This window comes from Vombatus ursinus, unplaced genomic scaffold, assembly GCF_900497805.2.
Source record: "Vombatus ursinus unplaced genomic scaffold, bare-nosed wombat genome assembly UNPS02014779.1, whole genome shotgun sequence".
NCBI classification, from domain to species: domain Eukaryota; kingdom Metazoa; phylum Chordata; class Mammalia; order Diprotodontia; family Vombatidae; genus Vombatus; species Vombatus ursinus.
In genome coordinates, this window is record NW_020954557.1 from 12141015 (window position 1) to 12213103 (window position 72089).

Here is a 72089-nt window from a genome sequence, read left to right on the forward strand (position 1 = left end):
TACTTTGAAATATGATGATCTGAGACATTCTATCACAAGACCCATAATCAACTAGAAATATGCTCTGACCCTTAAGTAAAAATCAACTCTGCCTAACCTAACTTAAAAGAGGGATCTAAAATGTTTGGGTATCTATGCCGGCAATAAGGTAAATAGGTTACAATTTGGAGACAAAATATCTGATCCCTATTCATCTCAGGTTTCGTTTTTGCTTAGGAGTATTTTCATTGACTCTTCACTGCAAGCATGCATAGGGGTATGTGGGGGGTAGGGGGCGAAGTCTCTACATAATCATGCCTTTGATACATTCAGGAGTGTGGAGAGGTCCTCTTGTGACGCCTGGCTGGGTCCAGCATTTCTGCTCTCACCATTCCCCCAAGCTCAAGGCTAGGTTAGCCTTTTCTGCTAGCATTTACAAGAGTGCCATCTTCTGGCTTTCTGAATGAGGTAACTTCTCTAGTCGTTCACTTCTGTCAAACCACTGGAAAGTCCATTATTTAAAGGATTGTTATAAGGTTCTGACCCAGGATCCCATATGCTTTTTGTTGGGGGGGAGGTGGGGAGGTGGGGAGGTGGGGAAGTAAGTATGAAACTGTGACTTCCCGACAAGGTAGTGGGTTATGCTAATCATCGATCTTCCCCTACCTGTATGCCTCCAGAGTAGGGGGACTCACTTTGATTCCTGATGTGTTTGTCTTGGAAGAAACCTTAGAGATCACTTAGTCTAACTCTTAGATTTTTATATGGGGTGATTTCTTCATTTCTGTGGAGAAAGAATCCTAGAATCATAGGGTTGGAAAGGACTTTAGACTGCCTAGGTCTTACAATGGATAGTGTCCAATCTGCCGTCAGTAAGACCTAAGTTCAAATTTTGCCTTCAACATTCAGTTGCTGTGTAACCCTGGTTAAGGCACATGGTGTTTCTAAACCTCAGTTTCTTCAACTGTAAAATGGGGCCTATCTCACAGGGTGGTTGGGAGGATCATACAAGATGACACAGGTAAAGTGCTTTGCAAACTTCATAGTTCTATATAAATGCTACCAGTTGTTATTACTATCAGGTCCCTTTCACCACAGAAATGTATTCTTCACCATCCCTGACAGGAGCTTATCCAGAATCTGCTTAAACACACCAAAAGTTCACTGCCTTAGGAGACTGCCCATAGTCTCAGCACATCTCTTTCATAGTTAGAAAGAAAACTCTCCCACTCTCCCTTAATTTTCTTAAACTGATTTTCTGTCTCTCTGTCTGTCTCTCTGTCTCTCTCTGTCTGTCTCTCTCTCTCTCTCACCTCCTTTCCTTTCTCTCTCCCCATTTTTTTCTCTCTCTGTGACTCTATCTCTCCTATTGACTCTCTTCCTCCACCCTCTCTCTCTTTCCTGGAAGAGGTCTCTTTCATTTCTTTCCTCTTCCATTTCTCCTTTCCTTTGCTTTTGATCGTCATACTTTAATCTTAGGCTTCACCTTTTTTATTGTGCTAGGTTTATACTCTGAATGTTGCTTGTACTGCTTGGTCTTTTCCCCACTAAGTTTAATTTCATTCCTGTGATACTTGTGCTTCCTCCTCCATCCCCAATTTCTTATTCTAGTTTTCTTTGCTTGATTTCATCCTTTATTTTTTTTATTCTGTTGTCTCTTTTTCCTGAGGTTCATTTTTTTTTCAAATAACTCCTCTCAACGATCCTCATTTCAGTTGTCATTATATTTTCCTAAAATTGCCCTAACTCTCCTGATTAGTATAATTTATATAAATATGCCCTTTCTCCTTCAAAACTTCTCTAGAAATAAAACAATAACGGCTACAAGCAAATACAGGAAAGGCTAAATCTTTTAATGACATTCAGCAACAGATAAATATCCAAAATAGCAATGGCTCTTTAAAGCTTTCAATATGTATCTCATAGTAATACATTTAAACACCAAATGGTGCAATGTAGGAGAAATGGCACCAAATGGTGGTATACAAGAAAACTACTTTGCCCTTTCTGTCGTTTCTACCAATCATTATGGTGGGAGTAGTGCAGGGCATATGAAGCATTCAATAAAGACTGGAGAAATGGGTGGTTGAATGTCTTTGAAAGAGGCAAGGCCAGGTTGCCAGCTATTCAGGTTGGAACCCAGACACAGCATGATGTGGCACATGCACAAAATGGAGACACTTCTGTCAAGATGAGCTCAGGCAATATAGAAAATCTCAAACAAAATGCAAAGAAGGTATAATAGCTTTCCTTCTTTTGAGAACAAGTTTTGTTTGTTTATTTGTCTTAACAACAGCACGCATTAAGTATTTAAAAGGAGGCTATATAGGTAATGGCAGAGGAAGTAAAACAAAAAGACAAGGAAAAGTGAGCTAACAAGGAGGGTGGGGTGAAATGTCATGGGGGGGAGGTTTGAGAGAGCTTAAGCTGAGGAGAATGATATATGCATAGTTAGAAGCCAGTAGGGGTTGAAGCATGAACTCAAGTGATAGAATTATTTGAACATGAGAGAGGATGAAAATTTTGGTCTAAAGGAAATTAATTGAAATAACTATCTTTCTCCAGGTTTCCTGAATCACCAGACAAGTCAACCAGGTTAATGAATCTTTCCTGAACCTGAAGGGAGGCAAAATAAGGGCAAAAAAAAAAAACAGTGGACCAGAGTACTCACTTTGGCAAAGGAATTAGGCAACAAGCTAGAAAACTTGATATACATCCTATACAACTTCACCCTAAACTCTGGCTACCTTGTATTTCTTGTTATTTCTACTCATCTCATAAGATATAAGGACTAGAGACATCTTTTCAGTTTCTTTGAGATCCTCTACAGTGTTAGATATTTAATAACTATGGATCCTTAATAAATACTTATTTAGTGAATCATGGATAAAAACAAAAATAGTTTCTCTCTCTCATTCTGATAATGAGCATTTATTTTATAAGCATGGATTCTTATTCTCATCACCCTAAGAAGATATTCAGAAATTAAATCCTCCAAATGCCTTTCTAAATTTTATTATGCTATCTAAGTGATGAAAAGAGGAAAGGAAGAGAGGGAAAGGTGGAAGAAACAAAAGGGAAGAGAGGAGGGTGAAGAAGGAGAGGAAAGAGGAAAGGGGGTAGGAAGCAGAGACATAGAAAGACAGAGACAGCGGAGTTTGAATTTAAGGAAAGGATGACCCAGCATGGAAAAAAAGAGTTTCTATTGTTTTTTTTTAAGCCTAATTGAATTGCCCACCCAGCTGAAAGAAAGCATTGACTGTGATATGAAAACACACACAATCTATCAGATGATTTAAAAGGATGGCCTTAGTTCTCAAGCAGAGAAACCTCACAGAGAACAGAGGGGTAGCTCCAATCAAACTGAACAAAAGGGATACCTGGATGTGAAAGGCAATAGAGCATACTGGATAAAGCATTGGATTCAGGTGTGAATATCACCTTTGAAGCCTATGTGACCAAGCACAAGTCACTTATGTATGTTCTTTAAGCCTCAGTTTCCTCATATGGAAAATGAGGGGGTAGGACTTGATGGCTTCCAAGGTCAGCTCTAAATTTATGATCCTCTAATTCATGTGTGCCATCCCATAGGACCTCTCAGCTAGGTCAAGTTGAGTGAAGTCTACATGCCTGATGTTGACAGTCCAACCCAGTCATACATAAACATGTCACAGGAGTTTGGAATTTCCATTATTTCCTGACTGGATGTAGTCATGATACCTTGGTTCTTTGGCAGTCAGAAAACAATAAATGTTTCCAGAAGAAACAGAAATATACCATAAATAGGGTTCCTTCCTTTCAAATTTCCATGTTGCTGTTCTCAAAAGGGGGTGTTATCCCACAGTAAGTTACTCTTAAAAAAAATTGTCCCAATAACAGTGACTGATGAAAAATGGTTCCTAAGACATGAAGGAAAATGTGGATATTCCATTTGCTGACAATTGGGAACTAAATTCACTTCTCATGAAGTGGCTAATTTTTAAAGGACAAAAAAAAAAAAGAAAACAAAAAATACTTGAGAACTATTATTCAATATGCCTTAAGGTAAAAATCAGAAGACTTTAAGTGGTAGGATTTTAGAACTATATGACCATTTATTTTATGTAAATTGGATCCTATCTTCCTGATTACCAAATTCTTTATTTCCAATGAAATTACTTCAAAGGCATTGATCCTTCTCTACACTCTTTTCACTTTCTTTTATATTTTTATTTCACCAATTGACAGTTGGGTCAATAAACAAAATATTAAGGATTAAAGAATTTGAGGGGAGAGGAATTTTTAGTAGTTGTTTGTAACCTATTAGTTCAACATTTCAGTCATATCTGTTTCAGAACAGATGAAAACATATACCCAGTCAAAAGAAAACTTCATTCATTTAGCAAATATGTATTGCTCACCCACTCCAATATAGTCAATAATCACACTAAGAAGGATCATTTTAAATAAAAACCATTCTGACCCAAACATATTATACTCCTAACAAAACAGAAATCAATTCAAATGGTTACCTGAATAAAAATAAAATAAAAAGTACTAGTTCCTGAAGTACTTTATCTCCATCCAAAGCAAAATAATATGCCTTTATATGAAATTTCAGGTTTTCTTTTCCTCCAAAAGGCTAAGCCATTAATTGGCCCCCATACTCCTCTGATGCATGGTTGCTATTTAACAAAAAAGTTTATCTTAGAGATAGTCTGGCACCAAAACTCATTTAAAATGCTGTCTAGACCAAGTGGGTAAAAAGTATGCCAACTTACTACATGTTCTTAATGCCTTTTCTGCCTTTATTTCATTAGTGGGTAAGTGCCACAAACTAAAAATTCATGATATTCCTGGAATAGGGTTTGGACGTGAGAGTACTACTTGTATATTGAAAGATTAGTTCCATCTCAATCCCCCATACATGTCACATCTCTGGAAAGTCACTTGACATGAATCAGTCTGAGAATTAAAACAAGCAGGTGCACAATATAGTATCCAGAATAAAATAAACATGGTTGCATTTTTGAGTGCCAGTTTATTTTGTCCATTAAATCTCCAGCCACTACTTGAGTTGTCTACCCATGTTTGACATAGAGGCTTGGTGCCCTCTGGTGTCCACTGTTGTGTATTGCAGGGCTTCAGATGGTTTTGTTCGGAGTTGTTTTTCTTAATCCATATCTCATGCATTATATTTAAAGCCTTCATTCAGATCCTGAATACCATAAAAGAGCTTACTAGAAACCAGACTGACATTTTTTTTTTACTCTAGTGATCTTGGTTAAGCAACAAACCAACTCTCCTAAATACCAAGCATTTTAATGCTTAGTTTAAGGGATCCATTCTCCTCATCTATTCCTGTACCGGATTAGAGACCTTCCATTCATCTCCACACTGTTTTTCTTTTCTTTAACATCTTTCAGTAACCCCTCCAATAAGGGTACATTTAACAAACCATGTCCCAGAAGTCTTCTTCTATTTTTTTCCTATATTTCATGGCTAGCAGTGCAGCATTCAGACTGTCCATCTGTTTAAATGTTATCATTCAGTCATTTCAGTCATGTCTGACTCCTCATGACCCCATTTGGGGTTTTCTTGGCAGAATTACTGGAGTGGCTGCCATTTCTTTCTCCAGCTCATTTCACAGATGAGTAAACTGAGGCAAACAGGGTCAAATGATTTGCCCAGGGTCACGTAGCTTAGTAAGTGCTTGAAGCCAGATTTGAACTGAGGAGGGTAAGTCTTCCTGATTCCAGGCCTGGCAGTCTATCCAGTGAACCACCTAGCTGCCTCTGTGGTTAAATGTCATGTTACATAATAAAATTTCAAACTCTGAAAAAAACTGTTGCTTTTTTCACATTTCCCTGAATAAATTGATGCTGTCTTTCTATTAGGACAGTGGTTCAGAACTAGGGTTGAATTAACTTGTTTTTAATTTTTCCTTTAATAACAGTATTTTAATATATTTGGTTTCCTTTGTAATCCTACATGTTTTATTTTATACATTTAAAAACATGATTCTGAGAAAGGATCTGCAGGATTCATGAGATCACCCAAGGGGTCCATGTCACAAAAAAAGGTTAAGAACCCCTGTTTTACGATTGAGTAAGTGAAGGCTTCATAGGATCATAAGATCTGGAGATAGAAGGGCCACCAGGGACATCTACTCCAACCCCCTCATATTATAGATGAGAAATATGAGGTCCAGGGTGGTTAAGGGACTCAAGGTCACACAGGTAACAAGTATCAGAGAAGGTATTTTGAACTCTTGTCTTCTGATTCCAGTGCCAGAACTGCCCTCCCAACTTTCCTTCACACTCAAGTTTTACCCCAAACAAATCCCAACTACAGCATGTCCCCATGTTCCACATCTACTCTCTAAGCATTTAGTAAATATAAATATGTTTAAACTGAATCTAGCATTGCATTTAAATAAATAATGTTGGCCATTGGAATCCCTCCCAAATATTATTTTCATTTATTTTTTTTGTTTGTTTTTTAAAGTATCTTCCTTCCCATGACTCTTAAGAAAACACTTTATAATGACTCTTTCAAACCAAAATTTCCGCAGAAGAACACATAAAAGGGGAAAAACCTTGTTTTTGCAACATTTATGTCATAAATCATAGTTCACATTACTTTGGTGCTTTATAATGTACAAACTACTTTAGTTACAATGTCCCCTACTAGGTAGGTTGTGCAGGTGCTGTCCCCCCTTTTCAGGTGAGGGAGCTGAAGCTCGATGCCTCACTCAAGGATCCATGGAGTCATCCTAGGAATCAGGTCTTTTGACTCCAGGGCCAAGGTTTGTTCTACCTAAGTTCAGAACGTTTTTCCTAATTTCCCCAAGCCATTAAAGGCAAAATAAAATTACTAAATAAAATTTAAAGAATGCAGTTTCATTTATTTTTCAAAAAAGGATGAAGTGTTAGCTGTAAAGACTACCTGATACCACACTGCATGTTGACCTTTTCCTTCGACTTGCCATACTTATTGCTAATACTAACACTCATTTCCCATTGATGGATTAAGATGACTGTCATTGACCAATGTTCATGTTAAGAACATGAATACATATGTAAGAATATGTATGTGTATATATGTATATATACATATATGAAAATTAATATTACAACATAATAATAAACAGTTAAAAATTGAATTACAAAAGTTCATGCTATGACATCATGCTTGTGTCACCATTGAGACAGGACAATGCAACAACTTTAGTATATCCAGGGGTGTGCTAGAGCCAGCTCCTATGGGTTCCAGAGAGCAGATCACACCTTGGAAATCTGCAAACACTACAAATCATGCTGGATTTGTTGTTTTGTTAATTGTCCAGGATTAAGAAAGTGAAGTAGAACATGTTAGTAATACAGATTAAACTTTTAAAATGTGTTGTGCATTATTTTTTCACCTGGAGTGCCAACTGTTAAATGTTTACTAACAACCACTGGTTAAAATCTTAAGACATCACTCCCCCTTATAAACTACAGCAGAGAAAGAAGGAAAACTCAGGCAAGAAACCTACACAATGACTACAGCAATGTAAATGGAAAGAACAACAAAAACACCAAACTGAACACTATGTAATTATAACTAAACTTAGCCCCAGATAAAGGAGGAGAAAATGCAACTCCAGCTCTTATTTACATGGATGGAGGACAACAGGAAAGGAAGATGACATACTCTGTCAGATGGAGATGATGCATTGTTAAGTTTTGCCAAACTGTTTTTTATCCCCCTCTTTTTATTCTAGCTTGTGAGGGATAGTGCTGAGGATAGGAGATAGAGGAGGGATAAATTCAGCAATGAAAGTGCTATCAATAATTGCTATCAATTAAACATAAGTTTGACAAAAATAAGTGCTATCAAACAAAAGATATGAATAATTTTTTTTAGTAAAAGACACTTTTTCTCTCTCTGGGCCTCAGTTTCCTCATCTATAAAATGATAATGGACTTAACTTCTAAGGTGACTTTGAGTTCCCAGTCAATGAGCCTATCATCCTAAGGCTATCATAAAACATCATGTAATGTCTAATCAAGCTATTGAAGTATCTGAGCCTTTCCATATTGCTGGCTGCTAAACTTTACCCCAAATGGCATGCATCTAAGTCTAATCACTCAATTTATATTTGCATTATACCCAGATATATAATCATGTTCATCTGGGGTTCTGATTTTATTTCTGCCAGAGGCATCATTAAACTCCCCAAGTGGATTCAATAAACTTGACTCCAAAGGCTAGAGGACTGGCAAACTGACAAATAAGGGCATACTTCATAAGCTTTCCAAAGACATCAAGGGTAAAATAAACATTTTGACAAGCTTGAGAGGAAACTCTGAGCCAATGAGAGCAAAGAAAAGTGATCTGTAACTGAAGTAAAAAAAAAATTCAGGTGATTTCTCTAGTTTGAGGAGAACTGAAATTGATGAACTGGATATTTTAAGAGAGCCAAGAAACTTCATGCTTAAAGTTTCTAGCACTTTCATGCCTTTCCCTTCCCCCTCCTCCTCCCTATCAAGATATCAGATGATCTAGAGCAGTAGCTCTCAAACTTTTTGGTTTCAGAACTCCCTTACACTCTTAAAAATTATTGAGGCTCCCAAGATGCTTTTTTTTAACATGTGTTATATCTATTGATGTTTACTGTATTAGAAATTAAACATCTTAGTATTATTATGAAAATAGTTTTGACCTCACAGACCTCCTGAAACAGACTTGGGGACCCCCAAGGGTCCCCAAACTATACTTTGAGATCTGCTGATCTAGGGGCATTTAATTCACCTCCTAGGATATAAGAATGAGCCCCCTTTACACTTAGATACTGAGTCATTCTGAAGCCAATAAATTAAACAAATATATAAGCCTGGATTAGCCATTGTGAGAACTCACCAGAACATTGTTTTATTCATTGTGTAGTATTGAAATGATCTACAATTCTTTGGAAGACTAATACTATGGTTATTTCTTTTAAGGGTTACTACTACATGCTTCTTATAATATTTCAGCAATAAAATGAACAAGGGAAATTGTTCTAAAGTTTTGTGTGTTCATTTTATCTTTCCCCACTCCCTGCTCCCCCCAGGGAATCTTGGCCAAGCAACAGTACCTAACTATTGAAACTAAATATTGTTATTTTTTACCGCATGGGAAATTTAAATATTAATGCAGTGGCATGGTGAGTGTGCTAAATTATATTGCAGAATGTAAGGGAGACAAAGGCAATGATGATGAAAAATCTTGGGGTAGATGAGAACTAGAGAAGAGCATGATGGTGGTAGCAGAAAAAATATGGCAAGTGAAAGAAAGAGAATAGCAAGAATGTAATCAAGGATGCCAGGGCTAAGGATAAAATAGGCAGGCCATAACAATGGAAGGGAGAATGGGAGGAAACATTTGGGTGAAGGAGAAAGGCAATAGGAGTATGTGGAACAAAGTGTGGATCATTGAACTGACCATAATACCAATACCTTTTCCCCTCTTGCTGGAGATAATTCTAATATAAATTTGCTATTAATTTTATATTACATTCCTCTTCCAGGAGATGATCATTTGGAAACATGAGCCATATTATGACGCTAAGTGTGCAGTCTCTGTGGATTTTCTGTGGTTTTCAGCCTTCATTATTCTGTTTATAATAATTTCCCTTTCAGGAAATGCTTGGAGAAAATGTTTCAGAATGTGGTCAGAATAAACTCATTAAATCATTTTAAATTAATGTGACGGAAGATAACAAGAACATCCAATGAAGTGAATAAGAGGAAGTTAAATTCAATTTTTTTTCATATAACATTAACCAGCCATAACAAAAGGATGACAAAATCAACAACCTCTCCCTTCCTTGCCCTTAGCCTTAGATTGTCTTCAAAAAGAAAAGACAGGGATAGAGACTTAGGACTTCATAAAAATATAGGGAATTCTGGATTAAGGAAGCCCTTCCTGTCAAAGCATGTCAGCACCTTTTCTGAAACCAGAGCACCAATAAGTTAAATGACATGTCCAGGGTGATGCCACTACTGTGCGTCAGAGGAAGAACTCGAACCCAGGTCTTCTGGCCCCTAGCCTCACTTTGTATCCATTATGACTGGCAACATCTCTTTAAAAAAGGAAAGCAATAGTTTTACATTAGAAGCACCAGGCACACTCAAATAACCATTTGTAAATAACAACATGTAAGGAAGCAGCTTCAGTTACCTCCACTTAAATAAACTGCCCTGACTTTCAGGATTGGGAAAATGCATTTGGCCCAGTTAGGAACCCACTCAAAATGTTGTGGGTTTGGCATTTCAAATCAAGCCCAATCCCTTTGCTATTTGAATTCATTTATTCTTGGCAAAATGTAACTTCCTGCCTCTAAGAAGAAAGGCTTAAAAAGTCTCATAAAAATTATTCCAAAGGCTTCTTGGACTTCAAAAAGCTCTAACAAAACAACATTTTGATTAGTTAAATATATAGAATCCAATGCATACGGATTAAATTTCCTTACTTTACAAATGAGTTTCCCAATTAAGGAGGCCAGGGGTAGCATTTGAAAATAGGATTTGGAGATGTTTAGCCAGGAAGAAACACATTGGCGTTCATTCTATGGCACCAGTTATGAGAAAGGTCATAAGACCACAGGGATACCAGGCCTATAAGCACCATAAGAAAATGTGGCCAAAGGCAATGCCCAAAGAATGCTCCTCAGGTACAAGTTCAGAGACAGAGGATCCAGGCCTCACTGGAATTCTCCCTGACCTAAAAACAAAATTTAGGCTGATAAATTTCATGTTTTGAAAAATAAGTTGATTTGAAAGTCTTGAGACAATTCATAGATTTAGAGCTGGAAGGGACCATATAGTTTTACGAATTAGACCCAGAGAGGTTAACTGACTTGCCCAAGAGTCTATGGATACAAACATACATATTTTAATTATTTTAAAGATTTTTTAAAATCTTCACTGTTGTTAAAACCTGTGATAACTAATTTAACATGCATTAAATGGAGTGATGCAAGCTGTCTATATCTTAATGATGATGATAATAATAATAATAGCTTGTGGTCATTCTTTTTCGGTTGGTCCAACTCTTTGTGACCCTATCTAGGGTTTTCTCGGCAAAGATACTGGAGTGGTTTGTCACTTCCTTCTCCAGATCATTTTATAGATGAGGAAAGTAAGGAAAACAGAGTTAAAAAGTGATTTGCCCAGGGTCACACAGCTAGTAAGTATCTGAGGCCAAATTGAACTCAGGAAGATGAGTCTTCCTAACGCCAGGCCTGTGCTCTATCCACTGCACCATCTCGATGCTCCCCCCCAATGTATATGTGCATATATATATATACACACACACACACACGTATATGTATATATGTATATGTATGCATATGCATGTATATGTATGTATATGTATAATATACGTATATGCATGTATGTATGTATAATAATATACGTATATTATAATAGCTTACATTAATTTCATGTTTGACACTTACAAAGGACTTATTATGCCTTATGTAATTCCCAGCACCCCTGTGAGGTAATTAGGGCAAGTGTTCCTTTCCATAGCATCTCCTAATTAGAAGGGATCTCACTCAGTAAGCATTTATTAATCACCTTCTGTGTTTTAAGTGTTCATCTTATAAAAATAAAAGTAATCCAGTCCATGAATTCAAGAAGCTTACATTCTAATGGGAGGCTTAACTATTCCAAGTTAAGTAAACACAAGATATATGCAAAATAAATACAAACTGATGAGGTGGGAGTAGAATGACATCACTAAGAACTGGGAGAATCAGGAAAGGCATCTTGGAAGAGGGAGCACTTGAATTGAGCCTGGATGAGAGATGGGAGCTCCAAGGGGCAGGGCTAAGGAGGAAGAGCATGGAAGAAAAGCCTTGAGGTAGACAGGGGTGGGGAGCCTTCAGCCACATGTGGCCCTCCAGGTCCTCAAGTGCGGCCCTTTGACTGAATCAGTCCTTCACTCTGTGAAGTTTAGATTCAGTCAAAGGGCCACAAGTGAGGACATGGAGTGCCACACGTGGCTTCGGGGCCACAGGCTCCCCAACCCAATCTAGTCCAACTGGTAACTAAGCAGGAATTTCCTCTATGAGGTCCCTGACAAATGATCACCTAGATTCTATTTGAAACCTCTGGAATTCACAATCTCCAAAGCAGCTCATTATACATTTCCACTTGGGGAAAGTTTTTCCTTATACCAGTTAAAATATACCTCACAGCAACCTTTACCTATTTACTTCTAGTTATGCCCTCTGGATTCAACCAGAACAAAATGAGGACCAAAGAAATTAAGTGATTTACTCAATAAGGTCACACAGCTGCTGACCCCAAACTCAAATCCAGGTCTTCTGACTCTAATTCATGTTGCTATAGTAAGCCATTTTTTTTGTTTGGTTGATTCAGTTGTGTCCAACTATTTGTGATCCCATTTGGGTTTTTTTTGTTGTTGTTGTTTTGTTTTGTTTTATTTTTTGGCAAAGATACTGGAGTGGCTTGCCATTTCCTTCTCCAGCTTATTTTACAGATGAGGAAACTGAGGCAGAGTTCAGAGACTTGCCCAGGGTCAAACAGCTAGTAAATTTCTGAGGCCAGATTTGAACTCAGGTCTTCCTAACTCAAGCCTGGCAGTCTATCCATAGAACCATTTAGCTGCCAACCCATGATTACTTTCTTTATAAATCAATTGACCATATTAGACCTATACTCATCCCCTAGACAGGGGTCACAAACCTGCGGCCTAGAGCCCACATGTGGCCCTCTAGGTCCTCAAGTTCGGTCCTTTGACTGAATCCAAACTTCACAGAACAAATCCCCTTGATAAAAGGATTTGTGCTGTAAAGGCCACACCCAAGGATCTAGAAGGCCACAGGTTCCCCATCCCTGCCCTAGGAGAACTTTCAATAAACTAGAAGAAATAAGACTATGGTCCCTGTCTAGATTCTGTCACTAGTTAGCCATGTGATCTTAGACAAGTAATTTTGATCTCCTAGTCTCCAAAACAGGGGTAAGAGTACCTGGCCTATTTAGCTCAAAAGGTTATTTTAAGAGTCGTATAAGTAGAGTTGGAAGGTACCTTAGAGACTGTCTACTCCGTCTGACTCATTTTGTAAATGAGAAAACTGATTAGTGATGATGGTCTTGGATTTGAACTCATATTTTGTCATTGTGCTATAGTTTATGTATTATATAGGTTTTCTGTATATAGTATATATAATACATGTCAGACAGGAAAGGAGAGGAAGCTATCCCTTATATATTAGGAGGCAGCATGGCCCAGTAGAAAGATAACCGCACATCTGGAGTCAGAGAATCTAGGTTTCAACTTCCCTGGTCCCTAGTTTTCATATCTGTACAATAATGGGTTCAGGCTAGATGACCTCTGAGGTCTCTTTTGGGTCTCAATCTATGTTCCTATGATTTGGGTGTTGATAGATGCTATGCCTGGGTTTATTGCACAGATTGTGAGATGCAAGAATATATCAAGTAATGATAATCCCAATGTTTTACATCATGTATATTTGTGAGTTACCCAAGCATCTTGAAAGCCCTGTTGCTGGGTATATTTAATCAAAGAGAAAGCGCCTTCTTTTCCATTCTTGGTAGAGCCATGTCTTGGCACAGTCCAGCATATCTCTGTTTTGAATGGTTTCCACACTGACCAATGCAGTATTGATTTTACGTCGGTTCAGAGCTAACTCTCCATTGCAAATGCTATGATAAGCTTCAGTAGGACTTCTTTTTCTTAAAGGTCTTCATAGCAGGAAGGGAACGACTTTTGGCACCATGGGTATATCCTCAGAAACATCTGTTTATATCTCATAGGTCATGAAGTCATACATAAATGATCACAGTGCCCTTCTACCAACCTATATGCCAGCAATGGGAGTGGGGTGGGAAGCACATGGAAGAAGGTATGGGAATAGGAAAATAATTTGAACAAAGTATAAGTTTGCAGTGTCAAAATGTGAGTAAGTAGAGTAACAGTAGAAAAAAAAATTTTGGCGAGGCAATTGGGGTTAAGTGACTTGCCCAGGGTCACACAGTTAGTACGTGTCAAGTGTTTGGTCTCAGGCCAGATTTGAAATCAGGTTCTCCTGACTATAGGACTGGTGCTCTATCCACTACACCACCCAGCTGCCCCTACAGTAGAAAATTTAAGAATAAAATGAACCAATGTGTTTTTCCCCCTGCAATAAGGTAATGCTTATGGGTATCTCTGACATATGTCTATGTATTTGAAAAATACAAATTGAGACTTCATTCAATAAGCAAGGATTGATGCTACAAGGACCTGGGGCTTTTCCTTATCAATGGTTACATCTTATCTTCACTAACTTTTTTGGTTACCCACAAAAGTAGAAGTAGCAGCAGCAGCAGCAATTGGTGGTGGTGGTGGTGGTGGTGGTGGTGGTTCTTGAAGAGGACCAATGACATCACAAGGGCAAGGTCTTAACTTGCCTGTGAATTGGATGTGAGTGAACCAGAGCTAAGCAAAGTCATTGGCCTCACTCTCTCTTCCAGAGTCATCAAAGTCTGGTGGCAAAGACAAAGGCCAAGATACCTGGTGATGGCCCAGCGGGTGACCTTGGCCTTTCTAAATTAAGACTGGGAAAGAACCACAAAAGAATGGTGAGGGGAAGATATTCTTCCTTCTCCCAAGGGAACAAAAACCCTAACCCACTATGTAAATGATAATTATTAATACTTGCTCCTTAGAAGCAGGGACTGTTAGATTTTGTCTTTGTCTCGCACAACATCCTGAGCATAGTAGTGACTTTATAACTGTTTACTTGAATTGAACCTAGTCCAAATACTTCATTTACAGATGGAGAGTCTGGAGCTGAGAGCTTTTATTCTGCATATACTTAGACCACAGATTTTAGCTACATCATCCAGTGGAATGGTATAAATCAGTTTTACTAAATAATGGGTGCTACATGTCCATGACATCAATGAAACAAAAAACATATTTTGTATTAGAGTCTTGGTTGGCAGAGATAATTGTTTTTACTAAGATGTATTTTTTTTAAAGGTGACGTGCCAGCTAAGAGAACATTGTCCAATTTCTTCTATATGAATGAGCTTCCCCACTCCTCTCTCTTTAAAAAAAAATAGATTTGAGATCCTATGATATATCTCCTACACTGAAATCTTGTGTCGAAGCAATCCATTTCTCTGTACACTGGTTCTTTTCCCAACAATTCAGGCAGATTTATCACGGAATATTGCATTATCACCACTAGGGAGCAGCACTAGCCCACAACTGAACAAGTCCTTGGCAACACAGGTCCTCCACTTCATCACTCTACCCGCAGTTGTACATAAATCTCACTCTTCCATTATTTACACCTCTCCCCAATCCATCTCTTTGGTCCCTTCCCATTGTCTTTTAAATAGAAGAAGCCAAAGGAGTTTCATTGTTAATAGCAATTGTTTTGTTACTTAACCTCATCAAAACCTATACAATTTTTTCAATTGATACAGGGTTTGACAGAGTATAGAGATAAGTAAGAAATTTGACTAGTTCAAAAACGAGTGCATCTATGGGGTTCATCCTTTCCTCTGTCTTTTCTCATCTTCATTTCTACCATTACCATTTCTTCCCTCCTCTACCTCTTTTTGTCATTCTCTTTTCCTTATTTCCCCTTTCTTTCCCTTCCTTACCAGCTTTGATTCCTTTCTTCATTTGTCCCTCTCTTCACTCTCTTCCTGCCTTTGCTAACATGCAGTTGTCAGTGTCCCTCTTTTTCACCAGCTCACTTCTTGTCAGTTTAATTAAAGTACTACAGGTCTGCATTCCACCTGCAACCCCTACCTCTCCATACCATGAATTTGGTCTTCCTCACTCGTCTCTCTCAACTCCATTTCATCTTCCACTCAGGTACCAAAGCGATTTTCCTAAAGTGTGGGCCTGACCATGTCACCCTCCAGCTCAATAAACTACAGTGGCCACCTAGTACTTACGCAGTCAAATACAAATGCCTCTTTGTGGCATTTAAAACCCTTTACAATTTGGTCTCTCTCTGCCTATCCAGGCTTCTTATATTTTACTCCCTTCCTCAAAGTCTATAATCCAGCTACACAATCCTAACTATTCCTCACCAGAGAAACTCGAGCCATACGTTTTGCACATTTGGACTGGCTATTCTCTCATCCCTACAAGGCTCTCCCTCTTCCCTTCTGATTCCTAGCTTCCCTGACTTCCTTCAAGACTCAGCTCAAATTCAATCTCAGATAGGTGGTCTTTCCTGGTCCCACCCTCCTGCTTCCCCTGGTCCCTTCTATTTGTACTGCATATGTCTTGTATACATACATATAGTCATTTGCATGGTGTGTGTCTCCCCAATTAGAATGTAAGTCCCTACAGAACAAGGACCACATTTTTACCTTTGTATCCCCGAAGCTTAGTTCAGTTCTTGGCACATAGTAAACACCTAATAAATATTTGTTGCCTGACTGGCTGACTAGGAGAACTGATACATATTGCTTTGTAGCTCTTACTTCTCTCCTCTACTGACCAGATTGCTCACCATCCAGCTTGACTTTCAAGAGAATGAACATAGGACTTTCCCTTCCCTTGGTTTCTTAGCAAAGAATCCTCTATTTCTTTTAGCTCATTCAAAGGATGTATAGGTGTTTATAGAGGGTAAAAAAAAAAACGCAGCTCAGAGAGATATAGACAATACCCAATTAGAAAACAGCAGATCCAATATTCAAACCCATGTTCTCTGATTCTGAATCTTGTGCTGCTGCCACTGCATTATTCCACCTCTAGTACTTGTGACAGGGAACCAAAAAGAGCCCAATTATGGGAGGCCAGTCTCAGACACTTACCAGTTGTGTGACCCTGGGCAAGTCACTTAACCCCATTTGCCTCAGATCCTCCTCTGCAAAATGAGCTGGAGAAAGAAATGGCAAACCACTTCAGTATCCTTGCCAAGAAAATGCCAAATGGGGTCATGAAGAGGTGGACATGATTAAAATAACTCAACAAGAACAAACATTAAAAATTGAAGTGGGAAAATAATAAAGATTTAAATAGGTCTTGTCAATCAATCCAGATCAGAGCTGTATCTAGAAGAGAGCAATAGGTATTTGATCCAAGTAGCTGAATTTACAAGGTTAACACTTTTAAGTCCCCCAGCAATGTAAAAAGAAAAGAGTTAAGCACCTAAGTATCAAGGAGAGCTAGTGAAAACAGAAAGCTACCACACCCTCTGGGAGTCAGCCAGTCCCCTTTCTCTTCTACTCCCAAACAAGTAGAACGAACTCTCAAGCAACTTCCTCTCAATATCCCAGCTTTAAAAAGTCGATTTGGGGGTCACATTTTATGCTCCTTGACCTGAAAGGGAAGGTGTAACTTACCAAATGTACCAACTTTTGTACCAATGCACCAAAGTACAAAAATCTCTGGTTATGGTTGCACAGAGTAGATGTTTAATAAATGCTTTGTAGATTCACATTCTGATCTCACACACACACACACACACACACACACACACACACCCTACTTACAAGAAACTAGACCTATTTCACTTTTTTTTGCCTACTTTATCTTCCTGAATTACTATTTCTGGCTCTTGTCCTACTACTTAACTTGGGTGAATGAGATGATATATCCTTCGAAGAATTACAAAATTTCAGAGTTGGAAAGGAACTCAGTCACAATATAATTCAAACCATAGCTAAACAAGAACCTCCCTCTACCGAATAAGTGGTCATATAGCCTTTGTTTGAGAACCTCCATGAGGCTCTAATGATTAGGAAGTATAGGTGGCACAGTGGATAGAGTGTTGGGCCTGGAGACAGGAAGATTGATCTTCCTGAGTTTAAATCAGATAGTTACTAGCTGTGTGACCCTGAGAAAATCTCTTAACCCTGTTTGCCTCAATTCCCTCATCTATAAAATGAGCTGGAGAAAGAAATGGCAAACCACTGCAATATCTTTGCCAAGAAAACCCCAAATGGGATCACAAAGAGTTGGAAGATGACTAAAAAATGACTTAACAACAATTCCCTTACATCAAGCCTAAATTTTCTTCTTTGCCAATTCCCTGTATTATTCCTAATACTTTTCTCTAGGGCCAAGCAGAATGGGTCTTCCGGGTGTTTAAATTTTCTCTCAATGGACTCATTTGACAAACATGCATGTCTCTCAATCCAATTCCACCGCAGATACTTACTAGCTATGGAACCCTATGAAAGTCACCTACTCTTTCTTGTCTCAGTTTTCTCATTCATTAAATCAGTGTTGAAAAACACTAAGATCCCTTCCAGATCTAAATATATGATCCAATGATTATTATCTCCATGATGGAAGCCTTAGCCTTGACAGGTCCCCTTTCTATGACTACCCACCCCCCATGCCTAAATGAACTATTATTCATTTCATAATCACTGTCTCCTGCCTGTTTAGAAAAAGTAACAACTCTTCCCTCTCTGGCCTTTCCAAGAATTATCTCCTTGGACTTCTTTGAACATTTTTTTGTTTGTTTTTTTAGAATTTTTGAAGTTCCAGTCTTAAAGGTATTCTGTTGCCTTTTGAGCCATTCTCCCTGTCCTAACTGGCTTGAAGCAAGTATCCTAACTGTAGACAAGTTAGACATTAGCTTTGATATAGTTGGAATCTCTAGCCTATTGTCCAAAACTGACATCTCAGCCACTTCCTCTCTTAATAATCTGTGGCTCCAACGTTGTCTCAAACTAAACCAGCATAGGTCTTTCTCCTACCCAAAGGGTTTGTTCTAGATCCACTTTTCTTCTCTCCCTCCTTCATCTGTTCCCCTGGGTTTAAGTGACATTTCTACATCCAAGCAACTCCCAAATCTACATATTAATTTGTATCTTACTTCTAAATTCCAGTTCTATGGGGCCACCTGTTGGTTGGACATCACTCAGATTGTAGGATTATAGAGGTAGAGCCAGAAGAGAATTTAGAGGTCAGCTATTCCAATGCCCTCACCTAATAAATCAGAAAACTGAAGCCCAGAAAGATTAAGAGATTTACCCAAGATGACAAAGAAAGCAAATCGAGGATTTGAATCTAGGTCTCCAACTTCAAAATTCAGTCTTTTTCCACACCATCATGATGCTTGCCCTCTAAGACCTTATAATTCCAATGAGAAGATTAAATATAAATAATGAATGAATAAATAAACAAATAAGTACAGCATGACACACAGAGGAAACAAAGACACAACAATAAAAGATACTTAATATAAAGATTAGAGTTACAAATGATATACCAGTGATGGAAAGCCTCTCAGAAGAGGTAAGATGTGAGATATAGGGTTTAACTATGCAGTGGCACTCCAAATTTGAGATAGAATGGTGGGTGAAAGATGAAGAATCAGCAAAAGAAAAGCACCATTTTAGGGAGTTGCTGGGGGTTGGGGGTGCATGGAGATGGTACTTGGTGGTAAAGTGACTTCTTAGGGTCAATCCATTACATGCTGGCTATGTAAGAGGTGGAACTCATTCTCAAGTCTTCATGACTCCATACCTGACTTTCTATCCATTATGCCATCTTGACACTATAAGAAAACAAAGAACCAAAACATGTTAAGTGACTGGCCCAAAAATGCATACCAGGCTCTTGGTATGGCTATTCATCTAGCTCACAACAAGGGAATCTAGGTCACCTCAAGTAGACTGTCAGTTATTTCAAGATAGTGACAGTTTTATATTGTAAAACAATCTAGCACAATTTTTTACACATAACAGCCATCCAATAAATATTGGTTGTATAACAATGCTCCAAGCTGCTGATCTCAAATTCAAGTCACCCCAATGAGTCAGCTCCCTAATGGCAACTACATCTCCTAAGGACTCTAGAAATATCCCTGAGGGGTTTGGAGGAGACTTTTACTACTGTCAGCTTGAGCCCCCAGTCCAATATGGTCTCCCAATAGCTATCAGTTAAGGATCAATTTAGTCAGTCAACCTTAAGTAGATTTTAGAATATAAAATGGCAGTATATAACAATATCTGTTACAAAGCACCCCTCCAAAATCCTCAAGGCCCTTCTACTATCACAAAATCCTCCTCTGGCCAAAGTGGTTCCTCTTCAGAGCTTCCTTGTCATGGGTTTTACAGGAAAGCCATGAAAGCTGCAATCTCTGGAATGACTCTAATTCTCAACTCACTTCATATTTTAAAAGCAATCCCTACAGTGTGACCAAGTTTCCTCAACCTATCCAAACACTCTACCTATTCAACAACACTCCAATAACAAGTACTTTTTCCTACTTAATCAAAAGTCAGTGATCAAGGGAGACTTGTTCTTACTGTACAAAAATATCAGAGTTCTCATCACTTATTTTAAATGAGGTGGAGGGACTTGAATAACTCAATCAAGTCCACTCTTACAATTGTTACTGTTTTATATATGTATTAGTTACCTATATATATACTTTTTTAAAAAATCAGTTAAGTATTACACTTTGCAATAATTTTTACACAATGTCATAACTAACTGAATATATATGTGTATGTGTGTGTATGTGTGCACATATATATATATATACATATATGTATACATACATACATAACACAAAATTTAAAAATCCATTTATAGTCCTGTTTGGTCTCTTCTACAACTTATAACTAATTGTAACCAGTCACACAAAGGTCACAAGCAATAAAGATTCTCCAGATGCTAGTATCACTTAACTCCTAGCAAAGTATACTCCTGGCCACCTACATCTGAACCTTCTCTTTTTCTAAGAAACAAAACTGAATCACCCAGATTGGATGCTTGCAGAAGAGAGGGGAGAGGAGGAAGCAAAGAAAAGAGGATATTCCAGCCCATCTAAGTGGCACCGAATAAATAAGTCAGCCAATCAACTAAGGGGCTGAGGTAAGGGTTAGATCCTCAGTGCCATTACTACAAACTCCCAAGGATTTACAAGTTTCCCACAAGGGTCTTAGTGACTCTGGGCAATTTGAGATACCAGCATATAAAGATTAAACAACTTCAGAGAAAATATGGCCCTTGTGTTCACTTCAGTAGCATTCATTAACAACCTATAGGTTATTCCACATCTTTATCCTAATATTCCCTTTGCTCAGTAAATGAAAGTGATATAAGACTTGAAATTCATAACCTCAAATAGCTTCCCTTAAAAATAATTCACTTGCTTCATTTTGTACCAGGTAGATCTTCCCTAAAATGTTTCTTACTCAGAAAGCACTTCACCATTTTCTATTTTACTCATATAATTCCTTTAAGTTGCTTTCTGTCTTTTTTGTTTGCTTAGCTCTTGGCTTTATCTCATTTACTTGTTTCCCACAAATCTCTCCAGGCCTTACTTCATTTAAACTTAATAAATAGAACAGACTCCCTAGTGTTACATAGATTCCAGACTCCTGGACCGTATCCAGAATCACATTTCACCTTAATATGTCCATCATCCATCAAAGTTGTGAGTTTGAGTCCCTTTTGTCTGTCAAATTGTGGATTCACTTAGAAAGAATTTGGCTTTGTATAGTGTCAATTAGGGATGAGATAATTATACATCTAAACACCTAGTAAAAATTAAGACAATTGCAAACTCCCAGAAATCTTCTTCCCAGAGGAACTCTGTTCTTAGCCCTGAATATTCTGTATTTTTATCGAAGACTTAATGACATAGTTGGTATATTCATCAGATTTGTCAGTGACTCAAAGCTGGGATTCAAAATTAGTCCATGGACTGAGAAACTTTGAATTGTAAGATACTAGAAGAATAAAAAAAGAATCAGAAATCAGACTAAAAAAAAATTTTTTTTTTGTTTTTATAAAATGGTAAGCTTCATGAGAGCCTCCAGAACTATCTCATTTCAACTTTTGGTTTTCTTCAGTGCTTTTAATTGATGTTGTTGCTGTTCAGTCATTTTTCAGTTGTGTCCAACTCTGTGACCCCATTTGGGGTTCACGTGGCAAAGATACTGGAGTGGTTTGTCATTTCCTTCTCCAGTTCATTTTACAGATGAGGAAACTGAGGCAATAGGGTTAAGTGACTTGCCCAGGGTCACACAGCTAGTCAGTGTCTGAGGCTAGATTTGAACTCAGGAAGATCAGTCTTCCTACTGCCTGCCCTGACACTCTATCCATTGTGCCATATAGCTGCTCAGGGCCTTGAATTATTGGCATTGTTTTACATGTTATTTTCATGTCCATTCACCTGACTCCTGCCTTCTCCTTTTGACCTATATACCTAGTTTTAAAATAATTGTCTTAAATATTGTAGTTTACATGTACCCAGAGTACCATAGCTCAACATAAATTCATGAATTATTCGTTCCTTTTACAGAGATCTATAGATTGTAAAAGAAAAAGACAACCCAGGAGGCACTCCTGTTCATTTCCCTATATCCCACTGAACAATTTTCCCTTTGTAAGATATTTTCTGTCATTTAAATCCCCCTGTCTCTTTAGGTTCTAAAATAGTTTTATTTTTTCATGTATTTATTTTCAAAAACATTTTCACATACAAATATATGTGTGTGTGTGTTAATGCCATGTTATTACTTAACTTTTGAGTGGCAGCAATGTTAAAATATTACAGATATGTAATGTTGAACAGCACTTAATAGAAAAGTGAGTTGTATAATCAAAGAACACTTTTAAAAAGTTCAGACTTCCACTTCCAGGAGCCAAGATGGTGGAATAAGAGGTGAGTCTCTCTTACTCTCCCTTATTAACCCCTGAAAGCCCAGAAAATATCACCCCAGGAAAAACCCTGGAATAGCTGAACCAGAAGAAAGATGGGGTGCAGCAGTCCAGTAGCTCAGGTAGCTTGAGGAATTAACTGGAAAGGCCCCTCTTACCCTGAGGGAAGGGGAGCAGTATAGAATGGGAGGCATCCCAGCAAGATAGTGGAAAGCCCCATCTCAGCATACCAGGAGAAGATCCTGAAGCCCAGGTGGTGGAGCAGGCAAACACCAACACCTGGACCCTGAGTGCCTCATTGAGGGCGGGGGAACTAATGAAAACCAGCTCAGAAAACCACCAGGTGCCTCGACATTCTATATCAACCAGTTCTCCCAGTGCCTCAGCAAAAATCTGTGAAGTGTTCCAAGGGCCTTCAGGCAGATAAGCATCCTGCAACATCCATCTGAAAGGAGCTGAAGAGAGCAAAAGGAAGGAAAGGCCTCGGTGAGCAGGAAATCTCCAGGAGCTGCACTACCCAATCCTACCCCTAGAGTTCCAGTATTGCTGTTTCCAGCCCAACACCAGGTAAGTTGCCAGAATCCTACGGCCTCCAACTGCCAACATTGGAGGCCCCAGTACACAAAGCCATTGACCAAGCCCTAGGCTCCCAACACAAGAAGCTTGGATCAGTGCTGTCTGTTGCCCAGCAGGAGAGCCCAGTCTCTCTAAAGGCCAGGAAATAAGCAAACAACATGAGCAAAAAGAAACGTACAGTAGATTCTTATTATGGAAAGAGTGAAGATCAAGGCAGAAATTCTGAAGAGGACAACATTGTCAACAAACCCACATCTGGAACCTCAAAAGGGAATATGAACTGATCTGAAGCCCAAAAAGCCTTCTTAGAAGAGCTCAAGAAGGATTTTAAAAGTCAAATGAGACAGGTAGAAGAAAAAATAAGAAAAGAAATGAGAGGTATGCAAGAGAGAGTCAATAGCTAGGAAAAAGAAGGACAAAAATTAACTGTAGAAAACAAGTCCCTAAAAAATACAATTGGCCAAATGGGGAAGGAGGTACAAAATCTAATAGAAGAAAATAATTTTTTAAAAATTAGAATTGAGTAAATGGAAGCTAATGACTCTATCAGAGAGCAAGAATCAGTCAAACAAAAACAAAAGAATGAAAAAATAGATGAAAATGTAAAATATCTCATTGGTAAAACGACTGACCTGGAAACTCAATCCACAAGAGACAATTTAAAAGTTATTGGTCTACCTGAAAATCACAATGAAAAAAAAGAGCCTGGACAGTATCTTTTAGGAAATCATAAAGGAAAACTGCCCTGAGGTCCTAGAACCAGAGGGTAAAATAACCATAGAAAGAATCCACCAATCACCTCCTGAAAGAGATCCCAAATTGAAAACACCAGGGAATATAGTAGCCAAATTCCAAAATTACCAGGTCAAAGAGAAAATACTGCAAACAGCCAGAAAGAAACAGTTTAAATATCATTAAACCACAGTGAGGATTACACAGGACCTTGCAGCTTCTACATAAAAAGACCGTAGGGCATGGAATATGATAATCCATAAGGCAAAGGAGCTTGGAGTACAACCAAGAATCAACTACTCAGCAAAAATTAGCATGATCTTTCAAGAGAGGAGATGGATATTCAACGAAATAGGAGACTTCCATACCTTCCTGATAACAAGACCAGAGCTCAATAGAAAATCTGATCTTCAAATACAAGATTCAAGAGAGACATAAAAAGGTAAATGGGATGGAAAGTAACAGCATGTTATTAATAAGGGCAAACTCTTGACATCCCTACAAGGGAAGATGACACTTATAACTCTTGAGAACTGTATTGTTATTACACCATGTTAAAGGGCTATACATAAAGGGGGTGAGTATAAATTGACTTTGATGAAAATTAATGATGAAAAAAATCTGATCAAGTGGGTTAAATGGATCCAAGTAAGTGAATTAATCTGATCTAACTAAGAAAATGTACTGAGAGAAAAGGAAAGGAGGAGTCAGACAAGGGTAAATTACATCACAGGAAAAGGCACAAAAACCTATTACAGCAGAGGGAAAGAAGGGAGGGAGATGAGCATTGTTTGAACCTTACTCTCATCAGATTTGGCTTAAGAAGGGAATAACATAATCAGTTAGGTATAGAAAGCTAACACGTCCTATAGGCAGTAGGAGGGAAAAGGGGAAAGAAAAGAGAGGGAACAAATAGAAGGAAGGTGGGACTGAGGGAGGCAGCAGTCAAAAGCAAAACATTAGTGAGGAGGGAAAAGGAGAAAGAAAAGCATAAACAGGAGGAAAAAAGGATGAAGAGAAAGACACAAATAGTTATCATAATTGTGAATGTGATATATGAATGTAATGGAATACTGTTGTACTATAAGAAATGATGAACAGGCAGACTTCAGATAAACCTGGAAAGACTTGTATGGTTTGATGCTCAGTGAAGTGAGCAGAACCAGGAGAACATTGTACAGTTACAGCCATGTTGTACAATGACTAATATTGATAAACTCAACCCCTCTCAGCAATACAAGGGTCTAAGACATCTCCAAAAGCCTCATGATGGAAAATGCTATCCATATCCAAAGAAAGAACTATGGAGTTTGAATGCAGATCAAAGCATACTATTTGCTACTTTTTTCTTCTGTTGTGTTTTGTTTCTTCTTTCTGCTGGTTCCTCCTATTAGTTCTAATTCTTACTTATAACATCACTAATGTGAAAATATGTTTAATAAGAATGTATATGTATAGATTATATTAGATTGCACACCATCTTGGGGAGGGGGAGAAAAATTTAAAAATCAAAAGCTTATGGAAGTGATTGTTGATAAAATAAATTAATAAAAAAATGCTTGAAAAGAAAAAAAAGTTCAAAGAACTTTATATGATTAGCCATGTCTACATTCCAAGTCATTACCACTGAAATGTTTCATATTCTAATCTTTTCCAACTCAAAGTTCTGTTGTGATATTAAAATATATGTATATATAGGTATCTTTTGTTTATTCATTACCATTTCCAAATATATCCATCCCCTGTTCCCTACCTAGAAAAGAGAAAGAGAAAAAGGATAAAAAAAAGAGGAGGAAAAGGGAAGAAGAAGGAGGAGAGGAAAAGGAGGGGGAAATAAAAGGAGGATGAGGAAGAAGATGAAGAGGAAGCAGAGAAGGAAGAAGGTCAGTAGAACTAACCAATACATAAACTGAGTCCAACAGAATATGCCGTATTCCACACCCAGTTTCCCTCCTCTGCAAAGAAGACAAAGAGGTATACAAAGAGAGAAATGGAGAGATTAAATGACTTCCTTAAAATCACATTGGTAATATTAAATAGTAGAGTTTTCATTAGACTCAGCCATTCTGACTTTATACCCCATTTTTTGTGTCTATAGGCCATTATGTGAACCATTTTGGAAGATACAGAGATGAATAAGACCTAATTTTTACCGCTTGTTAACCTTATGGTCTACTAGGCAAGATTAGATGTGTACATTAATAACCAAAATACAATCTAATCCAAAGAGCACTGAATGAGTGCAGACTATGTGCAAAGCACTGAACTAGGTAGACACAAGAGATACAAAAGCAAACCAAAATATCAGTCCCTGACATGATGAAGTAACTTATCACTCTATTTGAAACACACAAAGCACAAGCATCTCAGCACATGTATCATTATTTGAGCGGGAAGGGTGTTATAATTATTAGGGCAATCCGGAGAGGCTTCATGTAGGAAGTGTCTCATTAGCTGAGCATCGAAGAAAGTTAGGGATTCTGAGGTGGACACAAGGATTGTTGTGTGTTGTTTGTCCTTCAGTCTTGAAGAGGACCATGACATCAGGGAGATGATCACATGACTTGCAATTGGCTTTGATTTGAGTGAGGGAGCCTGTGCAAAGTCACCAACCTCACTTTCTCCTCCAGAGTCATCTAGATCCAGTGGCCACATCTCAATCAGGACAAATGGAGATGGCCCAGGATGCCGAGGGAGACCTTGACCCTTTTAAGTTAAGGTCTTTTCAAGTTCTCACTTTAAGTGAGGCAAAACCCATTCAGTGAACAGACTTATTTAAGAAATGAGTCAAGGGGGCAGCTAGGTGGCTCAGTGGATAAAGCACTGTCCCTGAAGTCAGGAGGATCTGAGTTTTAATTTGGCCTCAGACCAAACACTTGACACTTACTAGCTGTGTAACCCTGGGCAAGTCACTTAACCCCAATTGCCTAAAAATAATTAAAAAAATAAAAATAAAAATAAAAAGTGAGTCTTGACCAACAAGGGGACAGCCCCTTTAATTACAAAAATCAAACTGGGAGGGGAAGACCCTCAGGGTTGCTGGCCAAAAGAAAAACAGTTACTATTTACATTCACTCTGAACCAGGAGGGCCAAAAAAATAAGCATTAAGTGGTGCTTGAGCAGGGACCTATTGTCCAATCCAGAAGATACACGTTGTAGGCATCATGAAACCTCTGCACAAAGACACCAAGGCAGAAAGTTTGTCCAGTTCAGAGAACAGCAAAAGGTCAGTCAGGCTGGATGTAAAGTATATTAAGAAGAATAATGTGAAATGATCCTGGAAAGGCAGCCAGAGACCAACTATGAAGAGTTTGAAATGCCAAAGGACTTCACATTTTATCTTAAACATAATGGCATTAAGAATTTTGAGCAGGAGTAAGGGATGATAAAACCAACATCTTTGGGAGATTATTTTGTCAGGTATGTGGAGGATGAACCATGGAGCGAAGAGAATGGAATCAGGGAAACACATTCTCTGGCTATTCCAGAAGACGAAGCGAGAGGCAATTGAAACCTGAATTATCATGGTGGCCTTGTGGGAGGAGGGAAGGGGGATGATGTGAGCTATGTTGTAGAGGCAGAATCAAGAAGACTTGGAAAATGATTAGACATGGTGGGGGTGGGGGAGTAAGGTGGGTAAAAAGTTGGAAACACCTAGGATAATGCTGAGGTTTCTTAATTTGGTAACTGGAAGGAGAGCGTGGAGCCTCAGCAGGAATACAGAAAGTCAGAGGAGGAGGCGTTTGAGGGAAGAAGATTCTGAGTATTTTGGAGGGGGTCATATTGAGCTTGTGATACCTACCCAACGTCTAGGAGAAAATATTCAATAAAAGGTTAATGACGTAGGTCTAAAATTTCTTGGTGGCAGGGGCCATGTGTTTGTTTTTCTTTGTAATCATTTAATAAATGTCTGTTGACTTGAAAGACAACATGATATGGAGAACGCTGGACTTGGAGGCAGGAAGATCTATGTTACATCCCCCTTTCCCATTTTTTTTTCATGGGGTGCTCCTAGTGGAATGAGAGTGTGATGAAGAATAGTTCTGCCTGAAAGAGAGAGGAGGTGTAGTCTAGGAAAAGCGGCCATTTGTCATAAAATTGAAAAGTGGGGGGGGCGGTTTACTGGTAGAAGGAAAGAAGCAAAGGAGAGAGCAATTACTTCTTCTTTTTTATTTTTCCACATCAAACCTCCAAACCTTGCCAGATAGTGCCGCTGGCTGATTAATTATTTTTGTTTTGTTTATTTAAACAGAGCTCTAGCTACAAGCCCACTATAAGAATATTGGTCTGATAGCTAGGCCAAAGCTTAGTATAACACCTCATATACAGTAAGGACAGTCCATAAATGTTCTTTACCAGTTGTCTATGTGTAATGGATAGATGGTACCAGCATTTAAATAGCATAAATTATCAGAAAGATGACACCTTTGGAAGTTGTACTACCTAGGTTATAGCGCTAGTTCCATTTAACCCACTTTAAGCTCAATCTATTTAAGCATCAATTTCTTCATTTGTCATAGTGTAATCTAGCATACCATCCTCATAGGGTGGTTGTGCGGATAAGATGAGATAACAGCTACAAAAACACTTCAAACTGCTTATAAAGTACTACATAAAATGTAAAAGTATTAGTAATTTTTGAAAATAACAAATAACTTAAATTGCATCAGTGTGAAAGTTGGTTTATCCCAATTCTTACTTAGATTAAAAAAGCTTCAGTGATAAGGAGGTTGTGAGCCACATCCAAATCTTCTGCCCTCCATTCTGGAGGAAATTAAATAAATAAATATTTCTCCTCATTCACAAAAAGGCTTTCTGATTCTCAATGAACAATACCTGGATTGAGGTTGGTACTTAATGTCAAGGGTCAAAAATGTATTTTAGGAGACTGACTAAACCCTGTATTTACCAAAGAAATCACTGAATTTTTACCCATGTTTTAAAGCCTTTCTCAAGTACTTCTTGATCAATGCTTGGTGCTACAACATAGCCATATAGGAATAAACTAGTTCTGTGGCTGAATGTTCTAGGAAGTAAGAATAGGAAATAGGATAATACAAACTATTAAGTTATATTTGTATAAATTTGTGGCAAAGAATTATTAAAATGATAATAATGGCTAACATTTATATAGCTCCTACTATGTGCCAGGCTGTGTACTAAAGGCTTTTTCAAATATTATCTCATTTGGTCTTCACAACAACCGTGGGAAATATGTGCTATTGTTATCCCCATTTAACAATTGAGGAAACCAAGGTTCCTCTCCAATTCTATAAGCTGCAGAACAGGTGCTCTTCTACATTGGCAAAGAGTGTTAAAACACTGAGAATTCTCTACACCAACAAAACCACAGGTCATGGTCCAATAAAAACCTGCTGGAAGTTTTAAGGGTTTGTAAAATGCTATCAAAAGTTGTTAATAATAAAAGCAAAATCTTCTCAAAAACTCCACCCAAGCTAGGATTAAAACACACAAACACACACACACATACACACACATACACACACACACACACACACACACGCACAAAACTACTTAACTAATTTAGACATTTAGAACATTTTCTTCTTCTTTTTCTACTAAATCTACTAAATTCTTTTACTAGCCAGCTCATTGCAGTATCTCTTTACAATTAAGAATAAACACATGTTTTTCAGAAATCAGTAAAATTACAATAAAATTCATTTGGAGAAACAACAAATCTAGAATATCAAGAGAAATAACGAAAACTAAAGGTAGTTTTTTTTAACTTTTGACTCTGACAATTAGCCTCAAAGTAGCTCAGGTAGCAGTTAGAGAGAATTCCCTAAAGACTAGGGGTTTCTGGGAGTTTTGCAGTTACAATAGATACTAGAAGTTAAGCATCATGGGACAGAGGAGAGATAAAGGAGCAACTTGCAGGATTTTATTTCTCTTACAATTTGGGCACAGATTTAAGAACAATATCCTAAAGAATCTGTGAGAAGAAAATTTACTCTTAGAATACTGGCTAAAATAGTTTTCCGGGGTGGGGGAACCACCAATTATACTAGACTACTGATTTGTGGTACTAGAAGACAGAAGCGGCAAGCAGCAGAGGAAACCAGCCTCAGAGTTTGTCAAGGGTCATGCAGTTGCTGCTTCTAGCAGCAGAGGGTGCCAGATCTCCAACAATTTAATATGAGAAGGGTCTGATTATGTCAATAAATGAATAGTTAATTCTGCCTTCTTTAACGTGAAATCCCACAGACTCGCTCTACAAGTAAAGAGGCTCTTCTTGTACACTTATCCTGCTCAACTGAGTATCCAAAGTCCATTCCTGAATGAGTTGGAATATTCACCCTAACTCATTCAAAAGTAGATTTTGAATAGTCAGTCCATACCCTAACATTCCCACCCACCCACTTAGTCCAAGCTTGTGGTACTTCCTGTTTGCTAACTTAGCATCTTCATTGAGTCTTAAGGCTCAAAGGCATTGCCTTCTTTACCATTACTTGCTTATCTTCTTATACTCCAGGTTCTTTTGCTGCAAGTGGTCCAGACCATGCAAATTACCTTAATGCTTCTCTGGGACTCAAGAAAGCATTGTTGACCACCCTCAGCTCCTAGATACTCTCCTCACTGAGTTTTCCATTCTACTCCCTCCTGTTTTACCTCCTACCTGTTTGAGCACTCCCCAGTTTCCTTTACTGGCTCCCCATTCATATCACAGCCTTACTGCAGGACTTCCCCAGGGTTCTGTCCTGAGCCTTCTCTTCTCTCTGTTCTCATATTCTCTCTCTCTCTCTGTCTCTTTCTTTCTGTCTCTCTCTTTCTTTGTCTCTCTCTGTCTGTCTCTCTGTCTCTGTCTCTATGTCTGACTCTGTGACTGTCTGTCTGTCTGTCTCTCTCTCTTTCTCTCTCTTTCTCCCCTTATTTTATCTCATGGGTTTAACTATCATTTATACCCCCAGACCTACATATCCAGCTCCTGATTCTCCCCTGAACTTCTGTATTACTGGTTATTTCAAATTGGATGTCCTTACACATCTAAAATTCAACATGGTTAAAACTGTAATCGTTATTTTTGCCCTAAACTTACCCCCCTACAAACTTCCCTAATTCTGTCAAAGGAATCACCATCCATTTTACCATCTTTTAAAAACCCTTAGATGCTGGAACCATTTCAATTTTCTATTGTTTATCCACCTGTACTATTAATTGGAATACAGAAAGGGATGTGACTAAAGGGTTAAGTACTTAGGGGTACTTAGAACCATGAGGCAGGTAGGTGGCTAAATGGATAGCACGTCAGGCCTGCAGTCAAGAAGATCTGAGTTCAAATCCAGCCTCCAACAGTTACTAGCTAGCTGTATGACCCTGGGCAATTCATTTAACCCTGTTTGCCTCAGTTTCCTCGTCTGTAAAATGAACTGGAAAAGGAAATGGCAAACCACTCCAGCATCTTTGTCAAGAAAACCCCAAAGGGGATCGCAAAGAGTCAGAAACTACTGAGCAACAACAACCTAGGGACCATTTTCTCGTGGTAAGTAGTTGGCAAAGATCATTTTGCTTTGTTTTTATGAATGAAGACAGGGAAGCATTACAATGAAAGAGAATACTGGCTCAGGACCCAGGCGAGGTAAATACAAGTTCTGACACTAGCATTAATGATCAGTGTGGATCAGAGCATCAGTAACCAAAACTTGGAGACTATAAAACAAAAAGATTAGACTACATGGCCTCTAACAAATCTTCCAGTTCAAGCATCCTATACCATTGACTCTGGAGGCAGAGGATCTGCCTTTAATGTCTATTACCTGTGTGATTGTGGACAAGTCATTAACCTTCATAGACTTTAGGTTTCTCAAATCACAAAATGAAAAGGTGGGACCAAATGACCTCTCAAGTCTCCTCTGGCTCTCTATCTATGATCCTATGAATACTAAGATGATCACACACATATATGCATATGCATATTTACATATGTAGGTATATGTGTATTTTTAAAATATTAAAATATATTTAATAGTTAATTAGGAGGCCCAATTTAAACTACTCTCTTTAACTTTCCCACAGTGGTAATATTACAAGCTACAAAGGATAGAAAATGCATATAATGAATGGAAGATGATAATTGGAAAGTATGCCCACTTGTTAATGACATAAGACATCTTACATGATAGAATTTTGTGTATATATGTGTTTATATACTTTTAAAAATGTTTTATTGATACTGTTTGTTGTTCCATCACAATCATTTCTGGAAATAGCATCCTTCTCCATGTCCAAACTGCACCCTCCCTTATAGCAAAGAAAATTAATTAAGCAAAAAACACATAATAAAAGGAACTTCTCTGGCAATGTCTGTAACATTCTGCTCAAGGAGCACCCTGTCCCCCACCTGTCTGCTGAGAGATGAAGATATGCTTTGTTTTCTGTTCTCTGGGACCATAATGTGCTTTTCAGTTACTTGGAGCTTGGGTTGCTTTCCTTTTAGAGATCTTTTCACTCTATGTACTGACTTTAAAGTACCAATTTGTTGCTCAAAACTCACAACTGATTAAAATACTCAATTGCTCTTCTCAGGGGTAACCAAAGTAACTGCAATTTTCCCCAGTTGGAAATGTTGTTGTTTTAAGTATAGAGATTTAAGATGCAAAGCTCTATAATATAGCCAAAATGGAACACATAGCATTCTACTCACAGTAGTAATATAACTTGGTATTTTAGAAAATTTACTGAATCAACAAAAATCAACAAAACTACCCATATTTTCATTCTAGACAAAAATTAGAAAGATGGCATATCAACCTCACTTCAGGCAGAAAAGAAAGAAAACTGACTATCTAGAATAGTAATAAAGAATTTTGGATCCTATTCCTGGCTTTGTTACAAGCTTTATTTGTAAGACTGAGAAAGTCTCTTGTAGGGGCAGGGCAGAAAGCTTAGCTTCTCCATCATTTTAGTAAATTCACATTTAGCAATGGCTTCTTTTTTTCTCTTTTAAAAAAATTTAGCAAAGAAACATTTTTACTTTTTCTTTCAGTTCCAAATTCTCTTCCACCTCTACCCAATGAGAGTGTAAGAACATAACCTATCACAAATACACAGTCTTGCAAAACAAATGTCCACATTAGTCATGTCCCCAAAGAAGGCAGGAAAAAGAAAAAGGAAAGAAACATGCTTCAATCCACACTCAGTCCTTAAGGTCCCCATCTCAAGGTGAATGGGCAAGTTGCATCATAAATCATTTGGAATTGTGGTAGATCATTGTTTTGATCACAGTTACTACATCTTTCAGAGTTGATTATCTTTACCATATTGCTGTTACTGTGTACATTGTTATCCTTGTTTTCCTTAATTCACTCTGTATCCATTCATACAGATCTTCCTAAGTTTTTCTTTTTTTTTTTCCTGAAACCATCTCCATCATTTCTTTCAGAATAACAGTATTCCATCACATTTGTATACAATAATTTGTTTGGTCATTTCTCAATTGGTGGGCATCCCCTTAGTTTCCAATTCTTGGTCACCACAAAAAGAGCTGCTATAAATATGTTTATACATATGGGTCTTTTTTCTTCTTTTTTTTATTTCCTTGGGGTAAAGGGATATATAATCACAGTTTTATAGCCCTTTGGGTATAATTCCAAATTGCTTTCCAAAGTGGCTAGACTAGTTCACAGCTCCACCAACAGTGCTTTAGTGTACTTGTTTTCCCACATTTCCTCCAGCATTTGTCGTTTTCCTTTCTCGTCATCTTAGCCCATCAAATATGTGTGAGGTGGTACCTCATAACAATGACTTCTTAATATAAGACTAGAAAGACACATACATTGTGAAAATGAATATCCTTCTCAAATGCTACCCTTCCAATAACTACACAAATTTCAAGAAATGACATTCACATTTATTATGTCCAATTTTAAAAAAAATATTAAATCTGACTAACCTTTAACAGTGATCAATATGTTTGTGTCATCATAGGTGCTATGCACATCTTAAATATGCCCCGGACACTTGAGACCAAGGGAAATCCTAGAGCCTAGCGCCATACATGAACCATCCTGTTCCACAGGCACAGCTACTGAAGACTGTTTTTGCCATCACAGGGTTTGACACATTCAAATAGATCAACTTCAGAAACAGATAAGAGTTTTATTGGTGGATGTAACATTAAAGATGGTACATTACTAACTGCTTTCCTGCTGCATTCTAAATATGATGAGGCCTTTCCATCTGACTTACAGCTGAAAATTCCTGTGTGTTGTTTCCTCTTAATTGCTCTTTGAGAGCAAGGACTGTCTTGCCTTATCCCCAGAGCTTTCATAGTGCTTTGCATGTAGTAAATACTTAATATATGTTTTTCTATTCATTTATTCATCAGTGGAGACAATATCAAGGAAACTGAAGTACTAGAATATAACAAGGTTTGTTTGAAACATGGCCAAGAGACCCAAGAGACCTAACAAATTTCTATATCATACACAATCTTATCAAGTCTCAGTGGCCTTTACCTTACAAATATTTCATGGTATATCCATTAACACTTGCATATTATATCATATACTTTCATATTTGGATGGATCCATGATTTCCTCAAGGTGAGAACTACCCCCAACAGTGCAGATCTTAACCTACTCATGTCTTCTCATTCTGTTCAAATGTTGTCATAAATCTTCCTTGGAGTATCTTAATACAATGGAGGTTTCCTCTGAAAATTTTTTTAAAAGAAAATTAATTTTAACAAAAATCAACTTTCCTTGATTATCTCTCCTACATTGAAAAGAAGAAAAACAAAACACCTATAATTAGTGAGATTAGTTAAGCAAAACAAATTCCTGCATTGTAAACACTCCAAGAACATATGTCCCATTCTGTATCTCAAGTCCATCACCTCTCTGTCAGAAGACAGGTAGGATGATTCGTCATTGATATTCTGGAATTGTGGCTGGTCTTTGAGTTCAGAGTTGTAAAGTCTTTCAGAGTTCTTTTGTATTCACAGTATTATTATTATTATTGTATAAATTGTTCTCTTGGTTCTGCTCACTTCACACTATACCAATTCATACAAGTCTTCTGAGTTTTCTCTAAAACTGTCCCTTTCCTTATTTCCTATAGCATGATAATAACCCATTACATTCACATTCCATAATTCCTTAAGCTATCCCCCAATTTAAGTCTGCTAACATTTCATAGAAGCTAGTGCAATAATTGAACTGTGCCTGTGTCAATCAAGGAATCTTGCATGATCTTAAGAAATGCTTTGGAGACATTATGTTGAAGATGTTTCAGGTTGCATTTTGTTGATCAAATCAAGTGCTTTTTATAGTCAACAAATCATAATCACAGTAAGATTTTGTGTTCCCAATTTTCAGTCCTGTTTATGACCATGGATGTGTTTTCTGTAGTGGAGAAACATCTGTGCAAGCCTGTCTATGCATTTCTCATGTTTTCATCAAGGACACCCTTGAGAAATAATTTTCTGTTGATTATCCCAAATTTACCTGTACGTAATTGTTGGCACATTGTCATCCTCCCCCCACCCCAATTAGACTATGAACATATTCAGAGCAAAGACTGTTTCTTGTCCTTTTTATATCATCAGTACTTCATACAAGGCCTGGAACATAGTAGGCACTTAATAAATGTTTGTTGACTTAACAATGGAAGTTTTATAACAATGAGTCTTTGGTCATGACAAAGCAGCCTATATAACCTGTTATCTAGAAGCAGAGCTCTGAAATGACATCAGCTTAGATTCAATCTTGGGGCCTTATCAATTCTCTTTGTGGCTCATTTTGCCCCCAGTCCTCGATAGTCTATGTAGAAAATTCTGAATTTAACTCACTTATAAGATATCAAGCAAGATTTCCAGTAAGTATTTTGGACAAAGATAAAGGTTCCTTTTCTTTCATATTAAACATTATCTTAGCAAACCTCAAATCACTATATAAATGCTAGCTATTATCATTATTCTTATTATCAGTATTATCTTCTTGAGGGTTTTGCCTTATGTTGAACACCTGTATAACAACTGATCAAATATTTGTCTTCAAAATGCTTGTTCTCCATTTTTTTTATTTGGATCTGTGATTTTGTGAATGTCAGGAGATTTCTATAAGGAGTTCTGTGTACCAGTATAAATCAACAGCTTGCTCTGCAGCTTAAGGTTTTAAATAGTGGCTTCTGGCTTATTCCAAATGAAAACAGTGTTGACGATCACTCAGCCTGTACGTGTCAAGAGGAGAACTTGAATACAGGTCCTTGCATTCCTTTATTCATGCAGTCTTCACCACTCCCTGATTTTTCTCGTAAAGCACTAAGAACTGCTCTTCTATACACCCACCAACCACACATTTCAAATTGTCATAATGTACACCATAGCACTGAGATACTCAGAGGAGAGGCTTATCCACCAGAAGTGGTGGTAGGTTCCCTGTCTAACAAACTCATTGATTTTTCCCACTGTACACATTCCCAGTGCAAACACACACACACACACACACACACACACACACACACACATATGTTAAGACTACCTTGAACAGACTAAGGCATCAATGAGATGAATCTGGCTACACATATAACAAAGTACTTTCAACACCATCCTTCTACTCAGGATCTATTCAGTAACCATTTTCTTGAATAAGATAATAAAATTTGACTTAGGAAACCCTTAATGTTTCTTCCCAATCTCAAACTTGGCCTTTTTCCCCCCCTCTTTTGAAACCTGGTGAAAGTTACAGAATTACTCACTTAATTGTGTTCTGTCCTGCAAAGGGACATTTTGAAACAATTCCCATTGGCATATGAACAAATAGCTTTCATTTTGTGAAACAATGACCTTCTGGTTTTTAATTCCAGGCTTCCTGAAAGCCATTTCTAAAATGCTAAGATCTTAGACACTGCTCCATATTTGTTCACATTGAATTGCTACTTCTCAGTAAATCTCATTGAGTTCAGAGATTTACACATCCTTCAAGAGAGCCCAGTTCCTGCATCCTGAGCATGTAATGATAAAAGAAAATGTGAAAACAATGTAAAGGAAAACCACTGCAAACACTCAGCAGGACCGCATGTGAACTTAGATGGGGTGGCTAAGAAGGCTTATTCCAAGTTAAAAGTATACACATGTTTAATGTTTCTGCCAGCTGGTAAATATAAAACATTTCAAGTTATAAGTAAAAAAATATGCTAGACTCCCTTTAAGTCAAAGTTGTTTAGATTTTTGTTCTTTTATGGTGTTTTCAAATTAATTCCCTCACACAGCATATACTACACTAATTACACTAACACTATTTCTAAGTACTTGCAAATGAAGCAAATTATGAGAAACATTGTTAAGAGAGGTCAGTTTTGTGTTTGCTGATGCTACAAATGAAATCGTCTGAAGTAGGGGCCTTCTAATCTATAGTGATCTTCAGCAGCATGGTAAAGAAGAAAGTAGACCTTGGTTTTGGGGTTTTGTTTCTGAATCTGCAGAAGCACATGGATGGGACCATACTGCAGAACTCATTTCAATCCAATCCAGCAATTATTTACTAGTACTATGGTCATAATAGCTCCCTCTTTAGCAGTATCATCCTCAAATAAATACATATGTATATATTCAAAGTTTCAGAAGTCAAAGGCATTTTAGTCAAATGTTTAAAGAGTTTACTTTGAAAAAGTACACTATTAAAGAAAATTATCTAAATTATTATTTATTTGCAAAAGCCACAAATCATCTTATTTTTGGCAAAAATACATTTACTATTGAAACTTAAGTCAGAAAACCAGATCAAATTTCTTCTCTGCCCTGATCACTAGCCATGCACCATAGTGGTTTCCTGTTGTCTCTAAGGTAAAATACAAACATTTCAATCCAGCTAAACAAGCCTAGTTGATATCACTCCAAATTGATCATTCAGTCTCCCACCTCCATGCCTGTCCACCATGCCCAGAATGTACTCCCCTCTTCCGTTACCTCTTAGAGTACTTTACTTCCTTCAAAAATCATCTATGTTACCATCTATGAAAACTGTTTCCTCAACCCCGTGGCTTAGTACTCCCTCTTGCCTCCTCAAATTGCCATGTATATACTTACGTATTTCCATATTAAATCATTTCAGTTGAAAGATCCTTGAGAGGAGAAGATATTATTCATTTTATATTTGTATCCCCAGCACCTATCACAATGCCTTTTACACTGTACGTGGGTGCTTAATAAGTACTTTGTAAACCATCAAATATTATAGAAATGTGTTATTGGCATTATTACTAGGATTTTCCATAAAAACTTAAAATGTGCTTAGGAAGTTCTCCTTGGCAAAAAGAAGAGATCAGTAAGTAAACATGATTAACCATTAATAATAATGGCTCACATTTAAAAAGCATAACAAAGCACTTCACATGTTATCTTATTTGATCATTACAACAATTCAATGCTATTATTACCTCCACTTTACAAATGAAGAAATTGAGCCTGGGAGGAGTTAATTGACATGTCCAAGTCACACAGCTATTAAATGTCTAAGCTAAGATTTGAACTCAGATCATTCTGATTCAAAGTCTAATACATTATCACACTACTTCATATGCTTTGGAAGAATGTATTGAAATAGCGTTACATGGAGTAGCTGTATCCAGGCAACCCAGGGCATAGGTTAAGCATTCTAATTAAGCATTCAATGAATATTTTCTTATTTTAAGAATCACCTACTATATGCCAGGTGTTTTACAGATATCTCATTTGAATCTCATAGCAACCCTGGGAGGTAAGTGCTATTATTACCCCCATTTTATAGTTGAGGAAATTAAAGTGACTTGTCAGGGATACACATCTAGTAACATCTGAGATAGGCTTTTAACTTGGGTCTCCTGACTTCAGGTCCAGCAGTCTATCTACTGTGACATCTAGCTAGATACCTCCACTAAATTTCTTTTCATTGGTTTCAACCTGAGTCTCCAATTTACCAGGATCCTATTATGTTTTAATGATATCTATGAAATATCTGGAGTATCTCCCTACTTGTTTTCATAAGCAGATTTCATTAGGGTCCTTTCTACTTTAATCTTCAGGTGATTCAGAAATGTAGATTACAACAAAAACAAAAGTAGACCTCTTCTGACAAGTAAGAATAAGCAAACAAGATTTCTATAGAGATGGAAGCAATGAGAGGTGGGCTAGGGCAGCCTGATTAAATAATTCTCACCCCTTGGGCAATTTTAATGGGCAGACCTAATTGATAATTCCCAGTGCTTTCTTTTTAACTGTATCCATATGAAATCTAAAAGAGGGAAAAAAAAAACACCTACCACCCCCCAACACCACCAACTTTAGATACTAAAAAAATGAAGTGTGTGACTGCTAACCTTTCAGACAGGGTTTTTGGTTTTTTGTGGTGTTTTTTTTTTCACTGAAAACAGATTTTGACACATGGAAACAACCAAAAGAGCTTGACTTCAACTTTTTACAACTTGTTTCTGATTGTCCTGTAGGATCTAAAGATGTGAGGGATACTTAACTACCCCCAAACAGACTCATTCTATTCGTTTCCCTGGCAGCAGCTACCCTAAGAGCAGAGTTGTCAAGGCTGGTATATCAAACATCAAATACAGCATGTCTCAAAAGTCTTAGTGCAGTTTTAAGCTTTAATAGTCAATTCACTTGATTACCATTATAATGTTCTATTCATCATACTCTGCTGCCTCCAAAGAACAAAATTTTTGAAGAGAAACTTAGGTGATTAGTTTTAAGTAGCTTTTTAATAGCCTTAAACTATTAAAAGTTATTAAGGTTATTAAAAACTAATTAAACTATTAAAAGTTATTAGGGGCAGCTAGGTGGCACAGTGCATAGCGTGCCAGGTCTGGAATCAGAAAGATTCTTTCTGAGTTTAAATCTGGCCTCAGATACTTACTAGCTGTGTGACCCTGGGCAAGTCACTTAACCCTGTTTGCCTCAGTTTCCTCATCTGTAAAATGAGCAGGAAAAGGAAATGGCAAACTTCTCCAGTATCTTTGCCAAGAAAACCAAAATGGTGTCACAAAGAGTCTAGCAGGAGTGAAAATGACTAAACAACTATTAAAAGTCATTAAATTTATAATACTTTTAAAAATTCAGTAAGACTTGAGGGGCACCATGTATTTATTAAGCACCTAATATGAGCTAGGCACTGTGTGTGGTGCTGGGTATACAAGTACAAAGAATGACTTACATTCAAATAGCCTAGTGCCTCATCCTTTTTAATGGCATAAAAAGGACAAAGGATTACTTACCTGGGATCCATTAACTTGTTTTTTAAAGAATATTTGTTAATTATATTTCAACGTTTGTTTTTTTTGTTTGTTTTGTTTTCGTTTGGTTTGGTTTTTGGTAATCCTATATATTGCCTTTTAGGCATCTAAAAACATTATTTCAAGAAAGGGTTCATAGCCTTTGCCAATTCTACCAAAGGCCTATGGCACACAAAAAGTTTGAGAATCCTTGCATCCAACTTACTTATTTTTATAGGAGAAAAGCTGTGGTCCCTAGAGTTTAAATGTCTTTTCTGAGGATGCACAGGTAATAGAATAGAACTGATTCAAGCTTCCATCCACTGACTACAAACCCAGTGCTCTTTCATCCCCACTATGTTGCCTTCAGGCTAGATGTTAAAATTGCTTGCTAAGTGCAGCACCTCCTTGGGGACCCTCCCTCTTTGTAAATGGAATTGAAGCAAGTGTAAAGAGAGCTATCACTTGACCTTCAACACAGGTGGTGATTAGCCACTAGCCCACTAAGTACATTCTTTCTCTCAGACCCTACTCCTTTCCATGAGTCCAAGGACACTTGACTTTGACAATTTGACGACTGACTTTCAGATTTTCACTGCATCACTAGGCCCTCCATAAAAAAATATTCTTGTCATCAAAAATGTTGCTGTCTTGGTATGGATGGCTATAAAGAGATATTATGACTTTCTTTGTGACATTACACATTACACATCACTGAAAAAGACTAAGCAGTGAGGGAGCCAGGCCCCTGACCTCTTACTAAGCTCTATATGTCATGTATTAGATATCAGCCACCAGGGAAGTAGCTGTGTAAGGGTCACTTCTTGAATTAGTGAGAGAATCATGGGTATTGTAAGTGATGAGCTCACCGGAAGTTTTCTACAAAAATATTGTTCTGTAGAGGCAGCATGGTATAGTGAATGGAATATTAGATAGTATTAAGGTAACCTGGATTTGTCACTAAAAAATTATAAACATCCAACTTAACCTTTCTGGGTCTCACTCAGAAGAGACTGGGCAAGATGGTTTTTGAAGTCCATTCCAGGTCTAAGATTGGTGTTTGTTTTCTTTAAACATATATCGATTAACATCCAGTTTCTTACATGCTGTAAACACCACCAGCTAACACTAAAGGGAAACAGATATGTAAAAACTTACCACTACAAGTTAAATACCTTTATCATTTCTAAACTGTGACAAGTTCCACTTATCTAAACAGTTACTTTCATTTATAAAACAGGGTGACTCTATGGGGATTCCTCAAGATTTTTTTTTTATTCCAGCCAGTCCCCAGCTGCAGTGGGGAGTAAAATATAGTAATTATTTCATTAACACCTCCTTATTATTCTGTGATAAAAACTGCTTTGCATTTCTTTCTGTCAAAGGCACTCTGAACAAGTCATTATTTCCAATGTGGCATATTGATAACCCAAAGCTATCACTTCCTTTCTTAAAATGTTTATTAAAGGGAATTGAGTTGAATAGAATTGAAAAGAGACTTTAAATGTCCTTGAATCCATAGCTCTGCATGAGTCCCTCCCACCACTGAGTTACTTCTTCTAATTTAAATCCTATATTACTAACAGGACCAGAGCCTTTTTCTTATGAATATTTCTGAAACAGCAAACTAGAAACAGTTTATTTAGGTTATCCAGATATAAATGTTTCTATGTGGAAACTACCTAAAATGTGAGCCAATATGAAAAACAGTGAAATTAGAATCTTTCTAATAGAACATACTTGGAAAGATAGTTTTAGTTTTGTCCTGAAAATTTTGAACTCATAGTAATATTTAAAAGGCTATCATATTTTGTATTGTAAACTGAATTAGTACGCCTGTGTTAGTGCAAATGTTTAGCTACTTCCTAGTCCCTACCGGACATTCCCTAAAGACAAGAAGTGATTTCAGCAAATACTTATCAAGTATACAACTTGGTCAGAAAGTTGCCTAGTAATGCTAATTGACTCTCAGTCTTGGAGGAGCTTGATGATAGAATCACCATATTTGCATGAGGCCTCATTGGGGAATGGCACACACTGTGGGTCCCTCTGCATAGCCCCAGGAGAAACGGAGTAACCAACATCCACCCACACACACAAGAGAGACCCATGAAGGAGCATAAATAAAAATGGCAAAGGATGAGAAAGTATGAATAAGCTGTGCTCTTTACTGATTAAAGAAGAACCTGCATTAATGAGATTCAATTCAACAAATGGTAAACAAAAAATTAAATGACAAATCTCAATTACAGATCCATTGTACTCTCAAGTACTGAAGGAAAATCAAAACAGCAGAAATTATTGTTACTGCTTAATAGTTAAATACACTGCTATTCAAAGCGCAGGTCCAGAAGACAAAACTAGTGCCATCCCATATCATTGTAGCTATCCCACATCTGTTGAAATCATGTAACTCAGTGACTTTGCCTTTGCCTTTGGGCTAGGTTTATTTTTTTCAGACACATGAGCTTTCATTATAGATAATACTTGAGAAAGAGGAGAGAGGCAAAGAGGTGAGGAGTAGGCAGAGTTTCCCTGAAGGTGGGTGATACAGAACTGAATTTTTTTAAAAAAAGATTTCCCTGTTGTCCACAAGCTCAATTTTTGATATAATAAGGTAATCCTGAGTATCATTTGAGGGCAGAGACTATGTCATTTATCATCTCTGTACATCCAACCCTGGCAAAGTTCCTACCGTATTGTTCATAATAAATGTTGAATTAAATTGAAGTGAGTTAGTAAGATGAGGGAACAAACCATCTCTAAAGTTATTGAAAATCTTGAGCAAGATTTTAACCACCAATGCTGCTCATGAGATCAAGAATAAGTGAGGCTTTACCCATGGTATTTAAGATAACCAAAGTTTTCTTGCTCAGAAATGAAACCTAAGTAAGGGAGCCGACCTGCACAGCAAATGATGCAAAGAAAGCATTGATTACATTTTTCAAAGCCACAGCCCAGATCACTGACATTTTGCCAAATGTTATTATGATGTCTTAGAGAAAGAAGATTTTTTAGATCCTCATTCAACTGTAAAATAGCTACAGCTCATAGAATCCTATTGTTAAGATCTTCCCTTTCTCCCTTAGTGGAAACGGGGTTTAGTTAGAGGGGGAACTGGCTAAACTGAGTTGTCTAGGAAGCTAAGGCGTAGAAATGAAAGGGGCCTTAGAAATCATCTAGACCAACCCCCTCATTTTATAAATGTGGAACTGAGGCCCAGAGACATTAAGCGACTTATCCAATGTCACATAGGTGGTGAGTAGCAGAGCCAGGACTTGGCCCAGGTCCTCCATTTTCCCCGACTCTAAAGCCAGATCTCTTCTCACTTTCCCGAGTAAGATGCAAAGTAAACTGCAGTGTAATCACTGACTGCACAATGCTGTAAGAGTGTATTTTTAACAATATAAACTGGCAAGGGACTATGTAATTCACAAAAGAACTGAAAATTGTACACACAATTGATTGAAAGCCTTTTGACCACAGATTCATTTCAAACTCCTTAGCTCAGCAATCATGTATTCTCATCATCTGACTCCAATCCCCTTCGTACTATTAAAGCTCATCACTCTCCTTCAGATATCTTATGCCTTAGCAAAACTGGTCTTTGTGTCATACACTGAAAAGGACCTACACATTTTTGTCTTGATTCGTTAGTTTATACTCTTCCCTCTGCTGTAATACTTTGTCTTTTCACATCTCTAGTTGTTTAATTATTAATTACCCGGAAACTCTTGACTCATGGGTTTTCATTCATTACATGTAGAATCTTTGATGGTGGCTGTCATGGTGATGGAGAAGGCACCGCCTTGTCATATGTTGAATATCTATCACATTAAAAAAATTGCTTACCTGAAGATGGAAGGAGAGGGCTAATATAACCAATTTACCAGAGACAGATAGAGAAGCATATGGGATCATGACATACTGATCATTCAAAGGTGGATACTTTATTTGGCATGACTGCTGTGAGTAGCATCATTGAACTGATAAGGTAGAAATAGTTGCCTGATCCTTAATCAAGGGGTTCTATACTCACCACAACATAGCATTGTTGCCTCCATGTCCAGTCTGATCATGGACCCAGTCCCCAATTTTTGCCATTCTCATAATGGTATCAAACTAATTATTCTGCTCAACAGAGAGTATTTGATATCCCTGAGGAGGATAATATTTTCAGAACCTGACTCTCATGGTTGTGATGAACAAATGTGAAAATGTATTTTTGGAAGCCTTAAAGTGTTATATAAATTTCAACTCATTATTATATTAAATATATATGTATATGTGTGTATATAGGTGCATGTGTGCATATGCATATAGCCTTCAACTAACAAGACCAAGCTTTTCCCTGAAGATATGTTATATGTGTATCTGTACACATATGTATATGTATACACATTTATACATATGTGCACATACATACAATTATTATATGCCCGTGTTAATATATGTGTTTATATATACATGTACAGAAATACATGGTTTGTGATATTGTATTACACGTGCATATACATGTACATATGTATTACATATACATATACATATACATGTACATGTATATAATGTGTCTTCAGGAAGTAGGGTGGGCTCATTAAAAGAAGGCTGAAATTCTTCAAAGGCAATCCAAGTGGCTATCTTATTGTAGGCGCAGCTCATTAATCACATGTAGTCTCTTTCCCAAACACGCACTGATGTATAAGCCCTATAAGTTGACCCTCCTCCATGACAGTGGCATGATGATTAGCAAGCATACAGTTCCCTGTTGAATTTGCCTCTTGATGTCGATAATCAGAGGGGTATTGCATGAAGTTATTTATGTTTTTACATGTTTCAGCTTATCTTATATGATTCTGAGATATACAATTTGTTTCATCAAATCATTTTTATTTGTAATCAACAAACATAGGCACAGTAGAATCTTGCATTTCTATGTCTTTCAGTCAGTTGTGTCATTCATTATAAAGTTTTTCTTCCTGGGACATATGACTGCAAATCAAACATTATAGTCTCTAAGGACTAGAAGTTGAGGATCACCTGAATGATAATAGAAAAGGGTGTGGGTAGACATGAATAAAAACTGCAACATAATACAAATGAGAATGATGTTGTAAATGTAGTTTGATGTATGTTATCAGAGAAATGTTTAACTAAAAAAAAAAAAGAAAGATGGGCTGGTCACTAGTGGTAACCAATGGACAGGTTCCAGACTCTACTGATATACCCAAAATGTCAAGAAAATGAGAGGAAGGCCCTCAACATGTTGAATGGATTACAGATGGAAAATTTCTGAGTAAACATGGACAAGAGAAGCACAGGAAGCTCAGAGGCACAGATGACTTGAGATCTATGTCCTTGGGCATCAGTGAGGGCTCAAATGCATTGGAGTATTGGAGTGCATTCAATATACTGGGCAGTCAATGTCATCTCCAGTAAAAGATAAAATCCAACAACTCACTATAAACTTGAAATCACCTTTTAACTCGTGATACCATTGCTAAGGCACTTTATTATTTTATAACCATGTTCTTCCCAGAAAAAATAAAGTATTACTACAAAAATTTGGTTACTAAACAGGCAGAGGTTTTACCTGGTGCGGAGAGAAGTTAATCTAGGCTGAGGAGCAGAATTAAATACTGGTTCCCTGATTAGTAAACATAATGTTGCTGACACATTTTAAATATTTCAAATGTTATTTTCCTTTAACCAGGTTCATAAACCTGAACCATTTGAGAATCACCTCAGGACCCAACCACAAATTAAACATTTAGTAAATTACAAAGATTCCAAAAACAAGGTTAGAAGTATATTATGCATTTTTCAAAAGCAGCCCTCTTAAACTTATCCTTCCTCAGGGAAAGTCAATTGAAAAGTAACTCTGGATCCTATTTGGCCTCATTCAAGCACACAAAAAAAAATTTCAAATGTATAGTTTTCCTCTCTATCTAAACAAAGCATATTTATTAATATTCTCAGTCCCTGCTTACTTTCTGTGGAACTCAGCCCTAGGCACAATTGTGAATAGATGAATTCCAGTTTCCATACTTAATCACTTTCCCCTGTCACTAACCTTCCCCTTATCATCAGCCTTGGCTGTCGCTAGTATGCTAGTGCTTCTCAGGGGTGTCTGTGACTCCCTACCAGGTTGCCCCCCACAATGATGTCTCAAACTTCCATATCTTTCAAGCCTCAATCAAATTGCCTGATCATACCTAGGTAGAAATGGACCTAGAAGAAAGGGAGACCCAAAGTGAAAATGAGCACATAATCCTTTTGAAAGGATGGGGTTTCTATCTCTGCCCCAATTTATGAAATCACAGAAGACCCAGACAACTCAACTGAATCAACTAATCCAAAATATAAACTAGGTATGAACAAATCCTTAATCAATTTGAGAGGAATAAAATGTTTCTATCATTGGATAAAGAGGGATGACAATATATAAGAACTATCTTGTAGTTGCCAAAAAAAAAAAACAATTGGACTCACCTCTGGTCCTAAAATATATAAAAGAACAAATCAGTTTGTAATAGTGCAGTCCAGCAGTAAGCCATTCATAGATAGACAAACTTCCCTGAGAAGGAATCATTTGGAAAGAGAAGAGAGTTTTTTCTCTTTCCCACACCCATCCTACCCCAAGCAACCATGTCAGTTTGGGAGATCCAGAGATCCCATCAGAGGTTTCACCACCAGCTGGAGTTAGTAGCAGTAACCACTATTAGTAGTAGTAGCTGATAACAGAGGAAATACCAAGAGACAGATATGATTGGGTATTGCCTCAGTCAAGCTGAGACCTGTTAAAGATCTTTGCTTAAAAAGGGAATGGTCTCCCACTGCATCAAGAGCCATCTCCAGCCATCCTGATCTATATCTTACCACTGGACCCAGATGGCTCTGGAGGAGAAAGTAAGGCTGGTGACTTTGCACAGCCCTCCCTCACTTAAATCCAATACACTTGCATGCCATGGCATCACTTCCCTCATGTCACAGTCCTATGTAATCCTGTGTGCTTTATTTTGTGCTAGCCGGGCTTTCAAAAGGTCCTCTGCCAAGCTAATAGCAATGTGTCAGGCTCACAAGCACTCAGCATTCCCATAAACCACAGATCTAGGAAACCCTTCTTCAGACCCCTGGGAAGGGAAACCACTAAGCTTGCCAGGAAGTAGTGGTCATGGTGGTGAGAGAGACCCTTCCAAGCCTGCTAACCTTTTGATGGATGATATTTTTGGCATAGACAGTGCTCATTTCCCCAAGGATATATTCAACTCCGTTTGAATTTTCCCTCTGAAATCCTGAAAAGGTATTTCTCCCCATCTATGCAGCCAACCCCCTTACACACACACACACTCTCTCTCTCTCTCTCTCTCTCTCTCTCTCTCTCTCTCTCTCTCTGTGTGTGTGTCTCTCTCTCTCGCTCTCTCTCTCTCTCTCTCTCTCTCTCTCTCTCTCTCTCTCCCTCTCTCTCTCTCTCTCTCTCTCTCTCTCTCAGCTTAGAGGAACAATCTCCTGGCACCCCACCAAAGCCTGAAACTGTGACCTATGAGGTCATATTTAAATGTTACTATGCCTTTTGTTATTCATTTATTAGCACTGCTAGAATAACTACTGGAGGAGAGGCCGAGAGCAAGCATTTATTAAGCACCTACTATGTGTCAGGCACCATGCTAAATACTTTACAAATATTATCTCATTTGATCCCCCATCTATTAGAAAAGTATAGGAATTTTTCATGTTAAAGGGAAAAAAAAGTCCTCAATCCAGTGAGCTGTCTCCTGCAGCCACATATTCAGAAGTTTCAGCTGGCGATGAAAGATATTTTGAATGGGAATTTCCATTTCATTCCAGCTCTAGAAGACTTTTGAAAAAGTCTCCACATTTCAACTTTTAACCGAGGTTAGCCCTGTCATCAGAAAGCTCACTAACAAAAAGATGTAGAGCCAGGGTGGCTGGAGCCAGGCCCTAGAGGCTCACCAGAACCAAAAATGAAATTTTCATTGTGAGCATTTATACCTCAGAAAGCAGCAAATGCTACAAATAAGGACATGATTTATTATGATCAAAATGTAAGAAAATGATGGAGAAAATGTTAATAATACAGATTAAACTTAAAAGTCTGGAAGCCATACTTTTTTTAGAGAACTGGCTGTTAAATATTTTCCAGCACACAACTACATATGATAGATAGATAGACAGATAGATAGATAGATAGATAGATAGACAGACAGACAGACAGACAGACAGACAGACAGACAGATAGATAGATAGATAGATAGATAGATAGATAGATAAATAGAAAAGATAATATAGAGATAGGAGGTGCAGTGTATAGAACACCAGGCCTACAGTCAGTTCAAATGTGGCCTCAGACACTTACTAGCTTTGTGACCTTAGGCAAGTGACTTAACCCCGTTTGCCCCAGTTTCCTCATCTGTAAAATAAGTTGGAAAAGAAAATGGCAAACCATTCCAGTATCTTTGCCAAGAAAACCCCAGATGGGATGACAAAGAGTAGGACACGATTGAAATGACTGAACAACAACAAAAAATTAAGATATGATAGAGATAGAGATTAAAGATGAGATAGAAATAGAGATACACACATAACAAACTCTATGTACCAATGAAATCACAGATGTGGCTAAAAAAATCTTTTAGTATATATGCAGATCATTTCCCCCACATAATATAGTGTGAGACCTAAGATTAAATCTTAGATTCTTTCCATGCACAAATTATAGAAATATTGTTTATCATATCTAACGTCACTTCTATTTCTAGCATTCTAGGGCATGGTAGTAAATGGCAGTAAATAAATTGTACTTTCACCTTTTGGTGGTTGGGTGACTGCAGCTGTCTAAGTTTCCCTTTAACTGATATACATCAAAAAAAAAAACTTCACAACTTGTCATCCTATAGAATTCTTGCCCATATTTTCCCTAAAATCATACACATGAGGTCTTCCAGCATAGAATTATTTTCTTTTACTGCCTTGGTAATAATGATGAATTGTTCAGAATTGGCTATGAGAATGTTAGGGCTATAGGGGATGATAAGATCAATTTGAGCAATCTCTTAATTTTACAAATAAGGAACTTGCAGTCATGGAGGTCATGCAGTCAATAAGAGAGCCAGAATTCAAACTCATGCATTCTGCCACGAATTTATCACCTTACCACATTGTTGTCCTCTCATTTTCACAACATAAGTAGTCAAACTAGTCAAATACTTTTCCTGGATATACACATTTCCTCTTTTATGCCACTTGTTGGCTGAATGATCTAAGCACTAGACATACAAATAACAAAAGCAAACGCTTCCTGTCCTCAGGTCACTTAAACTCTAAAGAAGACAATACACATAGGGAAATGGTGCTCAGGAAGGGACACTTCACTTGGAAAGTTATGGATTACTGAGTTTATAGGGGAATAGAGTTTTATCCAGAAACAATGGCAGAGTCTAGTTGATTTAACTGGAGAACAGAGGAAAAAAGATACATGCATAAGTGGTTTGCAAGACTGTGGAAAAGATGGCCAGAAAATGGAGAGAGTGAAAGGAAGCATGGCTAGGGCTTTTCTGAAATAGTGGATCAGTAGAAAGTGGTTGGCAAGACCATCTCCTTCAGTGGAAGTCAGTATTAGGAATGTTTCATGGCCTTCACGTGCTTAACACACATCTTTCCCTTGTCCTTTGAATAGTCTGTCATTTTAATTCTTCTGAAAGAATGGTGTTCTGTGATTCACAACCACTCATCACTGGGACATTATTTGTATTGAAGAGAGATGGTTTTTGCAGTCACAGTAAGAAGTCTAGCGGTCAGCAAGTTGTACAGTCATCCCTTCCACATCATAGTGGTCAGAGGCGCAATGCCCCCGCAATCGGAAAAATCCACATAGAATTTTTTGGCCCTCCCTTTGTACCAGAGAAGTCTGAACTGTTATGGCATTAAAAAAACAAAATATGTCTGTATATACATATATATTATGCATTTCTGAGTTTCTAAACTGCTTCTGTGTCATCTGCTGGTCTTTGCATGTTATGTGCAGCTTCTGCAAAAATCCCCCAAAATTCCCATTTAATTTCTTATGCTGACCCACGATATAACAAAACTGCAATGGGGAAAGTTGAGATGCAGAAGGGATAGTTGTATACAATTTTTTTTGTTTGTTTTTTGTTTAGTTTTTTGGGTTTGGGGGTTTTTTTGGGGGGGGGGGCTAGGCAACAGGGCTAAGTGACTTGCCCAGGGTCACACAGCTAGGAAGTGTCAAGCGTCTGAGGTCTGATTTGAACTCAGGTCCTCCTGACCCCAGGGCTGGTGCTCTTTCCACTGTGCCACCTAGCTGCCCCTATACGATTTTCTTAGCACCCTGCCTGACCTCCTCTTCCTAGTCTCCAAATCTCAGAATCACAGTATCTCAAAAATGAAAAGGGCATCTGAGGCCTTCTAGTTCAGTTTAGAGCTGACCAAGAATTCCTTCTACTAAATCACTAATAGCCGCCTCTGGAAAACCAGAAGGTAGTGGGAATCCACTATCTCCCAAGGCAGCTGATGAAAATTTTAGATAGCTTTTTTAGTAAATTCTTCCTTATATCAAGCTGACTTTGGGCTTGATTGTTCATGGTGTTGCCTTCTGAGGGTAAGAAGAACAAACATTTGCCATCACTGACATATGGCATCCTTTCAAATACTTTGTCATTTCTAAGTCTTCTCTTCCCCAGGATAAACTTCCAGGTTCCTCACATAGTATTTTCTCACGACCCTTCACTACCTTGATTACTCTCATCTGGAAGCTTCCCAGCTTATCAGGTCCCTTCCAAAAATATGTTGCCCAGAACCAAACATAATATTCCAGTTGTGGACTGACCAGAGCAGAGTACAACATGACTATCACCACTCTACTAATGGACACTACGCCTCTCTTAACACATCCTAAGACTGCATTACCACTTTTAAAAGGTCAGCTAGAGTGGGCAGTCTTCAAAGCACTGGATCTGGAGTCAGCAAGATTTGAATTCAAATCTGAACTCAGACACCTACTAGTTGTGTGACCTTGGGCAAGTCACTTAACCTGTCTGCCTCAATTTCCTCATCTATAATGCTAACATCTATCTCTCTGTGGTGAGGATAAAATAAGATGTTTCTAAAGTATTAGAAACCTGTAAGTGCTTTGTAAATTCTAACCAATTTGTTGACTCTTATTGAGCTTGCAGACCACTAAAATCTCCAAATTGTTCTTGAACTCTAATCTAGTTAAGCCTTCTCTATATTTTACTTATAGAGTTAATTTTTAATCTAAGTTAAAACTTTCCATTTATCAACATTGAATGCCATTATAGTATGTTCAGCCCAATATTTTATTCTATCAAGATCTTTTTTCATACTGACTCAGTCATACCATAATGCACCTTATATCTTTAATAGCTTTGTACCATCAGCAAATTTGATGTTTGCCACTTATGCCTTTAATTAAACCAGTGATAAAATATTAAAAAGCATAGAGTCAAGCACAAATCCTTTGGCCTATCAACTACAGACTGCCCTCCAAGTTGACATTGAAACATTCTCATGTTTCAATCTTTGGATCCAGCCATTCAACCAATTCTGAATCCAACCAAATGCACTCCTGTCTAGTCACAGCTCCTTCTTTTCCCTCCAAATAGCATGAAAGTATTTGCTTTTAAAATCTAAATAAACAATGTCTATGGCATTCTCCTGATTTTGCAATTTAGAAACTCTATTAAAAAAAACTTTAGCCTGGTATGAACTGTTCTTGATGATGATATGCTAATTCTTTGTGATTACTGCTTCTTTTTCTAGTTGTTCATAAAGTATCCCTTTAATAAATATGCTCCAGAACTTTGCAAGAAATTGAAAGTCAAACTTATTGGCCTAAAGCTTGCGAACTCCATTCTCTTCCATTTTTTTTTATAAATTGAGAACTTTTCCTTTCTCTAGTTCTGCAGTAGTTGTATTATCCACAGTCATTCAAAGATTATTTTCAGTTACTCAGCAATCACTTCTGCCAATTCTTTCAATACCTAAGAATATAGTCTGTCTGGCTTCTGCCTTGAACTCATCGACGGCAGGCAGGAACTCCTTACTCCCTTTTTAACTATGTTGTCAATGCCACACCAGCCACAAATGTTCTGTATTTTCCAGTCCAGAATTTATTCTCTTTAGCAGGAAAATAAGGCAATAGGATAATTATTCTTTATCATCTATTATCATTTTCCCATCTACCCCAAGTGTGGTCTTAATCCCTTTTTTAAATCCTCTTGTTATTTCCAATATAGGTTTTGAAAGCCCTTTCATTGTTGCACTTAGGTTTCCTTGACATCTTTTCGCTTAGTGTGACACTCTTCTTATAAGACTATATCCTACTTTTGTATTTGTCTTCCATTACCTATGCTTTGCTTTCATTTCCTGTAAATGTCCTTCAAAAATCTAGATTAGTCAATCAATTCGTTGTGTAACTGAATCAATCTCTTTAGACAACTCTCTTTTTCCTACCCCATTAGAATTATTTTTCTTTATGTCTTTAGACTTAAATACCTGAGAAGTTGCCATCATTCTTAGGTGAATATCACTCGAGAATTTTAATCCTTGGAATCCTACCTATCCTTACTCTGGACCACTTGGTTCGTGGTTCATGGCAGCCTATCTCTGGCTTTCCTCTCCTCCATCACAAATTATAATATAGGGTAGTTACTTCTTCCATTTCTGGGGAGGCTACACTTTGTTCTGCTTGGCCTGACTCAAGTCAGTAATAGAGTAGTTTGGGTTCAATATTGGAACAAAATGAAATATTTCTTAAAAGTCAACAGTTAACAAAAGGAAATGTATTTACCTATAGCAGGAAGAGAGTCAGTAGGTTAGGCATTGAGGATGCCTTGAGTTAATTCAATTGAGCAAAGTTCCCTTGACTGAGTCACCCATTGTTTTACACCAGCTAAACAACATAGATTGCCTAGAGCTCCTCCTAGCTGCTTTGTAATCAGGCAACCAGGGAATGAATGTCAATCACCTGAGCCTTTATTTCCCTCAACCAATCAATACTCTTAATATCTTTAAGGAAAAACTAGCCTAATTTTCATGGGAGCTCCTACCATACCATCATTTCAATCCCAGTTACCAGTCCATATTGATGAAAGTTGGGTGCAAAATGGAAGCTCCCCATTTTAGTTTTTCTACTTTTTGAAGCATGAAATTATTATTAAGGAACATCAAAAAATTATTTACTGTTCAGTTTTGGATAGAGAATGCCTACATATGTCCAAATACCTGTCCCTTCCCTTTATTTGCTATTTCCAATTTATCCTATGCATAGCTTGTACGTATATAGGTGTTTTCATATTGTCTCCCCCATTAAACTGTGAGCCCCTTGAGAGCCGGGACTATCTTTTGCTTTTCTTTGTATCCAGGGCTTAGGACAATGCTTGGTAAATGGTTGGTGCTTAATAAATGTGTGTTGACAAAATGGATAATTTTGATTACATTTCATTAAAAAGATTTTGCCCAAACAAATCCAATGCAGCCAAGATTAGAAGGGAAGCAGAAAGACGGGAAACAATTTTTACAACCAGTGTCTCTGATAAAGACCTCATTTCCAAAATATATAGAGAACTGAGTCAAATCTATAAGAATCCAAGTCATTCCCCAATTGATAAATGGTCAAAGGATATGAATAGGAAGTTTTTGGATGATGAAATTAAAGCTATCTATAGTCATATGAAAAAAGGCTCTAAATCACTATTGATTAGAGAAATGCAAATTTAAACAATTCTGAGGTACCACATCACACCTATCAGATTGACTAACATGATGAAACAAGAAAATGATAAATGTTGTAGAAGATGTGGGAAAGTTGGAACACTAATGCATTGTTGGTGGAGTTGTGAACTGATCCAACCATTCTGGAGAACAATTTGAAACTATGCCTGAAGAGCTATAAAACTGTGCATACCCTTTGATCCAGAAATACTGCTTGGTCTGTATCCCAAAGAGATCATAAAAAAGAGAAAAGGACTCACATGTACAAAAATATTTATAGCAGCTCTTTTTGTGGTGGCCAAGAACTGGAAATTGAGGGGATGCTCATCAATTGGGGAATGGCTGAACAAGTTGTGCTATATGAATGTAATGTAATATTTTGTTCCATAAGAAATGGTAAGCAGGCAGACTTCAGAAAAACCTGGAAAAACTTGCATGAACCGATGCTGAGTGAAGTGAGCAGAACCAGAAGAATACTATACACAGTAACAGCAACATTGTGTGATGACCAACTTTGTTAGACTTAGCTCTTCTGAGCAGTTCAATGATGTAAGACAATTCCAAAAGACTCACAATGGGAAATACTCTCCATGTCCAGAGAAAGAACTATGGAGTCTGAATGCAGATTGAAGCATACTATTTTCTCTTTTTTGTTGTTGTTTTTTGTGTTTTCTTTCTCACGGTTTTTCCCTTTGTTTCTGATTCTTCTTTACAACATGTCTAATATGGAAATATGTTTAATATGATCATACATGTATAGCCTATATCAGATTGCATACTTTCTTGGGGTTGGGGTAGGGGGTGGATAATTATTATTCAAAATCCTATAAAAGTGAATGTTGAAAACTAAAAATAAATAAATTAATTTTTAAAATGTGAATTGGCTGGCTACTATGTCCTAACTCAATTCCAATTTTGGAGTCTATTTTCCATGTTTATCTATTTCTTGTTTATAGTGGTCTACATTAGTGGTTTCAAATTCAAATAGAAAAGAGGGCCTCTAATACCTACATAAGGATCCCTAAGGGCCACATATTGACTCAATTTTAAAATGTAATATTATCTCTGTTTTATCATATTTTTATTTATTTTGCAAAATATTTCCCAATTACATTTTAATCTGATGCGACAAAAATGTTGCAGGTCATTTTTTTATACTTCTGGTCTATATAATACTCAGGTAATCATTTTTTCCTTATTTTTGCCTCTGTTGAGCTCCACCCAAATGTTCCTAACCAAACTTCTTAAAATCCCTCAAATGAATGTATCTTTTTAATGTACAGTACCACCCCACTTGCCCCCTTTTTTATGTATGAGGCCATTATCACATTTACCTATCCTGTTTTTTCTCTCTAATTTCCTTTTCCATAGTCATAGTCTATCTAGTTAAACTTCTTTCTTGAATTAGTATCTCTACTTCATCTTGCTTGTTACCTTTTGGGGGGGGGGGTGCAAACGCTTATAAATCTCTGAAGCTATGGTTCCTTCTTACAGGTTCCTTTCTTTGATTGGTCTTCTGTGACTTTCTGGGAATATCTACTTCTACACTTTTTCCTTAGTTACATATTAAAATTAGAGTTTTCTTCCTCACCTTGTCTTTTGCTTTTAAAGCCCTTTGATTATATAACAGTAATTACTCTGGTTCCCACTGCCTGAAAGCCAGGTGTGTTATATTCCACTCCTCCCCCAGAATTTTCCAGTATCCTTGGGTTGGAGGATATGGGGGGGGATATAGGGATATTATCATCTCTGCCATTGCCCCAAGCCCCCCTAAATTGTGTTCCTCTATTTTTAGGGGTCCAAGCGCATGAGTTCCATTTATCCACTTAAAAGTCAGATTGGCTTTTATACATTTAAACCTTTACTTCAAAGATATAGCAAGAACAAACATACAAACATTTCCCCCCAACACCTGGGAAGGAATAGTCCTCCTCCATACCACCTCTAGGGAGTTGAGAGTGATTAGCTTAGCTCAGATCCAACATAAAGTTAGTCTCACCAAGTTCCAAGTCCAAAGGCCCCACTGGGCTTGCCTGGAACCCTTGCTTGTCAGGGCTTCCCTTCAGGATGGAATGCAACATCTGCCTTAGAATGCTGTGCTCCAGGATTCTAGAAGCTCCCAGGTCCAGGATTCTGCTTCCTAAACCTAAAACTAAAGAGGACAAACAAAGCAACACTAAAACCCAAGCCCTTTCTCAAGGCCTTCCTGTTCTTTCCCCTTCTGCGTGGTGTCCAGTCCCGGAGATGGGGAGGTGAAAAGAGGGTGACAGGGAAAGTGGAGAGAGGAAGTGAAATTTATGCCTCAGGTAGATTTAAAGACACAGTAAGTGTAAGGGAGCTCTTCCCGATCATGTGGTCAGTCAACACAGAATATCCGTGTCTGAGTCAGTCCTATCTCCCAGGAGCAGGTCCAAAGCATCCCCCATGCAGCTGCCTCTGTCTTAGGTGGTCTAGGCATGTACAAACCCCATCTTACAACTAGATTTGCAAGACTTCAGGAAAATATACTCTTCGTAATAATTAATAGCAATAACATTTATGTAACACCCACTATGTACCAGGCACTGTGCTAAGTGTTGTACAAATATTGTCTCATTGGATTGATAGTCCTGGTTGTGCTCTACATCTTTAGCCAGGAGCCTATCATTGCTATTTCTTCAACCGTGGTTCTGAAATCAAATCCTATTCTCAACGTCTTACTAACCTAGCCTTCTTCATTTTCCAATTTCCAAATCTGTGTTTCTCTTCCAAAGCTCCCACCTTTGATCAGCAACCATAATGAAAATACCATCTGTGCCCCTTCATTTTCTTGCCTAAGACTTTATATTTTACTAATGTTTTTCCAGATTCATTCTAGGAGCATTATTGTACCCATGTGACTCAATAGAAGTGGGAGGTTAGACAAGTCTTGAGAGAGTTTCTGTCAATTACTGGATGAATATCCCAGGAAAACAGTAAATTTCTCTCTTGTTCTTATTGCCCCCACAAAAAGCTATCTCAGAACCTCTTAGTAGGGAGTCACTAAGCACTGCTTCTTCCCTCTTCTTCCCCTGAACCTTACTGGATGATTGCTCATTTGGCAGTAGGTGTATCCACACTGCTGGTCCTCAGAGGCAACTAGGTGGTGTGGCAGATAGAGTACTGAATCTGGACACTGGAAGACCTGAGTTAAAATCCTGCCTCACTGACTTACTAGCTGTTATTTTACTTCTGTCTGTCTCCATTTCTCTATAACATAATGCCTAAGTCCCAACGTTGTTGTGAGGATAAAAAGAGCTAACATTGGTAAATTGTTTCATTTTCATCTTACCACGCTATATAAATGCTAGTTATTATTATTGTAGTTGTTGTTGTTGTTATTATTATTGTTATTATTATCAGCAAATGAGCAGCTGCTTCCTCCTTAGAGTATCCAGGTCTTTTCTTTTCTATATATGACTCATACTTAGCACCAAGTATCCAATTCCTTTTCCCTTTCTCCTCTGTGACACATTCTTCTACTTTCCAGCCTCCTGGCAGTTCAGGCTTCCCCTCTGCCTTCTCAAATTTTTTTTTCTCTGTTTGAAAATTAAAGATCTATTTCTGTTGTATTTGTAAGGAACAAGGAACACCTCATTCTCCCTGATGTTTGGAAGGATATTTCTCATCCCCCTCTACCTTCATTTTATGAAGGGAGATCGGTCTCCATTTTGAGCCTAGATAAAATTAATTTAACTGGCAGAAGTGCAAATATCACACTATGCAGGTCATTGTAAAAATCTACCTGTTCTTTATACTTGTTAGAAATGAGATCCTTAGTCCTTAGTCCTCTGTGCTTTTTCTGTCTTATGAGTAGCATCCCCAGGATAGTAAACTGCTTGTAATGGTCATTAACTCTAAAGTTATTCTTTTATTTTTTTACTTTGTTAGCATCTTTTCACCTTTTTACCCCTTTGTCAACTTCTTTCCTCTTGATTTACTAACATTTTACATTTTACCAATTTGTCTCAAGTCAATAAAGCAACAAGCATCTATTAAGCACCTACTATGTGTAGGCACTGTGCAAAGAGAAAATATAGTCCCTGCTCTCAAGGAGCTCACAGTGAATATCTTGTCTTGTCTTACTAAATTCCATCTCCTCCCCCAGTCCCCCTTGTCTTTCTCCCCCTTCTCCTTCTCCTCTTCCTTTTTCTCCTCCTCTTCCTCCTCTTGGATTTTCACTTTCCTCCTTATCCTTTCAGATCCTACTTCTCAAGTTCTCCTCAAATCTTTCTCTTCCTTCTTAACTCCTTTTCCTTCAACTCAACTCTCTTCCTACTTCAACTTGAGCCTTTCTTCTCATTTCATACCTCAATTTCCCCTCAAATCCTCCAAATTTCCCTTTCCCAATTTTGTGTTGCCTTTTCCTTCAAACCTCTGACCATCCCCCTCTGACTTCTATGTCTATCTCTAGAGTCAGCTTAAGGTTTATCCACAGTGCTTGTCAAACACACAGGCAAAAGTACTTATCGATATATTCCCAGGTCTATCTCTCTCTCTCTCTATCCCAATCCAGGTTCATGCTGTCGTTTTTTGAGTCTTTCCACTCTACTACCTGCCTCTTATAATTAAGAACCAGTACCTGATCATTCTGTGCTAGTAGAAAATATTATTACTACTAAGACCACTTACTAAAGTGACTCATTGTTACTACTATTACCCTTTGCTAAAGTGACTTATTTGCATTGACTCACTCTGAAATATTTGTAGGCCTCATTTCAATGATTAACATTCCCTTTTATTTAAAAAAATTGCTTATTTATGATTATTACCACAATCTCAGAATGATATTTTAATATAATTCTAAGATGCATCATCACAACCCAGTTAAATTCAGTTCAGCAAGTATTTATAAGGCAACAGAACTGAAATGTCTCAGACATATCCCTAATTTGACAAACATTTCTCAAACATTTACTCTGGGATCAGCACTGGATAAAGCACTAAGGATATAAAGAAAAATGAAATTTAACCTTGTCCTATACTGGCGAGATATATCATTTACCTGGCTAAGTAATTTTTTTTATTTTTTTTAAATTATGTTTTTTTCTTCAGGATAGTGATTTCATAGGCATAGGGAGCTCCTGGATGAGAAAACTTCCTCACAATGCAGACTACTGTTGCGTAATTTATAATCTTAGAGCATTGCCTGGGACACTGAAATGTTAAGTGATTTTTCCAAAGGAGACACAGTGAACACTAGAGGTGGCACTTAAAACCAGGTCAAACTGACTCCCATGCTAGCTTCTATCCACTCCATCTTCCTGCTCCTCTTTTATAAACCAACAGGTAATTAGAGGATCAGGAAAGAACTTCCATAGGATGTGGTACCTGAGCAGCACTTTGACAAAATTCTACCTGCTGGAAGTATAATGCCTCAGCAAAAAGAATGTTGTCAGTGGGAAAATGAGGTATTGGGAATTTTTCAAAATAGATCTATGATTTCATCAATGAAGAGAACCCCCAGTGAGTAACATCCTCTAGGAGTAGAGGCAGCTGATGATACAATGGACCCAATGCTCTACCTGGAGGCAGAAATACCCGAGTTCAAATTTGGTCTCAGACACTTATTGGCTGTGTGATGCGTGGCAAGTCACTCATATGAAATAATATTTGTAAAAAGCTCTGAGCACAGTGCCAGAAATGTAGTAAGCTCTATATAAATGCTGATTCCCTTTTCCGTCCCCCTGGCAATGCAAATCACATTCTTCTCTGCAATTGAGTGTCTCAGAAATGTACATGGGATACCAAAGGGTTAAAAGTGTCTTGTTCTTAGTGCAATAACCAGTGTGTGTCATTCAGAACTTGAACCCAGGTCTTCCTGACTCCAAAGTCAGCTCTTTATCCCCTAAGACACACCCTCCTCATGAGAAAAAATACCAGTATTTAAAAAATCAACAAAAATTAAACCATAGAGCTAGAATATAATTTTCGAGCGCAAAGCTCTAGGAGAAATAAATCATATGACTTAGCTTGATTTTATATGATGATGGTTGTCTCATTTTGTTTTCAGTAGCTACTCTTCTCACTAAGAACAACACTTAGCAGGTTGGGCAAAGCTGGTTCTCAGCTGTAGTAGCAGCTGCTCTTGGTCAGGACTCTATTTGTATATTCCACGAACATTGTGAGTTGGCATCCCTTTGGCATTTTGGTGGGAGATTCCTGTTCCACCTACTTCCTGAATTGTGCTGGCTTGGAGAAGGAGCTTATCACAGAGGGAGCAGCAGGAATCCCAGACCAGTTTTTGAAGCTAAGATTGCAGCTTATTTGCTCCAATGGAGAAAGATAGGACTTTGGAAAGTTAAGCATATTTTCATGGTACTTAATTATTGCCATGTTTGCTTTGTACCTTTGTCATGACACATGATAACTTCAAGGAGCACGTTAACGAAAATAAATGAATTTCATGGCTGATTTAGAAATTCAGTTGAAGTTACACAGTAATGATTGTGGAGCATGTTGCACTGCCATATTGCCTAAAATGGTATCTTTGGAATCTTCTGAACAATGCCTGAAGCCTGAAATTCTACACACTTAGAAAATGTTCACCAATGTCACTGATGGTTTAGTTTGATGCATAAGGCACATTGGAGCCAAAAATGTATACTACTATTATTATTATATTTTCATTAATAGTAGCATAAACAATTCATAAGGCTCACAGTTATTTTGTTATTTTTTGTCTCACAACAATTAAATGAATCTTAATATCACTAATTGTGAGAGGTAGTGTGGTGTAGGAGAAAGGAAAAGAGAGAGAGAGAGAGAGAGAGAGGATCTCAAAGATAAGAAGATCTGAGTTCCTGTTACTTGTAACGCATACTAGTAGCTGTGTGGCCCTAGACAAGTCATTTAACCTCTCAGTCACCTAGACAAAACTTTCTAATACTGTAAGTTGCAGAAAAGAAAACAACAATAATAACAATTTAACAATAATAACAATTTAAACAATAAACAATAGCTAGCATTTGTTTTGCTCTAAGCTTTGCAAGGCACTTTGCATACATTAACTCATTTGATCTGCATCTCAGAGGAGGGAAATTCCTCATCTGGATAGATGATTAATTGGACCCATATTTTATTCCAATCAATTTGATCTGATTCCATAGAGGTAGTGATTATAAATTCTGTATATTAGAGCTATGAACCAGACATTGCAAGTTCACTCGCTTGATCATGGGAAGCCAACTAGAGGCCCTCCACCCTTGTTTTTCCTTGTTATGGAGACCAATCCAGTGTGATTACTCATTTACATAGAAAGTCCTCCAGCTTTTATCGGTGCCCCTCTATACCTGGTCATCCCTCTACTGCCCAAAATGGGGAGATGACCATGATCACTTGACCAACAAGCGACCTTGTTTGCCAGCCTGTGGCCTGCCTGTCTACCAGCCCATCAGCCCATATAGATGTTTTGACATTTGTTTATCAGCCCAGTCCGTGGGTTTGCTCATCAGCTTGTTAGAACCTCCTGACAGGTCAAAATAGGTCTGTCAAGGTCTGTTCTTTAGCCCACTTGTTAACCAAAAGGATTCTGTGTTTTGTGTAGACCTCCTGGAGGGGCAAAGGCAAGGTCTATCAACCAATTAGATTCTGTATTTTTGGTTTGCTTCATCTGTATCATCTAACTACTATGCATTATAAAACTAAGACCATGAAAGAAGGGTCATCTCAGATCATGAGGAAGATCTGAGGTCCACTTCATCAGAGGGAGCCATGGGCCCTTTAATAATTTGCCATTGGCTCAGAGCTCTGCCTCAGTTTCTTTTATTGTAGATTGGACAATTTTAGACTCCACACCTATGTCAGGGAAATCATAGATCTAGTCCCTATTCCCTACCCCAATTAACTGCATCTTCTAGTACAGTACCCCAAAATAGTTTACACTTACTTCAAATCCTTTTGCAGTTTGATGATAGTTAACAAGAGTACGCTAATATAAGTGAATCTGAGCCCTGAAGACTTTTCTTTGGACAAAGAAGATACATATTCTTTTCATAGACCAAACTGGAAGCTAATGTCTAAGCAAATAAAAATAATTACCACCTTGAAAGAGATATCTTCCCCACCTGTTGGGTGATGGTTCAAGTTCCCTTAACAAGGCAAAAAGTCACTTCTTCTATAATTAGAAATAAAGCTTAAGATGCAAATCCCCATGAGAAAAGTTAGGCAGGGCACCTAAATGACTAAATCAGATCTTCCTCAGAGAACAAGACACATTCACTAATTTGGATTCTGATTAAATTACTAATGTCCACTCTAATTCCATGTTCTGTTGGTTTTGAGTTCTGCTGCCTTTATTAGAATTATCAATGTATGCTGTTGAATAATACTTTAATGTGTTTAAATCTCAGGACCTTGAATCTGTCTCTTCCTTTCCAATACCACCATCCTCTCCCATAGTTTATGTCCTTAATTACCTTGTGTCTGCATTATTTTAGTATTCTCATCACACTTCTTGACTCTCTTATGAAATTAATCCTCTATGCCAACTCCAGGTTAATTTTCCTAAAATTATGCTAATTATACTACTTCCTTTTCCAGAAACCTTCTAAGAGCTCCCTGTCATTTATAGGATAAAGCCCATAACCCTTAGCCTGGAATTCAAGGCTCCAAAATATGAGGAAGCATCATGGTACACTGGATTGGGAGCCAAAAAAGAGGTGTTTGTGTCCCAACAAATATTCACCAGTAGTATGACCTTGGGCAAATTAATTAATTTCTGTAGGCCTGAATTTTCTCATCTATAAAATGAGGGCTCTGGGAACTGACTAGATGTCAATTGACTAAGGTATCATCCAACTTTAAATCATGTGATCCAATTTTGACCCACATCTTTCTAGCTTTATCATCCACTATTTTCCAACATAAACTTTATATTTCTTCATTCTTTAAACTGGCTGATCTAATCATTGTACCACAATATGCCTTTGCTTCTGTTTTCCCATGGCCTGGAATACCTGGTCCCATCCTCTCTCCTTTCCATATCCTATCCAAGTTACATTAACTCATTTGAACTATTGTCTACCCATAAGTCCCTTATCTTGTATTTGTATAATTGATGCTTTTATTCTATATGTAGAATTTTACATTGCATCTTGATAAATTTTACTTTAATTGAACCCAACACAGAAATCTTTTTAGAACACAATTCTATCATTTTGTGTAAACTACCCTCTCTGCAAATATTTAAAACATATAATCTATATAATCTATAGTATAGATTCTATACCTTTACTCAAGTCACTGATTAAAACGTTAAATAAAACAGGGATAAGAATGGGTGCATGAAGTATTCTCCTAGCCACTTCCCTCTTTGGTGACTGTGAACAATTAATCACTTATATTTGGATCCAGTCATTCAACTAGTTCAGAATACACCAAATTATACTGAAATGCAGCTCACATCTCTCCATCTTGCTCACAAGGAAAACTTGTCAAATGAATTGCTGAAGTCTAGGTATATTTTGTCTGTGTCATGTCCCTTATCTACCCTTCCACACTCTAGTAACCCTGCCAAAAATGAAATGTGTTTAGTCAAGCATGGCCTGTTATTGATGAACCCAGGCTAGTCCTTATTGATCTCTGCCTCCCTTTCTAAGAGATCATCAACAGTGGCTCCACCACATTCACAAGCAACCATTCATTCAGTCCTTGTGACTTGAACTCATCCAGGGAAGCTAAGTGTTGTTTTCACTATCTTCTCACATCTTGTTATTCAATTCCCTGTTAACTATTTTTGTTTCTGCTTTCCAGACTGAAGGTCATTCTTCTGGGTAAAGGAAGAAAAAGCAAAGTAAGAGCAGGGGCATTCATTCATTCATTCATTCATTCATTCATCTATTTATTTATTTATTTATTTGTTTATTTTTATTATCATCACATCCACCCCAAGCAGTTGTCTTGTCCCCTCTTTCTGATCTTCATTTTGTCCCATATATACCTTTAAAGATGGCTCTTTTTGCTATTTTTAGCATCTGTCTCCAGGTTCAACTCATTCCAGAACTCAGAATTCCTAATATTTCTCTAATAATGTCATGTGCCATTTTTTATTGATTTTTAGTTTGCTTCCCACCTTTATTTCAAAAATTATATTTAGAATAATTAATCAGTTCTACATAGTACCTTCAGGTTTATTATTAGGTGCATGTCTTTTTAAAAATCTAAGTTAATGAAGAACACTGTTTATCCATTTTGGTCTCTTTAGGTGGGGTCCCCTTCTCTTTTCCCTCACAATCATTTGTATTCATGTTATAGGACTAAATTTTTATGACATGAAAAAGCTAGCTTGATTGGACTCTGTAAATAAGTATCCTGAAAATAAGTTATTCTACCAATTTCTAATGAGATACATTTGGTTGGGCCTTTCCACTACCAAAGAGGAAGTGGCAGAGTGTTTCCTAAGTATTGAACACCTCAGTCCTAAGTCATCTGTGGGGTTTTATTGATCACCATAGAATCATAGATTTATAGCAAGAAGGTGCCCTTAGAAGTTATCTAGTTTAACTCCGCTATTTTAGAGATGAGGAAACTGAAGCTTAGAAGAGGATGTTTGAAGGTTACTTTTTGGCTGGAGAAACACTTGTTTTGAGATCAATCCAATGGCTATTTAATGCTTACTGCTTCCTTATAAATCAGATAATCTGTCACAAATATTGTATTTTCCTCCCTAAACTTATACACAAGTGATGCACCTTTGAAATTCAGGCTGTCCTATAAAATCTGAATGTCTATTTTTACCTCCTAACTCTCTGGTACATAAATATTTGATATTAATCTTCACTTGCTGATTGAAGACTTTAGTCGATAGCTTTAATTATAGCACTGTTCATGGAAATGAGAAATTTGTAAGTGTTAGTAATGGAGATGAAACCAGAATCAAAGTGCTCCATCATTTTGATAGAATCAGAACAGAAATTCCAGTTGTGTTTTTGTGAAGGAGGTCTCAAGGCAAAGCAAAAACTGTATCTGGTTTTTCTCAGTTATCAAATTAGACTGTTAGTGTTCTTACTGAATGCTTACTGCGGTTCAGAGAATCTAAGAGGAGGATGAGACCTTCTAACTTCCCATGGTTCTCATTGGTAGGAAGTTTTCCTTATATCAGGCCTGCTTCTCTACCCTATTAGCCATGGCAATGTTTCAAATACTTTAATTATTACCATATTGCCCTCTATGTCAATCAGTCAAATATTCTTTCAATACCTACTATGTATTAGGTGCTCAGGAAATAACAACAACCACTAAATATATCTATAAAACTTTACATTTATTTTCTCCTTTACTCCTCACAACAACCCTAAGGTATATGTGTTATGATTATCCACATTTTACAGACAATGAAAATGAGGCTGAGACATGCTGACTTACCTAGAGTTATTCAGCTAGTAAATGTCCAAGGTAGGATTCAAACTCAAATCTTCCTGACTCCAAATTTAATACACTATGGTATCTTAAGTACAAAGAATAATATAATCTCTACTTTCAATGAGCTTATATTCTAATGAGATACCAAGTACATGTAATACATATATGTACATATGTAATACTATACAGTTTCACAACATAAATATAAAGTTATTCAATACATATGTATACACATGAAAATAGTTAAATTTTGTTCAGTTGTGTTTAACTCTTCATGACCTCATTTGGGGTTTTCTTGGCAAAGACACTCGAAGGGTTTGCCTTTTCCTTCTCCAGCTCATTGTCTACTGAGGCAAACAAGGTTAAGTGATTTGTCTGGGATCACACAGCTAGAAAATGTCTGAGGCCTGAATTGAGGTCATCCTGATTCCAGGCTTGGCACTCTATCCATTGCAACACCCACCTGTCCAATTGAATATATATGTATGCCCATGAAAATAGTTAAATACTATGAGTGAGAGGTCACTAGCACTTGGGGGTTGGGGAGAGGGGAGCCACTTTCAGTCTTCTTAATCTATATCTTGCCACTGGACCCAGATGGCTCTGGAGGAGAAAGTGAGGCTGGTGACCTTGCCCAGCCCTTGCTCACTTAAATCCAATTCATTTGCAAGTCATGGCATCATCTTCCTGATATCACAGTCCTCTTTGAGAATAAAGGACAAACAACAACAACAATATAGGAAGAGAAGGACCCTACGAGGAAGAGGTAAGGAGGAAGTACATTCAAAGAATGGAAGACAATCAGTAAAAAGGCAAAGAGTCAAGAGGTGGTGTGCCATGTGTGAAGGATAGAGAGAAGGACAGTTTGGCTGGATCACAGTGCTTTGGACAGGGAATAATGTCCAAGGAAGTTGGAAATGTAGACTGGGGCTTGGTCGTGTAGGGTTTAAAAGATAAACCAAAGGAGTTTATATTTTATCTCAGGAGCAATAGGGAGCAACTGGCATTGATTAAGTGAGGGGGTCATGTGGTTAGATTGACACTTAAGGAAAACTACTTTTACAATAGTATGTGGTTGGACTAGAGTGGGGAGAGATTTGAGATAAGAAGAGCAATCAAGATGCTGCTGCAGTAATCCAGGAAAGCAGTCATAAAGGACTCACTGAACTAAGATGGTAATTGTTTGAGTAGAGAGAAGGGGTCGCATGGGAGATATTGAGGAGTCTTCTCCTAGAGTCTAAATACACCCATTTTCTTAAACCAATCCCTATACAACATTTCCAGTCTTCTCACCAATCCTGGTTTTCCTTTTCAGGATGTATTTCAGCTTGTATAAGGCCTTCCTATAACATGGGACCTAGAACCAAACAAAATATTCCTGTTGTGGCACAACCTAGACAGAATACAGCAGGGCTGTGACCCCTCTCATTCTGGATATCATGCCTTTCTTTTTTTCTGCTATGTTCTTATTTATTTCATTAAATATTTCCCAATTACATGTAAAAAATTTTTAACATTCTTTTTTTATTTTGAATTCCACATTCTCTCTCTCCTGTCCCTCCCTTCTTCATGAGAAGGCATGCAATTTGATATTGATTATGTATGTGAAGTCATGCAAAACATATTTCCATATTAGTCATGTTGCAAAAGAAAACACAGACCAAAAAAAGTAGAAGAATAAAGCTTAAAAAGTATGCTTCAATCTGCATTCAGAGTTTGTCGGTTCTCTCTCTAGAGGTGGATAGCACTTTTCATCATAGGTATTTCAGAATTGTCTTGGATCATTATTTTGATTAGAGTAGCTAAGTCTTTCACAGTTGATCATCCTTACAAAATTGCTGTAACTATCTACAATGTTCTCTTGGTTCTACTCACTTCACTTTGCATGAGTTCATATAAGTCTTCTCAGGGTTTTCTTAAACCATCCTGCTCTTCATTTCTTATAAGTACAATAGTGTTCCATCACAATCATATACCACAATTTGTTCAGCCATCCCCCAATTGATGGGTATCCCCTCAATTTCCAACTCTTTGCTGCCACAAAAAGAGCTTCTATAAATATTTTTGTATGAAGAGGTCCTTCTCCCTTTTCTTTGATCTATTTGGGATACAGACTTAGTAGTGGTATTCCTGGGTCAAAGGGTATGCACAGTTTTATAGCCTTTTGGGCATAGTTCCAAATTGTTCTCCAGAATGGTTGGATCAATTCACAATTCCACCAGATACTAGATTACTATGGTCATTTACTACTATATGTACCTATCTATTCTGCTGATCCACCACCTGTTTCTTAGGTAGTATCAGATTGTTTTGATGATTACTGTGAGGTTGAAATCAGGTACCACTAGGCTTCCTTCTTTCACATTTTTATATTGATTCTTTCGATATTCCTAACTTTTGGTTCTTCCAAATGAATTTTGTTATTTTCTTAGCTCTATATAAAGTAATATGTGGTAATTTGATTGGTATGACACTGAATAAGTAAATAAACTTAGGTAGGTAGGATTGTCATTTCTATTTTATTGGCTTAGTCTACCCATGAGCAATCAATAAAATTAACAATAGCTAATTAGTAGTTGATATAATTAGTGATTTCACCAATTATTTAGATCTGTCTTTGTGTGAAAAGTAATTGTGATTGTGTTCATATGTCTCTCTATTTGTCTTGGCAGATAGACTCCCAAGTATTTTATAATATCTACAATTAATTTAAATGGAATTTCTCTATCTCTTCCTGCTGAGTGTTGTTGGTGATATATAGAAATGCTGATGATTTATATGATTTTATATTATATCCTGCAACTTTGCTAAAGTTGTTCATTGTTTTAACTAGTTTTTTTAAGTTGATTCTCTAGGGTTCTCTAAGTATACCATCACGTTGTCTGCAAAGAGTTATAGTTTTGTCTTCTTATTGCCTATTTTTATTTCTTCAGTTTATTTTTCTTGTCTCATTGCTATAGCTAGCATTTCTAGTACAATATTGGGTAATAGTGTTGGTAATGGACATCCTTGCTTCACCTTTGTTCTTATTTGGAAGACTGCAAGTTTATCCCTGTTACAGATAATATTAGCTCTTAGTTTTAGACAGATACTACTCATCATTTTAAGAAAGGCTCCATTTATTCCTATACCATGCCTCTCTTACTGCAGCCTGGAAGAGCACTAGAACTTTTTGGCTGCCTCAGGACATTGTTGACTCCTTTTGAGCTTACAACCCACTTAAATCTCTTAATCCTTTTTTCGCAGGAACTATTGTCTAGCCACAACTCCTCCATTCTGTACTTGTGAAGTTGATTTTTGAAAAAAAAATACACAGTTCTTTCAAGTCACTCAATATAAAAAGTCCCATTGCCAGCAGCAGTATGAAGAACAGAGCTGCTGTTGTATCCACTCTTACCTGCTTGAGGCAAAGGAGAGGCAGGAAGAATGAAGTTATAGCAGTCATCCAGACTCCTAACCCTTTGGATTGCCCTACATGGTGATCTCACCTTGTTTCCCACAAACACATTGTGCTTAGCCAGATATCTCTCATCATAATGCTACAGTGGAGATTTTCTTGCTCTCTGTGTTCTTTTTAAAGCTAACCTGGCATGACTGTTGCCTAGAGACTTAAAAACTCCCCATCTTTTACTCCAGTAGCAAATCTTTCTGTCTCTATCTGTTAGGTCCATAGTTTTTTAAAATACCCAATACCATGTCATAAATTTATTTTAATAGTGGAAAGCTGAATTCCCTCCAAAAAAGAAGGGGGAAGTGACCTCATTATCTTACTATTAAATCTCAGTTTCTTAAATACAGTGATTCCTCAGAACTAGTACAGCCCAGACCAGACCTCAGACCCCACCCTTAGCACAAAAAGGATCTAGAATTCAAACAAAAGCCTAGTGAGACTTCAAATGGAGCCTCAGGCACTGGGACAAACAGCAAAAGAACTAAAGCTTAAGATATTTGACACAGAACTGACTGTATCTTCCATGTCATAAGGCTTTATAACTAATACCATGTGTGAGTTCAGTACTATCCCTAGAGGTTTAGCATAGTGCCTGGTACATCGTAGGGACTGGCCAAATGTTCATTAACAGACTGATTGACCAAGATCTTTTCGCAAACTCTCTATTACATCCACCCACAGCTTTGTGGTCTCTAGAGAGTAGAAATCCATAGTACTATCACCATCCAACATCACAGTATCATCAAGGGAGGAGACCCCAATTAATTGGTATTTCCCCAGGTTTAGGGCTAGCAAGTGCAGACTGCTTGTTTCCTCAATCCCTGCAATTCAGAGTTATCATTTGTTAAGGCAAAACCCTTTTCCTCTGTCTATTGGGGAAGGATAGGAATTAGAGGTGGATTTCATTGAAATATGGAACCTCCCAGGTGATTAAAAAACCCCACTATATGTTGTATATTCTCTGCAGTAGAATGCTAAGAGAATATGTGACTTGCCTAGAGTCACAATGCTTGTATGGGACACTAGTGGACTTTTTGTCTCTGAGATGGGCTCTCTATCCACTACACCATGGCTGCCTCTCTCTACTGGAAATGATAAGAGCGATCAAATTAGAGCCAGATGAAAAACTTTGTAGGGTGGGAGGAAAGAAAGAGAGATAGAGAGGGACAGAGAAAGAATTGTGTGTGAAAGAGCAAAAATAAAAGTGTGTGTATAAGATAGAAAGAGTGTGTGTGTGTGTGTGTGTGTGTGAGAAAGAGAGAGACAGACAGACAGAGACAGAGAGACAGAGAGAAATGGAGACAGAGAGACAGAGACAGTCATACAGAGAGAGAGGGGAGGAGAGAAAAGAGAGAGACAGAGACAAAGAGAAAGAGAATGAGCAGAAAGCATATTCCTATAAAGCAAACTTCAAATGAAAATCTAAGATGTTTCTCTCTGAAAGTGTAATCTCCTTGCATGTTGAATAAGTGGTTAAAAATTTAATAGTTGGGCTGTATGTTTGAAGTGCGTTGTAATCTTCTATCCCCTTTAATTTGTTTGTTAAAAGTTCTGTTTCTTTCCTTTTTCTTTGGTTATTTTTTGGCTGTCTCTAAAATAGTTGAGTTCAGTGAGAGGCCTTACTCTGCCATTCCACTAACCTCAATCTCAAAGATAATAGCAGCCATCTCCAAGGCCATAACTGAGATAATCATGAACAGCTGTGCTGGGCAAGTTACTTAACTCACTGAATGCCAGCCAAGGACCAAAAAGCCTAAAAGACAAATCAGGAACTGGTCCACTTACCTCCTGGCCAATCACTGCACTCCAGCACCCTAAGGAATAGTCAAAAGCAGATACTTATCACAGGCCAGAAGTGCAGCTTTCCCTATATATAAAATACTGCAAGTTGCCCTCCCTACCTGTTCTTCACAGACATAGAGCTCACCATCACTGTGAATATCAGAAGTTTCTTGGTCTGGGAAGAAAGTCCAAGGTGGTCACATTCCAGCACCTACTCCATTATTTTGGAAGCCAGCCAGCTGTGATTTCTCCTTCAATAAACTCCACCTGTATCCCCAAATCGTGAATTGGTTTATGTGTCTACTTTTAGGGGTGAAGTGGCAATGCTTACCACACTTAATTCAGGGAAAGAACAGTGGAGACCAATCTCCTCTTTAGTCTCAAGTTTATTCCTCACCTCCAGCATCCTGTGATCATCATTTTTAGTCTTTTCCCTTTCCAGCTCAACTCAACTTTTCTCAGCCCTGTTGGAACTTTGTATTGCACCTCTGGCCATGTTTAATAATACTAGTTATTCTTGTTCTAATGCCTCCTAATACACTGAATCAAGAAGAAAAATCATAGATTTTTGAGTTAGAAAAAAAATCTTTGAGATTACCTAGTCCAGTACCCATATTTTACAAATTAGTAAACTGAGACTCAGAGAAATTAAATAACTTATCAATGCTTACACATGTAATAACTGACAGCTAGGATTTGAACCCAGGCCATCTGACTCCAAATCCAGCAATCCAAATTTCACTGTACCAGTAGTTTTAATTTCTCTGAATTCCAACCAGTCTTTCCTCACTAAATATCTGGAAAACTCCCCATGATTGTCCTATTGACATCTCAAAGTCAACTTGACTCAAACAAAGCTCCCTGTCTTCCCTCCTAAACCTCAAAACTTCCCTCTTTCTGTTGAGGGCATCACCAGTCTCCCAGTTACTTAGGTTTGTAACATTGGAGTCATCTCTGACTCGCCCTTCTCCCTCATTCAACATGTCTAATCAACTGTCAGACCTTGTTCATTCTGTTACCATAACATCTCACATCCTTCCCTTTGTCTCTGCTTACATGAGGCACAACTCTTATTCAGGACTCATAGCCCTTCTCCTGGATTATGGTAAAAGCCCCTGATTGGGCTCCCTGCTTCTGCTTCATTCCCTTTTCAAATCCATCATCTTCATAGCTGCCAAAAGAATCTTCCTGAGGTATAGGTGTAATCATGTCACTCCCCTATTTAAAAACTTTATTTTCTGTCTCTTCCTCATTTATAAAACGAAATACAAGCTCCTAAGCTCTCTATACAACTGTCCCAATCTTGACTCTCCCCCTTACTCCGATTTTCCAGATTCATTTCATACTATTCCTCTTCAAGAATTACACATTTCAGCCACACTGGACAACTAGATTTCCTTACCTGACTTCATATCTGAGCCTTTTTCAGGCTGTCCTGCATGTCTACAATGCACTCTGTCTTCAAGTGACAAGGTAGTGGGATCAAGTCAGACATTAGACTCAAAATAGTGTCTATCTGAAAAAAAGTGCCACTATATACAGCTGCCCAATGAGATATAG